Here is a 52,435-nt window from a genome sequence, read left to right as displayed (position 1 = left end):
ACGAACATCATCCCGTCAGTGGAGTACCGCAGTTGCACGGCATGTTTGCCAAACGAATGTACAATTCTGTTGAGGAACTTTTAACTTCAACATAAACTGTGTATCATAGTCGTGCAGTTCAAGTTCTGTCGTCGTCCCAACTAAACGTCCTCGAGTTACTTATTCGGACAGTGATTCAGGTTAGACCACAGTCACTTGGGGCTGAAAATCAATAAATACTAATTTAAAAAATAAAAAGCATCCGCTATACGTATATAAAACAGGAAATTGAAAATGAAAAACATTTTCTTCTCAATTGTGATTTATACAAGAAGGAACAGCAATATTAAATACAATATAAGCAACTTGAGGACGGATGACGAAAAACTTACAAATATACTAAAAATTAAAAATGACAAAACAATCATTGAACTAGGAAAATTCATCCACACTTGTTTCAAATTACGACAAGAAAAAATCTTAAAATGCCAGATGCCTCAACCAACCACCAAATGATATATTTTTTTTTCTTCTTTTCTTATATGTGGCAATATAAATGAATTATACAATGATAATAAAGTTGATCTTGGAACAATTTTTCTTAATTTATATATGATACCTGCTTTGACACTTATTTTGCTCATCACATAATTAATTGTTTGTTTTTTTTTCAATTAAAATTGTGGTCCAGCAGCACATCAACATATGTAGTAAACTCTACCATACTAATACTGTTTTATTGTTAAACTCCCAAAAGTCACAACTTTTGTATTTTTACCTCTAAATAATATATATTCAGTTTTGTTATTGTCAGTTTATTACTGTCAACTATTTGATTTAACTTTCATTTATATTTTTATGTTAATACATTGTTTGGGTCCTTCTCAGGTTACTTTATGACTTTGCATACAAAGTAGAATTCAAACTCACGCTATCATAGACTTTATCTATATCAAAATTACTGGTCACAGAGGCATGAATTACTACTGGGATACTATGCCACTGGGATCACATGGTGATTGCTTTTCAATTTCTGTTGATATGACATGGTGACAATATTGTAAAAAATAAACACATGTTACTGTTTACAAATAAACTGTAGTATATTGGATAAGTCACAATAAACAGTTTAATATACCATCCCAGCTGTGCTAGTTTGTTTTCATTTTTCAAACATTCATTTGAATAGCAAAACAATGTTCATAAAAAAATTTTAGAAAAATTATTAACAAAGGGTATTTTTAAGAGAGCACTTTTCTTGCATAAATTTGTTTAATCATTAAAATGAACACAATTTGTGCACAGTAAGTTGTTAATACATTTAACACTGCGAAACAAAAGGTATTTTGTGTCAAAAACACTCACTAAGCTATCTGCTAACACTAAATAAATAAATAACTTGGGTTGCACATTCTAAATATTCATGCTTATTTTCCATGACAACAGCATGACATATATCACTATGTTTGTATCATGATTATTGTATCTTGCATTACCAATTGATGCAAGATTAAAACTGTCTAACTCTAAATCCAAACTATCTTTACCATCTTTTCCAATAATATCTGGACCAATAATTATCATTGATGTCAGTGGTGTTACAAAATTGTACTGAAATGATAGATTTAATGCCTTGTCCAAAATCTGGTTCTTTTCTACAGAGTTATCTTCCAGAGTGAGTGACTCTTGCAGAAGATCGTTGATAGTAAGGTATGCCCATAATCGTTCTGTGAAATCATTGACAGCATGTGAGCCCATCAAGATTGGTGAAATATCCTAGCAGAAACAAGGAAATAAAATTCATTATTGAAACAATTAAATAATACCTAAGCTTATTTGTTCTTAGCTATTTGTCAAACAGTCATGTGTAGCATACATCATAGTTTTGGGATACAATCTTTTTATTATAATTTATATTATTATACATGCAAATATGGAATGATTATGCGCGTAAACGTCCTCTAATAATAAAAACACATATGGCTGCCACCAGAGTTTGACCGGACTTCACACAAAGAAGTTCGCTGATTTTGTTATACACATATTGAATTTTGGCATTCCCATGGTGTATCCTTGGAAGGAACAGATGTATATATAATAAGGTTATTACGAGGATACCTCAAAGTATGCACTCAGACAGTAGGTTGTCGCATCGACCTCCGCTGCATGTCAGTTGATACTTTAGCTGTACTGTCTTTGTGCATACTGTGAGGTATCCTCGTACTAACCTCATAGTATAGTTGTTATATAAGGAAAAGTATTCTTACAGGAGTGCAAAGAATACTTACATTAACATTCTTTTCACCAAATAAACTGACTTCATTTGTGGCAGAAATTGCAGTGACCTTGGCTTTAATACTCTCAGTTTCACTTTCTTTTGAGACTTTTCCAGCTACAATTAATTCAGATCCCTCATAATAATTGGTAAACATACTTCTAGTGACATAATTTAACATGACAGTGTTGTCAATGTATGTGAACTTGACATCCACTAATAGGGGTGTTGCTACTTCATCAAAGAAACCAGACAGTTGTAAACTTGCATCAGTGTCTTCATAAATCTTCCTAGCAACACCGTTATTTTCAAATGATAGCTTCTCAAGGAAAAGAAAATCAACATTGTCTCCAAATCCAAGGCAAAACAATGAATAATGGTCCTTGCTATGTGCTTTGACATTGTCCATTATAGTGTCAGTGTGTATTTCACCAGAAGTTGGTTGCCCATCTGTTAGCATAATTAACATTTCTGATCTTCTCTCTTCACTTGGGTTGCTATGTAGTAAATCTAAGCCTTCAAGAATACCATCATTAATGTTGGTTCCTGTCACATAAACATATAGTCAAAACTGTAAATTACTAAATCTATATGAATCATATTTTAAAAACACAAAATTGTCCTTCTAGCAAAGTGATTCACAAATATAGCTCCTTATATTAATATAAATCCTATTTTAAATTCTGATAACAACAAAATTGAATACGATTAACTTATGTGTCCATCATCTGTTGCCAATCACCTTACCAATTGTTTATATCTTTCTAAAATTAGCATACAATTGTATATTACTGTAAAAGGGTTATTTATTCACTGGGTTTTAATTTTGCTTATTTCACTGAATGGAAAATACGTTAAATTAAAACCCAGTGAATATGTAAAATTTAGCACAGAACACATTATCTAAATGATAAAACCGTGAATTTAAAACTGAATGAATATGCCTGAAATGCTAAACCAGCGAAATTTAAACCCAGTGAAAATTAGTCATTTTACAGTATGATTGTTCATACTACCGGTACATGCAATAAAGTTCTAACTAAGACACCAACAATACAACACTAATGTGTCTAGTCACTGTGTAAATACAAGGATCAAATGCTGAAAAACATTGTCAACTACAACTTTATTTTAAACTTAAAATTACTTCACAAAAAGCAGATAGTGAGCTAGTGGTCTTGTTGCATTGCAAATTTAAGTTTGACATAAGGGTATCCTTACTAAGTGACTTACCTCCAATAGTTTTAAGATGACTGACATAGTTTTGTGCTGAATATATATTGGAAGTTGATGATGTCACTAAGACATTCTCTTGCCATGAATAGACATTATCACTGAATGTCAGAATATTGAACTTGTCAGACTCTCTAAGATCACCCAGAATGGTCCTCATGGCATTTTTAGTTTGATCAAGCTTTGTTCCAGACATTGACCCACTGACATCTATGATGAAGATTACAGTCTTTGGTAAAGGTGCAAGTCCACCAGTTGGTGCAAAAAAATGAACAAAATAATCCCCAAATACCTATTAGTGAATAAAGAACATTAAATATCTAAAAGTAAGTGAAGTAAACTTTATTGACATTGTACCCACTTTAGGGTATTAAATTGATTACAATAAAGTAAATATGTTTTAGAAAAAACGTAAACAATTAAAAATAAATGATTAGATAAAGGAAAGTAAAATACAGTAATTACTAAAATAGCTAAATAATAGAAATAAAAATAAAATCACTACTAGTATCATAAATAAATATGTATAATGTAAATATTATGAGGCAGCTGGTGTTGTCAGTTTCATGTTTTCTTCTCTCAAGTTAAAGCACTGATAAATGAATTTACCAAGTTTGATCAATGTGTTTTCATTTTTTTCATTAAATATATAAAGTCATTCTTAAAGAAAGTTGCTTTTCAACTTTGTATTATATGCAGAACACTTCCACAGATTACAGTAAACACTGTGAAAAATGATAAAAATTGGTTAAAATATTGGATCACTGAAGCTAGCATGTAGTGAAGGGTGTACCAATCATTAACATATATCAATTATACCAGTCAAGTTTGGTTAATTGGATACACAACTTAAATAGTCTTGTAATTGTATTTAAATGTACAATAAATTCGGAGTCTCATGTTTGTTATTGTTTCATGGCAAGTTTGGTGTGGTGTATCCATGATTCTCTGACCAACAATATTTAGAAACAAATCAGTATTACCTATACCCTTACAAGGTGTCATACCAAGACAATATAGTTTAACATGGTAGGCTCAGTTTACACTATAATTACTCCTCGTCTCCTCTAGTTTTTATATCATTAAATAACACTGTAATGGGTATCCATGTCAAACAGTTCAGCTCGGCCAATACACCACCTCCTGACTAATGATTTTAAGGGAAAAAAAATAATTTTACCCTGAAAATTATCCCCAAATATTTATACCGTGCTACTAATTTGACAGGTTTCTCATCAAATAACCATTTTTCATTCCCCATTCCCCAGTCAGAACAACATTTTGCAGTTTATTGAGTTGAATCTGAAGATGTATAGCCACGTCAGAAAACAGTATAATATTCAGTTTGGGAAATTTTTGATCAACAAAAGTATCTCCACTGTCTCATTTAATTTCTTATATCATTCATAAACATTAAAAACAAAATTTAGCTAAGCATTTAGCCCTGTCTAGTGAGTCAATGTTTCATAGTAACCTATTACATTGTATACAGTGTAGGTATACAGGTGGAGGTGGCTGCACAGCACAAATTCAAATTTTGTGTGAATAAATTTATTTATTGTAAATCGCATAAAACTGACAAAACTAACAATTTTGAAAACTCACCAGAATTTCACCCACGTTATATTCATGATTGACATCATACTGAATTATCAAATTACCCAGAATGCCATTGGGATACTCCTCTCTCTGTTGCCTCTCAGTTGGATAGTAGAAAATATGAGCTGTATCATCAGTATCTTTGGTAACTGTTGCCAAGGGGAGTATGTCATTGCCTGATTCTGTTTGTAATATAGGTCCAACCAGGGAATAGATTCCCATGGGTTCTATGATGTATATATCTACTGTTAAATCAGCAACCACCTGACACAAGAAGAACACAAAAACAAAATCAACATATCAAGAAGTTAAATTGCTACACATACAATGTGTTTACAATATTCTTTGTTATGTGAAGGATTCTATCAAGTCTCCAAATATAGACTGTCCCAGTGTGGTACTTGTCAAATGGAATTCTCCTTACCTGTCCCAGTCTAGTACTTATCCCATGCATAAATCAAATGGAATTCTCCTTACCTGTCCCAGTCTAGTACTTATCCCATGCATAAATCAAATGGAATTCTCCTTACCTGTTCAGTCTGGTACTTATCCCATGCATAAATCAAATGGAATTCTCCTTACCTGTCCCAGTCTAGTACTTATCCCATGCATAAATCAAATGGAATTCTCCTTACCTGTCCCAGTCTAGTACTTATCCCATGCATAAATCAAATGGAATTCTCCTTACCTGTCCCAGTCTAGTACTTATCCCATGCATAAATCAAATGGAATTCTCCTTACCTGTCCCAGTCTAGTACTTATCCCATGCATAAATCAAATGGAATTCTCCTTACCTGTCTCAGTCTGGTACTTATCCCATGCATAAATCAAATGGAATTCTCCTTACCTGTCCTAGTCTAGTACTTATCCCATGCATAAATCAAATGGAATTCTCCTTACCTGTCCCAGCCTTGTACTTATCCCATGCATAAATCGAATGGAATTCTCCTTACCCGTCCCAGTCTGGCACTTATCCCATGCATAAATCAAATTGAATTCTCCTCACCTGTCTCAGCCTTGTACTTATCCCATGCATAAATCAAATGGAATTCTCCTTACCTGTCCCAGTCTGGTACTTATTCCATGCATAAATCAAATGGAATTCTCCTTACATGTCCCAGTCTGGTACTTATCCCATGCATAAATCAAATGGAATTCTCCTTACCTGCCCAGGTCTGATACTCGTCCTATGTTCATAAAGTCCAAGTCGTCTCTGAAGAAGTTCTTCATATACCAGGGTGAATGTAACATTACTTTGAGCTGCTACATTGACAGCAATATTGAATGGTGTAAAACCACGACTAGGACTGAGAGAAATAAAAGTATGTTTTAAATCAAAGAAAGCTTAGAAAGTACTCCCATGTGCTGAGAGTATTGGAGACACATTAAATATAATTTAAAATTACTTAGCTGAAAACTAATTATGCAAATCAGAAAATTAATATGAACAGATTTGAGTGTAAAACTAATGAGGTCTGCGCACTGTAGCAAATAAATCTATGTACCAAGTTTAATTGAAATGTGATTAGAACCAAAAAATTATGAATTATTATGCTAATTAGGGAATTAGTATGAACAGATTTTTACCCCTACCTAATTAGGTTTGTACATTGTCCTGGAGCATCTTTGTACTAAGTTTCATTGAAATGGAATAAGTAGTACTTTAGATATCAGTGTGAAAGCTTAAAATTGGTTAATTATGCAAATTAGGTGATTAATATGCACAAATATTTACTGAAAACTAATTGTGTCTCTGCATAATTCTAGATTCATTGAAATGTGATGATTAGTACTTAAGTTATCATTAGAAAAGCTGAAAATTAATTATGCAAATTAGGTAATTATATGTACTGATATTACCATAAAAACTATCAGGTCTGTGCAGTGTCATATGACATCTATGTACCAAGTTTCATTGAAATGTAATGATTAGTACTTGAGATATCAGTGAAAAAAACAAAAATTTACTAATCATTATGCGAATTAGGTAATTAGTATTCACGGATTATTACCAAAAACTAATCAAAACCTAGCATTAGTTCAGAGCATCTATGTACCAAGTTTCATCAAAATCCAATGAGTGGTTGTTTAGATATCAGTGGAACAGTCATGGAACCACTAAAAAATAGCTAATTATCATGCAAATTAGGTAATTAATATGCACAGATTTTTACCAAAAACTGATCAAATCTGCGCATATGTTCAGAGCATCTATGTACCAAGTTTCATCAAAATCCAATGAGCGGTTCTTTAGATATCAGTGGAACAGTCATAGAACAGCTAAAAATTAGCTAATTATCATGCAAATTAGGTAATTAACAAGCATGGATTTTTACCAAAACCTAATCAAATCTGCGCATTGGCCCATAGCATCTATGCACCAAGTTTCATCAAAAACCGATGTATGGTTCTTGAGATAGCAGTGGAACAGTCGGACACACATACACACATACACATACACATACACACACACACACACACACACACACACACACACACACATATACAGACACACTAACTGCAAAGACTCCCTATATGTGCTTCGCACATGGGAGTAAAAAAACATAACAATAGTACAATGTGGGGTCAAAGATAATCTATTCGTAAATTTGATTCAACAATAGTAAAATTTTTATTAAAGGAAACCACAATCCAAACAACATAATGACCCCTAAAAAAAAAGCTCCACAAATGTAGGAGAATGCAATTTACAGTTTTTTTATATCAGTTTTCATTCTCTAGATATTCAACTTTTCATCAACATTATGTAGTCAGCCATCTTGATTCTCAAGCAAAAGATTATGGGTAAAGCATGACATCATAGAACCTGTTGTCAGAAATTGAGAAAATTATTTCATCTTTAACATGAGAAATACTGAATGCGAATTAGTTCAAATTTTCGTTGGGCATATTACTCATGTATATAATTATAGTAATGATTTAAATTGGTCAATTTTGTGGTCAGGATAGTTTTGTATATTTCTAAGTACTAGAAAATAGAAATTGATACTAATTTAATGCTTCGCAAAGCGTTAAATTACTATAAGTGAATTGGAGGAAAGAGTGTACATGTATACTAACTGTTGAGCACTGACTTGTCCAGCAGTTAATCCTTCATTTTTAGCTTTGTTGTATTCTTCTTCTGCCTCTTCTTTATCTTTCACAACACCATAATACATCACACCTCCTATCTCCCTGTAAATCAATCAATCAATCAATCAATCAATCAATCAATCAATCAATCAATCAATCAACTAATCTATAAATGCATCCATGCATCAATTAAAATTGGAAACGGCTACATTAATAAAACAATTGTAAGTTTTTATAACATTGCACATGAAAATAAAACCAATATGGCTGTCAGTCAGCCGTTTTGTATCAAATCACAAATTGAAACGCATCAGATGTGATGTTCATACCAATCCCTAGACTTGCCCGAGTATAACTGATGACATTCAAACAAACTCTTTAAAAGTATACTTAAGAAACTGGTAGAACACTCAAACATATATGTCTCCCATTAAGACTTGCCTTTGTAAGATTGAACAAAATGGTTCTAGTTATCTATGAGAAATGAAGTTGGACAGAAACAACCTGAAACATAAGTTCCTGTTTCATTCATCAAGTATGCATGTCTATAATCCAGTATATGATTAGGATGCATAATTTCATTAAAATGTTCATGAAATGTCTGAAAGGAATTATCCCAGACATTATGATCAATACAGTTATAATTGAAAAAGTTAAGAAAATTATCAGCCCCAAAGTAGGCATAATTTCTCGCATTCGCCACTATGTCCCTAAATCAATACTAATCCTTCTATATAACACACTAATTCTGACACACGCCACTATGTCCCTAAATCAATACTAATCCTTCTATATAACACACTAATTCTGACACACGCCACTATGTCCCTAAATCAATACTAATCCTTCTATATAACACACTAATTCTGACACACGCCACTATGTCCCTAAATCAATACTAATCCTTCTATATAACACACTAATTCTGACACACGCCACTATGTCCCTAAATCAATACTAATCCTTCTATATAACACACTAATTCTGACACACGCCACTATGTCCCTAAATCAATATTAATCCTTCTATATAACACACTAATTCTGACACACGCCACTATGTCCCTAAATCAATACTAATCCTTCTATATAACACACTAATTCTGACACACGCCACTATGTCCCTAAATCAATACTAATCCTTCTATATAACACACTAATTCTGAGACACGCCACTATGTCCCTAAATCAATATTAATCCTTCTATATAACACACTAATTCTGACACACGCCACTATGTCCCTAAATCAATATTAATCCTTCTATATAACACACTAATTCTGACACACGCCACTATGTCCCTAAATCAATACTAATCCTTCTATATAACACACTAATTCTGACACACGCCACTATGTCCCTAAATCAATACTAATCCTTCTATATAACACACTAATTCTGACACACGCCACTATGTCCCTAAATCAATATTAATCCTTCTATATAACACACTAATTCTGACACACGTCACTATGTCCCTAAATCAATACTAATCCTTCTATATAACACACTAATTCTGACACACGCCACTATGTCCCTAAATCAATACTAATCCTTCTATATAACACACTAATTCTGACACACACCACTATGTCCCTAAATCAATACTAATCCTTCTATATAACACACTAATTCTGACACACGCCGCTATGTCCCTAAATCAATACTAATCCTTCTATATAACACACTAATTCTGACACACGCCACTATGTCCCTAAATCAATACTAATCCTTCTATATAACACACTAATTCTGACACACGCCACTATGTCCCTAAATCAATACTAATCCTTCTATATAACACACTAATTCTGACACACGCCACTATGTCCCTAAATCAATACTAATCCTTCTATATAACACACTAATTCTGACACACGCCGCTATGTCCCAAAATCAATACTAATCCTTCTATATAACACACTAATTCTGCCACACGCCACTATGTCCCTAAATCAATGCTAATCCTTCTATATAACACACTAATTCTGACACACGCCACTATGTCCCTAAATCAATACTAATCCTTCTATATAACACACTAATTCTGACACACGCCACTATGTCCCTAAATCAATACTAATCCTTCTATATAACACACTAATTCTGACACACGCCATTATGTCCCTAAATCAATACTAATCCTTCTATATAACACACTAATTCTGACACACGCCACTATGTCCCTAAATCAATACTAATCCTTCTATATAACACACTAATTCTGACACACGCCACTATGTCCCTAAATCAATACTAATCCTTCTATATAACACACTAATTCTGACACACGCCACTATGTCCCTAAATCAATACTAATCCTTCTATATAACACACTAATTCTGACACACGCCACTATGTCCCTAAATCAATACTAATCCTTCTATATAACACACTAATTCTGACACACGCCGCTATGTCCCAAAATCAATACTAATCCTTCTATATAACACACTAATTCTGCCACACGCCACTATGTCCCTAAATCAATGCTAATCCTTCTATATAACACACTAATTCTGACACATTTAACCTACTGCATTGAAATTTGGGGGAATACACATCCTACATTGCTGGAACCAATATTTCGTTTACAAAAAAAAGTAGCTAGACTAATCACATTTTCAGACTTTTTGCACCTTCTGCACATATCTTTTATCAACTCGGCATTCTAGATATTTATAAACTTTGCAAACTTGTCTATTTATATTTGACATTAAACACAATCGCTTTGCCAATAATCTGAGTAACTAGTTTGATGATCTGTCTCATAGCAACCCAACGAAGTCAATATTGCAAAGCAACCTTGTAATTCCAAAAGTTAACGTGACTATTTCTCAGCATAATCTAAAATTTGCATCTGTTAAACATTGGAACTCACTCCCAGCCTCCCTTAAAATATCCCATAATAGAACACACTTCAAAAACACATTAAAGCATTACCTACTGCAGAATTAAACCTTTTATCTTATCAATATGTTTTTTACACATCAGATTTGTTATATTCTTTTATTTCCTCCTTCTATAAGTTGTAAATTACTATTCTTGGAAGTCCTACCTACCTACCTAACTCCATTTTAATTTAATTATTTTAATCATTATTTAATCATTTAACCAGCATTATTACCATAATATCATACAATAAGTTGGTTCTTGGAAAATTTCAAACAACCTTTTTTTTCTTCTTTCTCACATTGTTTGTTTCCTGTTGTATATTTTATGATGAAATAAATCAAATCAAATAATTGTTGGTGTTTGTTTTTACTCAGATTATAATTGTTAACAACGGCCTAAAGATCACGATCGAAGCAAACAAGAAAATCGTAAACTTCCTTGATGTCACGCTAAACCTCATTGAAAGTTTGTACAGTCCCTTCATAAAGCCTAATGCCAACTTGGTATATGTACACAAGGAGAGTAATAACCCACCAGCCATCACAAAGAATATCCCGGCCGGGATTAACAAGCGTCTTTCTGCAATATCGTCAGATAAGAAGACGTTTGACATCGCGGCACCACCCCACCAAAGAGCACTACGCGAAAGCGGCTACAAACACCAACTAAAGTTTGAGCCCCCCCCCCCCCCACAGAAAAGGGTAAAAAAAAACGGCCACGTAGCAACGTCCTTTGGTTCAACCCACCATATAGCTGCAGCGTCCGTAACAGTATAGGAAAGCGATTCCTGGATCTAATCGACAAGTGCTTTCCTACCGGCAACAACCTCAAGGAAATATTTAACAGAAATACAATCAAAGTCAGCTATAGCTGTATGAACAACATCAAAGATACCATCAACAAGAAAAACAAACACCAACTCGTGACCGAAAATAACACTACCACTGACGAAACGAAAGCCAACAAGTTGTGTAATTGCCAGAAAAAAACAACATGTCCACTAGACGGGAAGTGTTTGCAGTCCGGCGTCGTATACCAAGCGGAAGTTACGTGTTTAGACAAGCACACCAGTGAAACGTACGTCGGACTTACTGGTAATGAGTTCAAAACAAGATACAGAAACCACACGGCCTCATTTCGCAATCAGGCCTCCAGAAATGCGACAGAACTAAGTAAACACGTCTGGTCACTCAAAGAAAAAGATATTGAATATAAAATACAATGGAAAATTCTTGCTCGCGGTAGCCCGTATAATAGCTCCAGCAAACGATGTATTTTATGTTTGAAAGAAAAATTCATCATAATTTTTAGACCCCACCACTCCACATTAAACAAAAGAAATGAACTCGTGTCATCATGCCGACACAGATCAAAAGCTCTAATATGTAACAATTAAACTTTCTATTTAATTTTAATTAATATGTTAATTTGCGCAGCTTATAATGTATGCTCTTTGGTGCAGTGAATGATTAAACATAAAGCTCCTGATGAATGAGGTACTTGTATCTTACGAAACAGTGCTGTCGAGTTTCAATATTCATGTAGTTATTAATTCCTCTATCACCGTATATATATATATATTCATCAAAATTAGAGAATTAAAGATATCATCACAAATTGAACAATCTAAGAGAGGTCTACCCAAGGTATATGTATACCAAGTATCAAAGCAAGAAAAATTGTAGTTTTCAAAAAAAATTGACATGGATGCTGACGGTCAATCACTTATATGATAAGCTCGGCTCGACAAAGTCGACAGCGGAGCTAAAAAATCAGCTTAACAAGTTGCAACTTGCAGATAACCGGCCTCAATCAATGGATTGTTCTATCAGTCTCATTTATTCATCCCACATTCATTCAATCTGTATGTATCAATTGTTGTTCCCATATTAATCGGATCTAGATCTCGCATCAAATGTAATCAATTGATTTTTGTATTGAGAGAAGCCTGAGATTTTCAGGAGAATTCTGTCATTCTAGAAAATGCTGTTTCCATAGAAACCAGGTCAGATGTCTTGATTGGCACTTAACCCCTCCTAAAAATCCAGCCATAAGAGTCCTTCAAAAAATGTCTGTTTCCATGACAATAAAATTAGTCCAGAATATATGAGTTATCATGCAGGCTGTCAGACAGACAGACAGACAGACAGACAGACAGACAGACAGACAAACACCAGCAAAATCATAACTGCCTTGGTGGAAGTAATTGTATACATGACAACAATATTGACAACATATTATTAATTATCAATTATTAACTACAAGTACATGGATGTACTCTGCATTAAACAAGTGTATATATACAAGATAGAGTGAAAACAAAATGATTGCGAGTACTTACATTGAAAAGTTTGAAATGAATGCAGTTTCAGGTAGCTGTATTTTAAAGATGGTTTCCTTGGAAATTGATTTCTTATTGTCCATGTGACTGCTTATCACTGACTTGGAGTAACGTGATGTAATCGATGACGTAACATGAAAACTTTCAACAGCCAATGGCTATAAAAACAAAGAATAATATAATAGTATATGGTGATTTGGTCTGTGGTAGTGGTAGTGGTGGTGGTGTTGTTTGTTTGGTCTGTGGTAATGATGGTGGTTTGATCTGGTGGTAGTGGTAATGGTGGTGTTGGTGGTGGTTTGGTCTGTGGTGTTGGTGGTGGTTTGGTTTGGTCTGGTGGTAGTGGTAATGGTGGTGTTGGTGGTGGTTTGGTGTGTGGTAATGATGGTGGAGTTGGTGGTGGTTTGGTATGTGGTGGTGTTAGTGGTTTGGTCTGTGGTAGTCATGGTGTTAGTGGTCTGTGGTAATGATGGTGGTTTGGTCTGGTCTGTGATAGTGATGGTGGTTTGGTCTGGTGCTAGTGATAATGGTGGTGTTGGTGGTTTGGTCTGTGGTGGTGGTGGTGTTGGTGGATTGGTCTGTGATAGTTCTGGTGTTGTTGGTTTGGTCTGTGGTAGTGGTGGGGGTGGTGTTGTTGGTGGATTGGTCTGTGGCAGTAGTGGTGATGGTGGATTGGTCTGTGGTAGTAGTGGTGTTGGTGGATTGGTCTGTGGTAGCGGTGGTGTTGGTGGATTGGTCTGTGGTAGTAGTGGTGTTGGTGGATTGGTCTGTGGTAGTAGTGGTGTTGGTGGATTGGTCTGTGGTAGTAGTGGTATTGGTGGATTGGTCTGTGGTAGTGGTGGTGTTGGTGGATTGGTCTGTGGTAGTGGTGCTGGTGGTGGATTGGTCTGTGGTAGTTCTGGTGTTGTTGGTTTGGTCTGTGTTGGTGGTTTGATCTGTGGTAGTGGTGGTGTTGATGGATTGGTCTGTGGTAGTGGTGGTGTTGGTGGATTGGTCTGTGGTAGTAGTGGTGTTGGTGGTGGATTGGTCTGTGGTAGTTCTGGTGTTGGTGATTTGATCTGTGGCAGTGGTGGTGTTGGTGGAGCAAATTAAGTTGTTGGCATCCTTTCAGGGAGGATGCTAAAAATGATAATGATGTAAAATGCTGAATATGCAACATAACAATATATATCTACATACCTCTTCATTACCAACATCACGCTTTATTAAGCCACTTTTCCCAATGGTTTTCTGCAAAATGTGATCAGAAATTACACTTAAAACACTTTTATTATGATGTCATGTGTTGGGAGTGTTCAAATTAATTTTTAATTTAATAATATTTAAATTAAAGACAATGTCCAGCATTATAATAGAATGAACAAACAAACAAACAAACAAGTCATTTACTGCCAAATCAGATAACTACACACATAGAGATCCATGCTCCACCCCCCCCCACCCCCCAAATAACTTAACCAGCCAACACCGTTCTGTACACATGCAGTAGTGAGGAATATGTTCAAAGATACTAGTACTCATTAAAAACAACTCTGATTAAGTATTTCAAAGTAAAATGTTATAGTTTGGGTGTATTTGAAGACATGTGCGAGATAGATGGGTCTCATATAAACATAGATGGCGACTTTGACTGTTGTGCAGATCAACAAGTACAAACTGAGACGTTACCAAGCTTTAAGTAGGTATTGGGTTAATTAGGTCAAACCTCATACTTGTGATTTCCATTAGAAGAGCACATTGGATTGTGGGAAAATCAGTGTTTATCAACACAAATGTCACCCATGCGCAGCACGACGACCACCACCCTTTAACACAATCACCAAGGACACACACAAACAAAGAGGATTTCACATTTTGCTATGTTTTTAGAGTTACTCGCTGTTCAATATAATTTAGTCGCCTGCTACATATCCATGAATTAACCTTGCTTGTACGTGTATAAAATCTTGGGTTCTTTGGTGGAAAGTCAGTTGATGAGCATGTTGGGTGGGGGTCGGGGGGGGGGGAGTGGGTCAGTAGTCAATGACTTGTTTGTCTGTTCGTGTAACTGCTGTTGTTTACGTATGCAAGCACGCATGTCATCTGCGCATGACAACGTTACATGATTACCTCATGTTCTATTTTAAGTACCCCTGAGACCAATGATGGTGGGCGCCCATGTTTTCTGTTTTCACGACTGCATCATGGTCTTATGTATCAAGATAAATAGGGCATTTGCGGTCTCTTATCACGACTGCAAGGTGTTGATTAGAAAGGTTTGCACGATCACTTCCGGGATGAGTAAACGCCGCGTGATAACACACACCATTCACTTTCAGTGATCAACATTGTCATCTGAAATAGGACTCGGACTTCATGTTTATACTTACATAACTTATTGGCGGGATCACTGCCAGATTCAATGACGTCACTTCGGTAGCTAACAGTACAGTCAGTAAAACACCTCTGTAAGCCATTTTAAACATGGTATTTCACCAGCCCTATTCACTAAGACATATTGGCCAGCATGGTGAAGTCACTGGAACGGGAAAAATGTTATTCAACTCTGCAGTCGTCGTAGACGCACTGACTGGTCATTCGATCGTGTTTTACGATGTTGTTCACTTCAGAATCTAAGAAACAAACATTGGTTACCTGCAAATGACACGCAACAGCGCCCCCAACATTACTTTTCTTATGCCTTCGTTTATTTCAACACACCAGGCAGATACATATCAAGTCTGATTCATATATTGTAATGTTCTAAAGTGGGGGAGTCGTCACCTGCGCATGCGCCATATGGCCATAGCGTGTCATTGTTTACAAACAAGCGTCTACCCATGAGCCTTTGCGTTTTTAGCGTGTGTTGTTAACAATGTGGATAACTTTGTAAGTATGTTTTTGACACTACATCTTTGTAAAATAATAAGGCTATGATTTATTTCGAAAAACAAAACAAAAACATGATGGCAGTATTTAGTACGTTCGATTAAATTTTGAAAACCAGACTTTAATCAACTGTGTCTGTAAATAACTCCACAACTCATGCGCATTAGAGTTTTTCCGTATGTCGTTGAATGGAAACTGCTATGATTTGGTTTACGTTGAATCATATGTTGTTTCTCATTAGATACAATATTACAATTATTTAAAGACGCTCAGAAATACTCATTCCCATTTTAATAGCTACTTACCAAGTCAAACCTGATTGGCTACCTGGCCTAAACATCTAACAGTCAAACCAATCAGAAATCAGCTTATTCGTCGACAGGTTTTTTTTTCTCCAACACGTCAAATTCTGTCCTGTATAAATGATTTGACTCAACTGGAATATGGCTTGTACTTACTATTTGTAACAACGACGACGTCAGTAGGGACAGTAGCATTCGGTGTGCGTACACCGCCCGACACAAAGTTAATTATTTTATATGTTATAACAGCTACGAGTATAAATGTTCAGACCTGTATTGTTTCATTGAAAGAAAAAGAGCCATAATAAATACAAAATTAATATTTATGTTTCACAGGACTACCTTTTTTTATATCGACTAACTACGTAACCATATCGTTATGCTTATGAATTACTCGCTAAGACTAATGATATTCACTTATGTTGTTGTTATATGCCAATGAATTACTCGCTAAGACTATAGACCCTCCAGTAGAGGGTCTATGCTAAGACTAATGATATTCACTTATGTTGTTATATGCCAATAAATTCACGGACCGCTAATGTGTTAGCATAACATATCAGTGTTGTTTGGAATTAGTGAAGTTAACGTGAATCTCTTGTCTCTAATTTGACACTATTATATTCCATGGCACTAAAAATGATTGTGGATCCTGGTGGAAACATTTACTTAATCTGGATGTCTTAAATATAATAACGATGCATTACATTGTCCCAGTTTAGTTTAGTATTGTGTCAACGATTGTTCCCTACCACCAAGAACGTATCTATTATCTGGAGTCAATGCGAAGCTATTTACAAGATTGTACCTGATTGGTTACCCAACTCTAACACACAACAGTCGGACCAATCAAAGAGTAGCTTGTTGCCAGATTTGTTCGACGTTTTAAAACAAGTCTCGACTTTCCCGCGAGCTACACGACAAAGACGCGTCTTTATTCATATATTGACTTATTGTCATTGAGTGTCGCAGTATTCTCAAATTGTTAATAATCCATGTTATTAATTACCAACCCCTCATGTCAAGATTACCTTTTCTAATGCTCCCATAGACAAGTGAATATTTTTAATATGCTTCCATAGACAAGTGAATATATGTTAAACAACGTTATTTTTCATAACATAACTTGATTCTATCCTATTTGTGTCCTTCGAATCTCGAGTGAATTATTTTCGTTCTTTTTACGTCAGTTTGTTCTGGTTGCCTCACAAAAGACAACACACATTACAAACCTCACATTACCCAACGAGGTTGAATGGTGGCGCGTGCAAATAAGTGTGTATAGCCACGACCAATGAAAATGGTTTCATTTAATGATAGTAAGGAGAACGCAATCAGTAGGGACATTCCATTCTACGGTGTGTAGTTTCATGACACAAGTTTATTTTCCGGTGATATCAACAAACAAATTAAGTTTATGACAATTTAAAACCATTGGTAGTTAAATTGGTATTTACATGAACAAAAATCATAATAAAAATCAGATTCTAGCAATTAAAAACGTTATGATTTATTGGATAAAAATGGACATAATTAAAATCTTAATATGTTACAATTTGTTAACACTGGGCTCTGAAATGCATGGCAGACATTTGTGTCATGTTTTTTGGAAATTTGAATAACTGCAAAAAAGCTGAATAGAAGCCAAACAAAAGGTGCACAGTATTACCACGCAATCTGAATAAAATAATTACCACATGTGTAAACTGGAGGGCGTACTATGCACGCACGCTGCATGCCTATGTGTTATAATGAGCTTATATTGCCGGAAAGTGACACATTGACATACGTCTGGCACAATATGTTTGCGATATAGGGGTTTATACAGTTGGCAAAATGTAAATGATACGAACTCAATGGATTACATAAATCGTGTGAATGTCCGCTGACACACAACTAAATAGTAAGTACAATGTATATACAGTTAAACATAAAACATTAAATAGCACCATACACAAAGCCACATGGGTAAGGTAAAAAATTAGAGTTTAAAAATGGCAGTAAAATAAGGATTAAAATTAATGTGGCTTGTCACTCTAAAAAAAATGTAGATATCGCAAGAGAATATGCAGTGGACAATATTTACAAAATGCACATTCGTTTGCTGGTTTTCGTTTCCGTTTGTTTGTCCGGAAATGAAAAACTTTAAAACTTGAAGGAAAAGGGCCACAGTAGTTTTCAACATCGTTATTGGTCATGAAAACACTGGAAGACAAAACTAAAAATAAATACTTGTCGATCCACTATATGGGAAACAGAGTATATCGACATATAAATATAATTATATATATAAATTAAAATCGTATCTATTTCTTACAATTAAATTGTAAGCTAAAATAACTTTACAATGAAGTGACGACCGTAGAGTTGTTAGTTACACAAACATCCAAGATAGTCTCCACTTAAAATTCAAGCAAATCTAATGTACATAATTTTAACACTTTGTAGCATGGACCTCTTTTCCCCATTGTCCATTAAATTACATTGTATAGCCGTTTGTTTTGTTTCTCGCGATTATCTTAAATTATGCAAACTATATTTCCCGCCAAAAATGCATCGTATACAACGTAACAGTCACACACAAATATGACTGGGAAACATTTTGACAAACTGAAACAAATTTTAGCGGGAAATATTGATTGCTCTCACGACTGCTGTCCCTGTCCACAGTTTACATTTCCTAAAGTGATTCAACGCTAAGTCTATTTGTGTGTGCATGTATTTTGCCGATTTGTTTATTTCGATTTTGGAAGTCCGATATATTGTCTAATTGTGACGCATCCGTGCTTGGTCAAAGCTTTCGGTACTGTTTTCATCGTCGTCCATTCGTCTTGAACGGGGTCATATGACTCCATATTATTAGTAACCATTGTCAACGCGTCATCGTCTTCTTTGCCAATCACCCAGCGACCCCCGGTGACATAAACGCGTCGATTAAGTATGGTTCCCGAATACAAATCACGCGAGTGCTCCTCCGCATGTTCCTCGCATGTCCCGGATGAGAGTTCGTTCGTGTCTGGTTTGTAGACTTGAACTGCGAACTTGCTCTTTCCTCCAACTATGTACACCTGTCCACGGATTGTTCCTGCGATTTGTACTGGTCCCGTTATGTTAACAGAATCGACAACACTCCAAGTCTTATTGCTAATATCAAAATATTGAACAACGCAGTCATCACCATCATCTTTCCGACTGATGACATAAAGCTTCCACCCGCATGACGTCACTGCCGGTTCAAGAACACCGTGATACATTTCCTGGACTTGTTGCCATGTATTTAATTTCCTATCGAACTTCTCCACACTTTTCAAAGACTGTGAGTTGTCGTCAAGAGAACTCTGTCCACCAATCGCGTAAATTCTATTGTTAGCAACGCCCAGAGAGTGCAAATAACGGCCAACTCTCAAATCAGACGCTCTTGACCAATCATTATAGAGAGAATCATATCGCCATGTTTCTCCACTGACTCTGTTGCAATTGAGACCACCAACAACGTAGATGTCATTGTTGAGGGTAGTCACTTTATACTCCACGCTATCGTTTTCCATAGAAGCCAAGGAATACCAATGACGCTCGTTCGGGTGATAATATTGCACATCTTTTATCCACTGCTCGTTTTTATTTTTTCCTCCAACGATCACCATCACCTCACCGAATGAATACCTTGCCTTTGGCCTTGGATCTCGATGAAATTTCCCTTTTCTAATAACGAGGTGCACGATTGTGGCATCTCGGATGAGCTTCTTGCATGCCTCTGACTCCTGGATCAGAGGTTCGGCTGCAGGTATCTCCTCAAGAAACTTTGGTGATAGATATGACAGACGTACAGACTGCATAAGTTCAGGGAGATATACTTTTCTTTTCTCTACGTCGTGTTTCACCCATTGCATGACAGCACTGTATACTTCACTTTCAGTCTTAACATCAAGCGTATCTTCGCTAATCAACCTTTCAATCTGGTTCAGGCACATTTCAAAAAATTCCGGATGTAAGCGTACTTCTTTGAAGTTCATAACGGCAACTTTTGTGGCGGCCTTCTCTAGTTGTTCCACGCCGTGTTTTCTTGCTAACGACTGCACTCCGAGGCAGTTTGCAGGCGTGATACGACGTTTTAGAAATTCTGTGCACTTTTCCAAGACAGCATCATGCCTTAGTATACTTGCAAGTGCCAGAATATCCTTGGCATTCTCATGATGAATGTCCAGGTTTGACGTATAAGTGTATTCCACAAGTCGTTTCATAACACTTGCAGACGCATTTTTTATGGATATTTTAACATGCTCATCGTCTGAACCTTCGAGCAGTTTCTCAAAATAATCCCCTGTTGTTGCCATGACAACGCAGTGGCAGACGAATTCCTCATCCTCCGCTTTGAAAGTAACGTCAGTAAATATCTCTTCTCTCCGCATATCGTTAAGTCCGAGCAAGGTTTCAATAGCATGATATGGCTGATAGAGGACGCTCTTCGTACTCGCTGTCTCCCCGTTTCCATTTTCGTCCTGGTTCTCCAGATTAAGTACAAACTCCTGACAGGCTTGTTCCGCTGAGTTAAGCTGCAGTGTCTGCGTACCCTTGATGAGGGCGCCAACATTTTCCTTCGTCACTGATAACTTAGACGTATAGATGTATTCCACAAGTAAGTGTAATATATCCGGCTCAATGTAGTCCAAATAAAGGCGTCCATCTTCGAGTGCTTCTATCGCAAATATGGATAGAATATATGGACTACTTGCGGCAAGAACTACACGATGACCGGGGATTTCCACATCACCGGCACACAACAGAACGTCAGTAAATCTATTCTCCTTACGGAAATTGTTTAGATCTGACAAGAGTTTAACCGCGTAGCTAGGGTCGATCCGGTGTTCCTCCTCGGTTTCAGTGAGTGAGCGAAGACTGATGGCTGAATAGACACTTAGAAACGAGGAACGGAGTGTGGCATAAGAGGAGATGGAGCGAAGACTGTAACAGCTGGCTTTAACTTGACTGATGCTGCAAGGTGAATCACTTAAAGCTAGGATGCTTTGACTTCTTTCTGTTGAAACAAGGGAAGTTTTCGAACCTAGAGCATTGTTAGATAGATTAATATTCAAGGGACGTTTAACACAGTTGTCTTTGTCCTTCACCTTGCCGTTAGACGTGATATTTGACATGGGAATGTCCGCGTGACCGCCATCTTCGCTGCTGGGGGTAATGGATGGATAAATGTAATTTCCGGGTTCGGGGTCCACCACTTTTTTCTTGGAGCCACTTTGGCAGCAACCCATTGTTTTGTTTCCTTGTGGTGGGTTTGGTTATTCCGTCATAGATACCTAGAAACAACAAAACAAAAATCAGTTATATACAAGGTGATTGCAAACATGTTCCTGAGAGGAGAAATCGATTTAACTGGCTATCGGATATGCTTCACATATTTTATGATCAAAGCGAGTAACTGATCACAGAATGTGGGCAAGTCCTCTGTACTAAGTATTATAATATACTCGGGCGGACATCCGGGCATTTTCACCGCCTGGCAACCATCGCGGTGAAAATAATGGTCAAAAACTCGCAGAAAACTTTGGGATAGTTGTTGAGACGCCCTTGAACAGTGTAACAAGATTAGCCCTACGCGTGTAACATATATAAATTTGGTTGTTTTGGATTACTTCAAAGTTGAGTTTGTGTTGTTTTCTCGAATTTTCACCGGCTCGACCGGCGTTCATAGAAATGCATGTACAGTGGTGCGCGTATTAGCAACGTGGAACGTCTTGTGACGTGGCTCCGCCGCCGAGGATACCACTATAATTCTAAACGAGTTTACTCATTGAGGGCGCAAGTAATATACAAGCTGCACAAATAAGTAGGAAAAAAGATAGTCACACGTTTGGTGGCCATCGGGGGGGGGGGGACTGGTAACTGGACAATCAAACTGCATATGAACTTTACAGTCACCTCGACATTATTCGTGCTCAAATACTTGTTTACCAGTATGCTTGGGTATTTCTTATTAAGTGCTGAATAAAACTCATTTCCAGTTAAACACGACTCAGCTACGGAGCTGACGTACTTCATATGTTATTTGCCCAGTGGCGTTAACATATGTAATCAATACGATTGGCGTGCTTCCAGCTGAAATACTATAAAGGTCATTTTTAATCGACCTCCCTGGTTATGTCTCCCCGTATCATTGAATAATTGTCATAGATATCAAAACAAACTAGGAACTCTAAAAGATTGAATGTTTTTATTTATCATTCCATGCCAGTATCAGCTTGCATCCACACTGTCCGTCTTACAATTCTCATTCTATAAGTCTGCATCCACACTTTCCGTCTTACATTTCTCATTCTATAAGCCTGCATCCACGCTGTCCGTCTTACATTTCTCATTCTATAAGCCTGCATCCACGCTGTCCGTCTTACAATTCTCATTCTATAAGCTTGCATCCACACTGTCCGTCTTACATTTCTCATTCTATAAGCCTGCATCCACGCTGTCCGTCTTACATTTCTCATTCTATAAGCCTGCATCCACGCTGTCCGTCTTACATTTCTCATTCTATAAGCCTGCATGTATGTGTTACATTGAGCAACAGACCACCAGGGCGTAGTGGTATTTAAATTAGAAATAACTACGACACCATCATTAGAACAATTCTAGCATATGAAAATAGCTTTAATACCAGTATTATATACGGTGTCGTAATTTCCACGGAACAAAGCCTACCCCGGTTACATCAACGTACACAGATGAACGATATCCCACGTGTTTTGAAGTGATTACAAGAAGCTAAACGCCGCTTTGAAGGAGAAACACGCAACTGCTTCCCCCTCAAGACAACGATTTTTTTCCCAAAGTATTAAAACAAATATAAACTAAATGCAGAGAAGACAGCATTCTGATGATGGCATAGAAGTGTGGCTTATGATGGTCTATTATGATGGCATAGAAGTGTGGCTTATGATGGTCTATTATGATGGCATAGAAGTGTGGCTTATGATGGCATAGCAGTGTGGCTTATGATGGCATAGCAGTGTGGCTTATGATGGCATAGCAGTGTGGCTTATGATGGCATAGCAGTGTGGCATATGATGGCATAGCAGTGTGGCATATGATGGCATAGCAGTGTGGCATATGATGGCATAGCAGTGTGGCGTATGATGGCGTATTATGATGGCATAGCAGTGTGGCCTATGATGGCATAGCAGTGTGGAGTATGATGGCATAGCAGTGTGGAGTATGATGGCATAGCAGTGTGGCGTATGATGGCATAGCAGTGTGGCGTATGATGGCATAGCAGTGTGGAGTATGATGGCATAGCAGTGTGGAGTATGATGGCATAGCAGTGTGGCGTATGGTTTAGCAAAACTTAACTCTCGTTAGTAAGATTTCAAAACAGGGAGATGCATGCTTTGACAGTGGTTGCCGAAGTAACACAGAACTGAGAACATCATTGAAACAGAGTTGTCTGCATCAATGAAATAGCTCGAATTCATGGAATTTGCTGCATATTACTGCTATAGCAACATCTATATCACACTGCAGGGGTCTCGGTGACCATGGCTGTAATTATGGTGCAATTAACGTTATCAGTCAACGTTACGAAGAACACGTAAACCAAAAACGAGTGCGTAATTATTTACTCGTGTATGCCGCTTCGCAGCACCCATCTTTGTAATAGAGTTAATCATTACAGGACGATAATGCGTACTGCAAATAAGTGTTATTTATAATGTCATGACAACAATATTTGGATTAAAATTGTTTCATGTCTTGGATATCCCACCACGATGTTTTTTGCACCAGAAAATCGTCAATTCCGGCTATCATTCCCGTTTTCGAATGGAAGTATTTGATCCCTCTCCCATCTTTTCAATATTTCTTGAATGTTAACTGTCGGCCAACTCTACTGACCCCCTACACACTGTGCTGATAAAGTAGTTATTTGACCTGGCGAAAGTGATACCGTCATTTGACCTTTCGTCTATGTCCGTACGTGTTTATATCGCCGATGTTACGTAAACGACATATCAGATAACTATAGTGCGTGCTTGTAGTCATGATATATACACGCCTTTGGGTCAATTATCAAACAAACTCATCTATTCATAATGGAAACTAGAAATATTCATTCTATCTACTATTTATAAAATCATCAGTGTAATGAACTGTTGAATTATGTCAGTTTACTTACTGAATATATGTCACCGTACTCCACAAAGACAGACAGATAGACAGACAGACATAAATAGACCTACCATGGGTATCCATGCCAGGATAGACACGTGACAGTAAATTGAATTCCGAATATCATTGCATATTCCAGTGATATTGTACATATTAGTTACGTAATATTAGTATGGGGACGAACGAGGAATGTTGAAACGAAAATAAAAAACGTACAGGTCGCGCAATATAGTATACAGAACCCCTTGAGTACTATATTTACAGCATCAACATGATCCTGAAAATAATTCTAGCTCAAAATTAAAGTGAAAACAAAAACTGCACAGTTTTTCTTCTATATTCCCTCCAGTGGTCAGCCCCTAGAATTGAACGTTTGCTGAAGGCATTTTTATAGCATTACTCTATCTCTCCCTACTGGATAAACAGAGCGTTAGATACATGGCATCAGTAATATTATCTGATTGTTAATTTGCTATAAATAGCCATTGAGGTCATTAATGAGATGGAGGATATCAACAGCGCACTGTGTCTGGGGTTAATAATGGACACGTGATATACGATACTAATTACATTTTTTGGAACAGAAACATTTGCTAAATTATTCTCTGTGATTGTCTGTTTTAAACTCCCAAGAAAAAGAAATTGTGGAACCCGAACTAGTGTCTGAATTTTCCTTTTTTTTTTACTTTTTAATAGTTCGAAGTTCTGTCGGAATCGAGATTTTTCTGCAATAGTCAATAACACGTGTGCATGTCGTTGAAATGCGGGGGGGGGAGGGTGTCATGGACAATCTCTCGAAATGTAGTTTGTATTCCTATAAAAAATGGCAACATTTTCATTGTATCCTGTTTACCTTGGTTGCTGTAGTAAACGTTTTTCCTCATATCTCGAAATATTTCACCGAAACATGGGATGTACAATTCCTATATTGTCATTAATATGAATTCTCAAACTATTAATTTTTCAAAATGATTAATTTGATTAGTTTTCAGAAGATACCACGAATTCACTTAGATCACTGCTGAAAAAACACAAGAAAACAAAAGATTTTCATTGCAACAATTTATTTATAACACCAAGATGAGATACAAAGTATCCATTGAGTTACGCTCGATTCAACTGACACTGACAGCAAGTAGGCCATCGTTGTACTTAATGTACTAAAACGTTATTTCACAAGTTTGATTGCTGTCAAAATGTCATTTGATTGGTTAATACGAATCTTTTCTCGAGCTGATTGGCCAGTGCTAAGTCGGTTAGAAAGCATGCTGTACAACGGATGCGTAAGTATATCTTGCGATGGACCCGGTAACGACGCTCGGCACGTGCCGAGACTTTTACCGTGAACGTAACTAATAATGAGTTCAAAAGAAAATTGTAGACATGTGCAACGCAAACCTGCGGAATAAGTAACCATAACAAACGCATCACATCAATAAATATGGATAAATATATCTTTATATAATCGCCAACACAGTAACGTACGCAAAACCACAGTCCCTCTATCAGAGGGATAGAGGGACTGTGGCAAAACCAATGCACGTCTCTGTCGCGGCTGTCATGGTAACAAGTGTCTTAGACAAAACAGGGATCGAAACACCCTGGTGCACACTGCACTATGCACATAGATTATTAGCGAGTGCAAGTAAACTCAAAATATAATGTGCACACTGTCCATGTAGAAATTAACACAACATTTTCTCATTATATTCACTAAGCCTAAATTAAGTTCAACCAACATTGTGAGACAACTAAAAAAATCAAATTCTTTCACGATCGCATCAATCGAGAACCCGTCAATTTTATTAAAAAGTGGTGCATTTCACAACAAGTTAGTGCAGGTAAATTTCAAATTCAACATGCACACTGTGCATGCAGGGAAAATTTCTATTTCAATCCCTGAAAAATATGTTAAATGTCGTTGACACACGTGTATAGAATATAAAGTTACAGACCCTAAGCAACCATCGTTACTATGGTAACGTATAATAACACGTGGAATTGTTTCGAGAAACAGGCTTTCATAGTTGGACAATTCAAGTGATTGAAAGCGTTTTCAACTTGATGAACACAAACCCATCACTGTTCAACTTCAGATAATGAAAAGGCGGACAGGGCCTTGAATTAGGATATTAGGTGCTTTGTGACTGTTGTGAGCAGATAGTACGACTGCTTTGTCCACCCCCATCCCCAATAATAATTACTCTCAAATCTTCGTCCTTAGGAATCGGAACTAGGTCACTTATTGAAGTATTTTTCAAACCACCGATACAATCGTATTTCCATTAAGCCAAGCATTAATTTTCACGCAACAAAATGGATCAAACGTGATGGAAGTCATATTTCAAATTCCATTCGATTACACAAGTTCATGAAATTGTGCAATTGGGGAGGCCAATAACTGCCAAGAGACGAAATATTTGATAAAACTAAGTCACAGCGAGATCAGTTCAATAAATCAAACGTGAGAGTTCTGGTTGAATAACCAAGACTGATTGTTTTATTTAACAAATAAAGTATCAAATATCACGTGACCTTTCAGGTGAAAACATTCAATTAAGCAAGATTTTTTTTTCGTGTCATGTTAATTGCAAGAAACTGAGAGAAAAGGAACTCGATGAGTTATTAATCACGTAAAACGTCACAATCGTCACGGTTTTACTATTAACTTTATTTGTGAGCCGAGTCCATATATGAAAAAGTAATTGAATCTAAAATCTCCATTATTAAAAATATTGAACGAGATTGTCAAATAAATGCGGTTATTGTTATTGAATAGTGTCAGTTACACGACATTTAAAGTAGCATATCGTCGTGGTTCGTCGTGGCGAATATCAAAGTCACATCCATCATCGCTAAGAGGAGTGAATTATCGGTTCTATACGCGTTGACCGGTTTCAGTTCTACCCATTTTACTGTAAAACAATTCCTATCCCAACAAACTCTTCCGTACACGATTATTTGACATTCCTAATGTCTCTAGGAATGACTTCTCACTAATCGATTACAATTGGCGAATGATAACTTGGTGATTTGATAATATTCCACTAATTACACAACGCAAGGGTTATGCTGAAAATATATATTAAAACATATATATAGAATATCGATAAGTAATTCTATGTAGTTGTTAGCATCGATTCACAAATCAGCAATAAATAAATCGGCAGCCGGAAGACCATTTCCGTCATCAAAACACCTTTCCCACTTACTGGTAAGTACGGCGACATGTCCTGCATGATATTGACCTCAGCACAATATGCAGGGGGTACATTTGTCAATAATGCTGTTCGATATTGCCTTAAAATCAATTATTATTTATTGTATAGTCAAACTATGGCAGGCAGAACTCGACACAAGTATTATGGTACACAATACAATAGAGACTGTAAACCAATGCACATACACCTGTGGGCAAAACGGCCACCTTCAATTTCTAAACTGAGCCAAATCTGGCAGTAGGATTTGAGACAATAACAAACCGCGGACTGTGTACGATAGACGGTAATTATTTGTTGACAATGGTTTTTTTCGTACTTGCTGGAATTTTACTCTTGGGTTAACCTAATATGTTTACCAATTACATTACTGTAATATTGCATCGAGATAAATCAGCGCAACTTTTGGTCACTACAAAAATATCTTTGTTTTTCTTTCGAGAATTATTTTACAAATTGTACATCATACGCATTCTTTCCGAGACCATGGGTGAATATTTAATTCTTCCTTCTCTTGCAAACGGCAAAATATATGTGGCGAAATGTGCCAATGTGTTTCGGAATATGCCGACGTGTTTCGAAATATGCCAATGTGTTTCGAAATATGCCAATGTGTTTCGAAATATGCCGATGTGTTTCGAAATATGCCGATGTGTTTCGGACTATGCCGATGTGTTTCGAAATATGCCAATGTGTTTCGGAATATAAGATGATTTTACGATGTGTTACAAAATCTGCAAATGCGTACATGTTGCGCTGTAATGGTTAACCAACAAAGGGTCAGACGTTCAGGTCGGCAGTAAAATGTACACGTGACCTATGATGTCATTATTTTGAATCTCGTGCCCTTAAAATTATTTGTCTAGTGCATATCATAAACCTGAATCACTGATCCTAGCAACGGTGGTAACCACGGCGTGGTTGATGTATAAATGATAAATACGTTGTTGATAGTGTTTGCTTCTGTCGGAACTCTAGATACTCTAGATCTCCGAGTGAGTTTCCTCTGCATGAAAGGTGATCCTCGGTGAGATGGATATTCAATTGACCTTTGATCCCAGGCGATGGATTTCACTTATATTCACAACATATAAGTGTCTGGCACTAGAAACCTATAGACACACTGAACATTATAGTTTACGTTATTAATTTAATTAATTTCGAACCAGATTTTCTTCCAGATGATACATTTTGTTTTATTTTAGAAATATAAGGTACCATGACCTAGATTTCATAGAGTTCGCATTGACTGACACTCCCGCCCCAGCATCGAGTCTCTGCTCGGTTGGGTTTATATTCAAATGTTGACGAAGATGTATGTTCCCGATGGTACGGTGCACACCGACCTGTGCTATTTTACCAAGTCAATGGAGGGCAAATAAATAAATAACTCCGAATTGGTGAGAGTGGCATGTCAATAACGATTTAGTCATCACATACATAAACATTATTCACTCATATTATAAACCATAATAATCCATGACAAGCCGTGACTAGCCATGACAAGCCATGACAGGTTATGACAGGTTATGACAAGACGAATAGAACAGTATGTCACATGTCTAAGTCTGCTTTAAACACATAAATACAACATGCACACACCCGTCATAATATAATGCAGAGTAATACGGCTATTTGCTTCCCTTGTTGACAACAATGATATCACCCACTGACCTGAACAACCATCCTATGTGATATTTCCATTTTATTACGATTTTGCGGCATTGTATTTTTTTTTTGTCCAGCTTATATATTGTTATTAATGAAGTTCCCAAGAATACAGCAACAGAAATAAATAGTCTACACATCACTCATTGTTAATTCCACTGCCATTATATATTTTAGTCACTGCAACTTGATGTAAGATGACATCAGGTCATTGACCCGCTTTTCATCCGGGGGGGGGGGCATTTTCAAGTTTGTTCTTGCTTACAATCAAGTTACATGTATATACTTTTGCCACATGAATCACTACAAACTTATCTATTTACTTTTGAGATCATTGCTATAAAACTTCATTAAGAACGATGACTGGGAAGTATGTTCATGTATTGCAAACTTTTATTTATTATTATTGTCGCCAAAATGTCACGCATTTGATGTGATGGGTGAGTTTTGTAACCGAGAATCACTTCTAGCATTATAACGAAACCAGTTTGTGTTTTCGTAAAGAATTTTACAAAAAGGGCTGCGTTTAATAAAGTTTAATTGAATAAAATTCAAGGTAGTAGAAATACGATCATTAAAACGGCAGCTTGATTTATATTGGTTTTCGTAGCTTAGTGTTGAAGAAGGAGGGTGTGGCTATCTTTCTACAACCCTAAACACTACGCAACTTGAATTAATCACGGTTTAACGGTTAATGTGGTAATAATAAAGTCCCGCCATTATTTATGAAATATGTATGACTTGTGTAACATGGGACGATGGATGTCTGTAATTAAATCATGATATATACGTAAAAATAACATAACTCGAGCCATTTGAACAGACAGCTGACGAGGTATCTGATACGATTGTGGAATTGCAATTTTGAGCAATAGCGGCAATATGAGAACATGGTGAACCATTAAAAACATATAATTACATTCGACAACAATTAAAAACACTTTGGTACACTTTTTGGTATGGTATTTTATAACAGACACGAACAAGTTGATTTGAATTCAAATAGCCAAAATGAATACTTATAGAGAACGCCCATCTGTGCGCTTTAGTATTGCAACATGATTTTACGTGATCACCGACGTGCATGTACTCATCTGACGTCATTGGGATATACGTCTGTGTTTACAGTACTGAAATCGTTGTACACCATCTAAGCAAATAAACAACGCCAAACAATCGGCGATGCTTTCCGGAGATCAATAGTATATATGACGCTTGCAGTTTATCATCACGGGTCGTGGAAAGGTCAATCCCATAATGCAACGTTCAATTTACATCACAGGTATGTGCGACGTCGATTATTACAGAATACACCCCCTCGACGTCACCAGGGGAAACGTAAAAATATGAGTAAATCGGGATTAAGAATGAAACGTTTCATATATTGTTACTCGGCGTGGCATTACGTACAAATATAAATACCCTACGCACTTTTAGTGTACTGCGATAAAATAATAAATAAATATCGTGAAATCACGATTAAAAAGTGGACGGTGGGAACGCAGATACTTGCGAAGTGCACAAAATAAATGTAACAGCATTGTGCCATAAATACAGGGAATAATACATTCAAAATGTCCCATATTTTAGAACTTGATGAAACAGATATAGCCCAATTATTATTTTAAATATTTTGAATTAGTCTTCTTCAGGATCACGTGCACAAAGAATAATGTGGCGATAAGCGATTCATGGCAACAAGGGTGGGCGATGACCATAAATCATGCAGTCAGAATTTCATCAGTACACGCAGCATACGATCTATGAGCGTAGCCAGGGGCGGATCCTAAATTTTATTTCACCCGATATGTTTTGATTGTTTCCATAAACGCTTCGAAAAATGACACAATTTACCCCCCCCCACACACACACACACACAGTTCAATGAAAAATCTGATATAATAGCATAGATGCGTGAAAACGACCTGCTGCAAACAGGAGTGTATTTCAAAACGCCGAGACAAGGGCACTTTGGTGGCAGGTGTTCTGTGTGTATTCCAGTCATGGTGTATGATAATATACGGCGAAGACACAATGCAATGAATTCGTACCGCATACATGAATAAAAAAAAATGAGCAAGTTATCACAGAAACAGAAGATACTCAAGCCATATCGTCAGATACACAGCTATATTTCAACAGCATACAGTGGCGTCAAATAATCAGAATTTTAAGAAGACCTCGCTTGAGGTCATAGGGAGGCAACCCAGTTTTTAGCAATGCACACATACAATGTGAGTGCGCACACAACAAAGCATTAATAACGACGATGTATAGGTCCATCGTGTCAGGAAGAATAAAAAAGAAACAGAAAAAGGACGACGAAACGCGTAAGCTGTAGTAAACAAAGAAACGCTAAATTAAATTAAATTAAATTAAATTAACAATTGACAAAGGACAATGAGGAAACGTACACAGGCCACGGGGACAGCTTTTGAAAAAAACCTTGTACTATAATTTACTAACCTTACATAAACATACAGTTAATATGGAGTGTTCAACGGCGACAATTCAGGATTAAAATGGTTACTGTGTTGTTACACCACAGACAGATGCTTATATCACACATGTAGCGATCTATCTCGTTAGCCTTACGGAGGTTAAAGTTCAAAAGGTGATGTCCTATTATTATGTAAATTACACGAAAGGAAACGTGGAAATGTTACGAGAAGCTATTTTTCTCTCATAGGCGCTTTTTTAAAAATACAAACTGTTTTCTAGTTTAAAGTAATGCATAATGTTAAAATATTAGCCAAATGTAAATTTGCCATTTTCCATGAAAAATCCGGTAATTTAGACAGATTTACTGGAAACCTAATCATTACATACATGTTCTTTAATTAGCATGGTATTGCAAAGAACGTATAAATATATGAAAATTATGTAGATTATACATTGTACAATTATTTGGCCTTCACGAAATAATTACATATATGTACTGTAAGACGGTAATAGACACCGTGTTGCGATAGACACTCACCGTATTGCGATAGACACTTATCGTGCTGCCATTCCCATTATAAATAAATATTACTGTGGATTGTATTAAACATATTTCGACTGTCTTTCAAAACAGGTCCTAATTTTTATGTTTCATTTTTATGTGTTGTTTTATTGTTTTTGTTTTTCAAGCTACTAGTATATTAGGATTTTAACTGGGCGATTATGGAGCAACAAGTACTTAGATACTGGTGATCGCACGCCCACCCACCCCCCGTCAATCTGTCGCACCTCTCCTTAATCAGGAACATTGAGAGAATGGTGCATGCACACGTACTGCAAGGACACACTATACGGGTATCATGATTGGGAGAGTATGCCTTTGTAACCTTATAAAAGTGTATGTGTATGTGTTCACGCAAACATAAATCTCAAATACATGCAAGTCATGCTTAGTTATACCACAGTCCCTCAGTCTATCCCTGGGACTGTGGTTATACTGATACTAATACCTGCCATATTCTCATACTCAGCCATTCTCGTTATATTTTAGCAACTTCTCTATTAAATTGATAGAAAGGAGAGCTAATTCAAAGCAAGTGAGGTTCGTGCGAACGGAGAAGAGAAACACGATCCCCGTGGAATGCTGAGTGATTGGTATCCATGAAACGAGTCAGAGAATGCCAATTAACGAAGCCAGTATCACGTGGCTATATAAACACTGTAGATGAGTTGAAGAATGTCAAATGTCATGACGTAATGCTATACAAATTCAAAGGTCATAAAGTCACCATATCTTATCGATTAACAAATCATGGAGAAATATCGCGGCGGCTCAAATTCGCACCAGTGTTCGTCCCGTATCGTACTGCACAATACACACAAATGTTCTTGTACGCAAAGCAAACTAATACTTGTTGCTAATGGAGTGTGGAGTTTTGAGACATCGACACTGTCACCAAATATTAGACATAATGTAGTCCCGTGACTATAATGAAATGAAAATAACCATTCGAACCACAAGACCAGATATGTTGACAAACACGGCAGAGTTGTACAAGACTTTGTTCAATACAAATACAAAACATGTTCACGTATGTACAAGTACAATATCATTATAGAGCCTGAAATTACAACTGTTACGTTTCCATGCCAACATATCTTAACACAAATTCAATATGATTTTCAATCTAAGTTGTGGAATTTTAATTACATGAAAACGACAAGCGCTGATTTCTTTTTAATTTGGCTATTTTCATTTCAGATAATCGTGTCATGTATAAAATGTATTGTATTTATTACTATCATTTCATTGCTGTAAACCAATAGGAATTATTTCTAAGGCAGCAATAACATTGTTATTAATATTATTATTATCAAATATATTTTAATAATTGGTAGCTTTATTTTTACAGCAGAGACCTAGATAACTGGGTTCTGATTTCGACGAACGTGATTGTGTGTGTATATACGTATATGATATCCGTGGTATGTACCTTAGGGCGAATCGTTTACGGAACAAGGATTATTAATACTATATTATCAATATCCGTGCCAATTCAAAAATACGAATACACAGGTTCAGATTAGACATGACAATTTACATGATGCGTGTTCGTGTATAAACACAAATATCCAGGTCAGCGAGGTGAACCTATTGTTACTGCATGTATTGTACAGCTACAACAACCAAATACAAAACATGTTGCTATCAACCGACAATACCTTTTGAAAATTGGGCGAGTTAATATCAGTTTGGTTGACACACAACATCGTGTCAAACAGCCATAACGCAATGTTTATGTAGAAACATTACGCTACGGTTTGTATATAAAAAAAAAACGTTGCACATGTGCGGGACCCGCGACGCTCTGCAAACATCAACGCTATTCGGAGTTCTATTCACAGTCCAGAAATGACCCGGCCCGAGTACCGTAATCTGTCAGCCCATTCTGTTGTGAACAGAACCGACATGCAACCCGAGAATAGCAAGCTTTATACGATGTTTGTGTTCTTCCTGACTCATGGCGTGACTCATATCTTCTCGCGGCCGGTCAACGGCTTGGGTCCGTACGCCACACTTCGAACCGTCAGTTGAGATTTTCAAACGTAAATGTTCGCAACAATAATTCCTGTTCGCTGAATTCAAAAACACCCACCTTCCAAAGTCGTCGTCGCTATAAGAGATCCACCGAATGCTGGACAATACACATCTCGTCTACTTGTTCATGCTCATTCAAAACCCCCGAATTTAGGCAATGTTTCTGCAGGCAAGGACAGCAGCAGTCTGAGACATCATGTTTAGGCACAGTCCCTCTATCACGTGATAGAGGGACTGTGGTTTAGGTGACGAATCAGCTGTACAATGACGTCATTGGCTACCCCAAGTTACTCTTTATTTACTCGGTTCATTAAAAATCGGACATGGAAATTTTAAGACTTCTCGGGAGCAATACTGTTTTGACCATTTCGTTACAAAATATATTTATATAAATTGTAAAGTATATTACTGATTACTTCTCCTTAAAAACATGATAATCAGATTTACTAAATGTGCCTCTTCTTGCGTACTTAGGGACACATTTAGCATGCATATTGTTCCGTTCTCTATCAACATGATCATCCACTTACGGTTTAAATATAGTCACTGCAACGGACAATATTGTTGACAAATTGTAAGATTAATCAATCAAAGATTGTGATAGTTGCCTCTCTGCACACGTCATGTTTTGACAACAATGTGTCTGCGCGTGCCAATAATCGCCCGTTACTGCTTTTAATAAACCAGGAACTACGTCTAAAGCAATCAAGTTCATCATAATCATTTATTCGGCTTATCCAGGTTAGTCAATTTGCGGCACAAGGTCAAGGATAAAGCCGATCAGAGTGAAAAGTCGAAACCGTTTAAGTATACAAAAATAGAGCGATCACGTGACTGTGCATCTCAGTGCCCCGCGAATTTTATCAAAACCATTATACAGACCTCGTTTCTCGTGATTGATATCGGTATCTTATCACGGCGAAAGATATATGACATGACGATTAATTTTAAAACAAAATACGACTCCCGCGATTCCAAAGATAAATAACGATTTTTTTTTTAACCCCGACAAATATATCCGCCTAAAATAAATGGCTAACTTACCCTGACCAGCGTATACGTTCTATAATAAACAGCACCACAGTAATTTATCCGAGCCGCCATTGCATGCCTTTTGAAATCAGAATGAATCGATTATCCATCGTTGGTGACCTGCTGCCGCGGTTATTAAATTCACACAAGTCGCCGACTGGTGGCGCCCTAGTAGCCAAACTTCACACGCAGAATTTTCAAGCGATACGTAATTGTTCTTAATTTAAGTTGTGCGTTTGAAAATAATGTAATAACGACAACTATTTCTCTATATTTTACTATTTTGGGATTTCAAAGGACTGTGACGCTAGAGGTACGTGTGTATATAACAACAATTTAAATTTAGAGGCGCAAATTTAAAGCAGGAGTGTCGTCACCTGCGCACGCGCGGGAGTCCCAAGCGACGATAACTACATTCGCTAAAAACGCAAAGGCTCCGTAGACGCTTGTTTGTAAACAATGACACGCTATGACCATCTGACGCATGCGCAGGTGCGCTTTAATGTATAATAGCAACAACAATGTTGTAAAATTAGTTCTCAACTCGGATACGTTGTTTTCTAGACATCACGTATTGCATAGAAATATGATGTATTTTTTAAAAAGTTAATCGCTTGTTTGTTTGTGTTTTTCATTTGTTTTTATTTTAATGAGTGTTTCCTGATTTGGGATATTGCATTTTTACTCTTATCCTGAAATAAAGCTTAACAAAAAAAATGATAACAGTTGATCGTACTCGAATTTTTCATAGGTTTAGAATTTTAAAATTTTAAAGCGACGAATATGAATTACATAATGCCCAAAACGCTCCTGGTGTGGGCTAATGTTGCATTCCTGTTAGATGAAGTATTTGTTTTTGTTTGTTTTATGGGGGTTCAAAGCTTTTATCCTTCAAAGTTGTTCGGCTTAATAGCTAGTCTTTTTTTCTGCAGTCTGTACTACCTTCCACCCATAAATTCCTTTTGTCCTCTTTCTTACCGTCAAGCTCGTGGATTTCATATTCTTCCGCTGTCCTTTAGTATTTAATATTCTCGGATTCTGCGCAAGTTAAAATAAAAATGAGTTTGTTGGTGTCGCTCGCGTAATGATTTCGTACCAGTACCAGTGATAGATAATTCGTAACTCACCAGTTATGGCCATTGCATAAGTAGACTAAATATCGCCACTTAACCCCGACACATAACGCACTATTTACCCCTTTGAGCAACAGTAAAATAAAAATCAATACGCGCCATTTACTTCTGTATATGTCTCTCCTTTATTAGAATATTTCTTATATTTAGAATATTTTTATTTTCATATTTCATCAATCTGATTAAAATATGATGTAGTGTACGGGCTTTAATTGATTTTGATTTTGTGATTTTTTTTTTCAATTCCGCCCTACATACATCAGATGTATGTAGGGCGGAATTAAAAAAAATCAAAGAAAAATAATAAAATCAAAAAGCATTAATAACAAAAGTAATAAAACTAAAATTAAAATAAGTTTATAGCCAAAATAATTAAAGCCCGTACACTACATCAGATTTTAATCAGATTGATATTTCATCATGTCCAATAAGTTATTTTGGCTGGGCCCGAAGCTTTGTACGTCTTTTTAGAACGCATTTTGCAATGTAGTAGATTTTTAAAGAACATCATTTGGGTGGTTTGGTAACAGTTGAATATTTCACTTTAAAAAACCGTAAACTAATCGAAAGTCGCAATGCTACAAGTGATGTTGACCCCGGGAAATGTACCCTTCAAGTTCTTTCTTTCAATCGAAGTAACATTTTAAATGAAAGACCGATCTTGTAGTAAATATAAATTGTAACACATCTTATCGTGGATGCTTATCCACGTGTGTGTTTCTCGATTCAATTATATTTGTTATTGTTTAATTATAGTTATTATTTTTCATTCGTATTTACTTTGTATCGATAGACAATACAGTGGATTTCACTTTAGCTCGACACTTCGACATCTGGCACGAACGTTGTATTTGTATCAGCTTTGTATCAACTTTGTTATCAGTGCGGCCTTGATAGACGCCGACAAAACAAAACAAGACAAAATACACACGTCAACGTTCCATTTTAATTTTATGAAGAAATTGAACATGGATAATATTAATTAACTATAAATTTACTAAGATTAATATCTCCGTCAATGTTGGCTATCGTGACGCGATAACGAACAAACAGCGGGGACGATAGAAATATAAACACATGAATAAAAGCATGCCTGGTCACAAAATATTGAGTGGCAATGGATAAAAGTTCGAATGCAGGAGACTGCAATAATATTCAAATAGTTTAAACAAGAACAGTCACAACATTAAAATGTTAAAGCGTGTCCAATAGGTCGCACTTTCACATCGGTGGTGGTGGCGGCGGTCGGGGTGGTGATCGCGTGGGACTATTCACTGGCAGGGGAGGTATGAATTCCGATTGCGCGACGTGAGGTGTAGCCGCGGTTGACTGTGACTGGGAATTTCCCTGGGTAAAGCATAGATTGACCAGTCCGTAGTGGTAGTAATTTTGCGGATAGGTGTTATAGGGCGAGTAATACTGCCCATAATATGGGTTGGCAGGAAAATGCGGCTGCATTTGTTGAGTATGATTCAACTCTTGACGGCTGGTATTTCCTTGATCAGTTTCATTTTGTGGTGTGTCTGCTCGTGTAACTGTGGACGGTTTACGGGGTTGGACATGAATACCACGTGTTTCCAGTAATTTCTCAACTGGGTTGGTCGTCGCACACCGCTTGTCTGCGTGTTTATTAATAAACGAGTCAATAATTTGCGGCCATTGTGAGCTTGCATATTCCATATTTCCCGGTGCCTTGCCATTGTAAAAGCCTCGTAATATTGCTATATCAGCGTTAACTATGTCTCACTCGACCGTTTATTAAGTATTTCTCAGGATCGCTGTTTATTAAATGTGACTGAACTGCGCTTTCAAATGAGTTGGACACGGAATTTGCAACACTCTGCTTTACATCCAGCTCTGTCTGCAGAATTTTCAAGAAACTTTCTGCTTTAACTTTAAGTTGTGCCAGCGTAGTAAGTTCTTTCTTTTGTTCGGAGTGCAAGTCAAGTTCCCCGCATATCATCACATTGTCGCATGCTTCCGATGTGCATCTTGCTTTCGTGTGACCCGAACGAAGATGGCAATTTCTACATAACTTTCTTGAAGTATCTCTAAATACCTTCGGATTATACTTGTTATCCAATTCGCGGTATTTTTCAGAATATTTGTTTACTTCTTGTTGTTGTAGCTCAATTTCCCGCTCCTTGAGTTGTATTTCAATTTCTATCGGGCTCATATACACTTTAACCCTCTTTGGACTATTACGGCCAGTGTCCGTTACACTGTATTCGAGCGTGCGTCGAGATGTCCGTGACGTGTGACCAATAACCTGCGTTCGACACACTGCTGGCGATTCCCCGTCATCTACTCTCACGTTAGCGGTAGATATTTTGCTGCAGTGATTTCGAAATCTTGAAAAGGATTTACTATCATTAAGATCGACATAAGTTCCCTCTGCATCTTTGTAACTGGTACGAATCATATTTAACCGTGCAAGATAGCTGACCTCGTTCTTCAATAAAGCACAGAATTCGGTAAAATCCATCAAACACAAGTCACGGTATCCCACCTCAACAATGGTGCAGCGGTCTGTGTTGTGATAACTGTAATGCACTTTGGTATCAACCTGTTCTGTTGCAGAAAAACATTCTTTCGATAAAGCCATGATCATAAATCGTCCTTGTGCACACACTGAAAGTCCGAGCTCAGATGTTTTCCCGCCGAACTGAATCACGAAAAAATAAAATGTTGCAACACGGAGTGGTGACGTCAATGCAAAGTTTCATGGGTGTCGAATCAGAATTTACCGCGTCCGGCCTTGGTGACAGGGTCGTCCCATTTCTGAAATGGGACAGAAACTCCAACCCAATCAGAATATATAAATAAACAAATGCCCTCTGACCTCAGTTGGTCATACCTTAACAGTAAGCGTATCTGTCAATCAAGTTACTGAAAACCATGGGAAAACAGAGTTGCGCTGGTTGACGACTTGCAACTTGTTCACCGCTTGTTTGGCTTTTATACTTGAGAGTTCTGACGCAAAAGATGACACAACGAACAACAAAAATAAATATTTCTGGTCGAGAGTGGATCGTTGGAGTGCCCCTCGGAAATGACTATAGAAGTGTGTTGGTGGAGGAATTGAAGAAACTGCGTGGAGATGACGGAAATGCTTTACCTCGGGGAGCTGTTTCAAATTGTGCTCAGAAATTTATAGTGGCTCGTAGTACTGTCCTGGCCGTATGGCAAAGATACTGTGATACTGGCTCGGTTTCCCCACGAAGACGTTCAACATATCGGCCTACACTACTAACAGACGACGACTACAGGTACATAGAACTTTTGAAAACTGAACATCCTTCTATGAGTTATGAAGATATTCGACAAAAGTTAGAAGAAAACGCGAATGTGCATGTTTCAAATTCAACATTATGTCGTGCAGTGAGAAGCGGCCTGCGTCAAACAAAATGGACATGGAAAAAAATGATTAAACCTGCTGCAGAAAGGTTTACCGAGCGGAATCTCATTTATACTGAAGCATATCTTCAAGCATTTCGCGAAATCGATCCAATGCGCATTCGTTTTTTTGATGAAAGTGGTTTCACTCTCCATGCATCCCAACGAAATTATTGACATGCTCAAATTGGACTTCCTGCTGTAGAGATTCAACGTTATAACTCAGGGGCAAATTTCACCTTGAATCTACTGATTAGCCCATTTGGTGTTTCACATGCTAATATTGTTCGTGGTGCATCAAATACCGATAGTTATCTGCAATTTTTTAATGAAGCCGCTAATACAATCATGGAAAACGGTATGCCCGCACTTTTACACGGCAATGTTGTCGTTGTAGACAACTGTCCCACTCACCATCACAGGGGCGGTGCAATATTATCCGAGTTTTTAGATAATCAAGGTAGTGAATATATTTTCACCCCGACATATTCTCCTGATTTCAATGCAACAGAGTATGCTTTCAGATGCCTCAAGATCATATTCAAACGACCTTTTTACAGACACCTTGCTCAAGACAATTTAGAATACGCCATTTTACGCGCTGTTGGCGAAATTACGCCCGCCCAGTGCTTGGGCTTTTTTAGGTCAGTCGGATATCTGAACATGTAAATGGTTGGTCAGTAGAGCATTGTGCCGAAACATTGTACATTGATGTAAATACAACGGTTATATCAGAGGTACATTATATGGTTGTATATATATGTAATACTCTCATGGTTCAATTTCATTAGACAATAAAAATGGAACGCTTTTATATGCGTGTTTTGTCGTGAATGTTTACGTTTGTCGGCGTCTATAAAGGCAATGACTGATAACAAAGTTGATACAAAGCTGATGTTGAAGTGTCGAGCTAAAGTGAAATCCACTGTAATTTTCTGTATTTGTTCGTTTTCGTTTCATTCGATTCTAAACATTATTCTCTGAGTTATGTCTGTTAGAAGCCGTTTCATGCTTCATTTCACCTCACAATACATGTATTCCTATGACAAAGAAGCACAAATCAATTTATTGTAAGCTATTTACGTAATGTTCACAAACATGCCTTTATCACAGCGAACGCAAGAGAAATCGCAACTTTGTAGCGGATTAAGCCGAAATGTTTATTCTATAGTGACCTTCTTTTTCTAGTGTCTTTGGTATTACAGTCTACTATAGTCTCTTACTTGTGTTACCATTACACAATCACAGTGCTCACAGTTTTTTTTTTGTTTTTGTTTTTTTTTTGGACCTGATCGAATGTGTGCGATAGACAGTCACACATCTGTTGTGAACACAGGCGTTGTGTTCAGGGTTCGGGAAACTTCGTCTCGCTTGGCTGATGTCACTTACACGTAGAGATACCAGATTCGACCCACAAGAATACACATTACAGAATTACACATTACATTAATGAATTCACAATAGTTCATTACAGATAGTCCAGCTTTATTCACACCCGCAGTCAGCCGAGGTAACCCTTCGCTGCACCGTTCTCTCGTTCTCATTCCTTACAAAGGTTGAAACTCTCTATATTAAAAGTCAAAACACTAAGGTCAGGTCAACTGACATGCTACGGTTATCATGGTGCCAGCACAGTGGACTATGCAATCACAAGTGAAACACTACTACAGAATATCCTTCATTTTAAAGTTGAACAACTACAACAGGCAAGTGACCACTGTCCTATCAAAACTATCTTGAAAATACCAAAATACAAGCAATTCACTGATATGAATGAAGTCCTTAAACCAGTACATCAATGCTATCAATGGAATGCAATGAATAAAGGCATGTACAAGCTATATATGAAGACAAAGGAGAGTGAAGATATTGTGTCCACATTCATAGTAAACAATAATAACAACACAAGTCATGATATGGCAATACAATTCCAAGAGATGATACACAAAATAGCAAACAAATGCTCCATAAAATTAAAAACAAAGAAGAAGACCATGCGTAGGAAAGTTAAGTACACAGACAGGCAATGTAACATGAAGAAAAAAGAACTACAAACTCTTGCAAATATATTACAAAAAAACCCTTCAGATGGGACTCTCAGAATGCTTTACTACACTAAGAAAAAAGACTTCAGGAAGTATGTAAAAAGCATGCAAAAAGACAAGAAACAAAAAATATTATCTCTCATTGAATCAGCAAATGAAAATGAACATGCACAAGAATTCTGGAAGAAAATAAACTCAATCACGAAAACCAAAGTAAATTACGAACTGAAAGAAATCCCACACTCAGTGTGGACTGAACACTTTCAACGAATTGGAAACAATAACTCTGCCACATTAGATAGAATAAAACAAATGAAAACACAACTAGAACAGTTAGAGAATAAAACAGAAGACAACCATATGCTGAATAAACCAATATCATTAACAGAAGTTGTGCAGGCAACAGGAGCATTAAAAAATAACAAAGCAAGTGGACCAGACGGTATTCCAGGAGAGATGTTAAAATACAGCAACATACAAATTAAACAAGCATTGAAACATATGTACAATCGTGTGCTAGAAACAGGAATTTACCCAGAAATATGGAGCACTAGTGTTATTACTCCAATACACAAGAAAGGAGACAAGATGGACACAAACAACTATCGCGGCATATCAGTTGGTAATGTCATAGCTAAAGTATTTAGTATAATCATAAACAACAGAATCACAAATCATACAGAAAATAATAAGATTATTCATCCGAACCAAGCAGGATTCCGACGAAAAAAACGAACAGTTGATCACATTCTGACTCTCCACACAATTATAAAGAAACAACAAGAAAAAAAGAAAAAAATGTACTGTTGTTTTGTGGACCTCAAAAAGTGTTTTGACACAATTTGGAGGAAAGCATTGTACTATAAACTACTACGTAACAACATCAACGGAAAAGTATACAACATAATTAAGAACATGTACACTAATATGGATTTAGTAGTCAAATTAGGTGATGTAATAACAGAACAATTTAAAACTAAAAATGGAGTTAAGCAAGGTTGCCCTCTGAGTCCAACCCTGTTCAACATCTTTATAAATGACTTTATCACAGGACTCACAGAAATTGAAACAAATGCACCAGAACTGGATAATAAAACTATCAATAGCCTATTGTATGCTGATGACATTGCACTACTATCAAAATCATATGAAGGATTACAAACTGCAATAGACTTTCTCCATAAATACACTTCAGACTGGGGGCTACAAGTAAACACAAACAAAACGCAAGTGATTATATTCAGGAATTCGGGATGCAAACCAGATACAAGGCGATTTACATGTGGCAATGAAGAAATAAAAACTACAGGATTATACACATATCTTGGAGTAACATTTAAGGCCAATGGATCAATAACCTCTACTGCAGACAGACTGGCAGACAAGACCTACAAAGCTGCAAGGATCCAGTCACACATATATCCAACAAACATGAACAGTATAAGGATAAAGGAAAAACTCCTGAATGTGACACAACTACCCATATTAACATATGCAGGTGAGATATGGGGCATTTTCCAAAATCAGACTAATTGGGACAAAACAGCAACAGAAAAATATCATCTACGCTTTTGTCGTCAAATTCTTAACATTGGCAACAGAGCGAGCAAAATTGGATGCAGAATGGAACTGGGAAGAGAGCCACTGATAAGCAGAATATACTGCTCAGCAATTAACTATTACAAACACCTCAAAGCGATAGACAATGACAATTTAGCTTTTTATGCTATAAAAGACATGGAAAACAATACTTACACAGGAGCATGGTTGACTACCTTAGAACGAAACTTGAAACTTTACAACAAAAACAATGTCACAGATTTCACAAAACAAAAACTAAATAATTCAATTAGACAATATTACATTAACAAATGGAATATAGACAACAAAAGGGAAAGTGCCAAATTACGCACATACAGGACATTCAAAGACTCCTTGGAACAAGAAGAATACATAAAAGTGATGAACAACCCACAACATGTCAAAACAATAGCTCAATTTAGATTAAGTTGCCATAAACTTGCCATCGAAAAAGGTCGTTATACAAAACCAAAAACACCAGTGGAAGACAGGTTATGCTCCCATTGTAACAAAGTTGAAAATGAGGAACATCATTTAATACATTGTAAATTGTACACAAAACAAAGAGACGCAATGTTTCACACTATCAACAGTGTAAATGCAAATTTCCTGAATTTGGATAAAGAAAAACAATTTAAACATATTTTACAATCAAAAGATAAAAATACTATTATAGCCCTCTATGTGTACTTGAGTAACAGTAAATGAACAAACAAAAGAATACACTCAGTCACACTTATTTAACTTTTTATTTACTCAACTTTCACCTACTTACTTTTTTTAGTTATTCATTATTAACTTTATTACATTTTAAACACCAAATTAGAAATGTAAAATTTTCTACACGGTTGTAATAAAGCTGTTATCTTATCTTATCTTATCTAAGGCGTGACAGAGCTCATACCACTAATTGAATTTCCATAGACGACAATGTTAACATATGACGAGATTGCTATATGAAAATGACGAAGAAAGTTGAAAATATGGCTCAAAAATGGGAAATCAACATGCCAGTAATCAACCATATGAAAAAACTAACATGTTGGCCAGCTCAAACTCTTGCAAATCTCAGGTAAACAAGACACACCTACTGTATTTGGATTGCATCAAGAGAAATCACTGGAAAAACACCAAGATTAGAACATCCATTAACACACAGAATAAACCCACAGGTACACAGCCGCTAAGTAGTAAACAAAAGACCACATGTTGGTCTCACCTCTGACCCAGGTGATTACGCCCTCAAACAGGGAGCACCTGAGAAAAATAATATTTAAAAAATTTCATTGGTTCTTGCTAGGCATTTAAATTGAGCAGCCATTGGTTAATTAGTGGCATGAGACCTAAACATGCGATCAGCCAATCGCTGCAGTCGTTGGCACGATCACGTGATTACCAGGGATGTGTCTCACGGTAAAAGCCTTGCAAAGTTGCCACTATTAAATACAATAAGTAAACAATCAAATTCCTGTAATATGTGTTTATAATCTACACCCTAACCATGCAAGTTGTTGATTCTAAACATGAGAGCAACGGCATGTCACAGTCATGTGAACCGAATGTGCGAAGTCGCCATCATAACTAAATCCCTCTCTGACAAATTTGAACTGTCCCTTAGTTCAAGTGGATGAAACTAAAATTACAAATAATATAATTCTTTAAATGATCTAATCTACAAAGAATACAAATATTTAAACATACAATGTTTTATATACTGAGAGTAATGATAATACAGTGTTCACATAAATATTTTATAAATCACTTATCTACTAAGTTATCGCTATCCTTCAATTTATAATATAAGTAAAAGCAAAATTAATTACAAAGTGATCACATGAAAGTAAACGTATACAAAAGGTAATTTACATAGTTGCTATCATAACACATCACTGTAACATATGATTGACATGATGAAATTGTGGGAAATAAAAGCCAAACAATGTTGAAATATAATCGTAATAAAATATTCATGAATACACGTGTGTTTTGAAGGTTGTGACTGGACTCCTCAATTTGAATGTCAGAGTCACTGTGAAGGACGCTGACCGTATAAACAACTTGTGAGTTTCACGCACAGAAAACTTCGGAGGCAAGATGGTAAACAAATTTAAATTTCTTTGAGCTGAATTTCATTTCAGGATGATATTGTTTTTCTTTTATGAATTTGTTTTAATATTTGATGAAATTTACCCTGCAAATGATTATTTTGGCAAAAATCTACCCCCCCCCGAGTTTTAATGGTCAATTCCCGATAGAATGAATATGGCCGCACCTATCTATGTGATGACAATATTTCTTTTCATAGAATATTCATGATCTAACAGGAAAAGGGATCAAATGAAATAGTTTTAAATTGACTCAAATCCAGTTCCAGATAGCTCAATAATTCTGTGTGAGCTCTGTATTCAAACCCAACTTTTGCGGTTTCTTATTTTCACAGTAAAACTCGGTCATTGTTACATCTGTGATGTCATTTGGTCTGTACAATTAAAGTCATAGAACTAATTATGAAAACAAAGGCGTATACATATCCTAGGACATGTATGGTATACAAGTCTATGACAATCTATGAGACACGAAAACAGGACATTTAAGTGTATATAAAGTTCCTGGCGCTATTGCGCTAGGAGTGTTTGAAATATTATAAAAACTTATAGCCCAGTCCATTCTACTGTATTTATCAGTTTTAAATATAAAAATGTAATTTTTCTGAATATATTCTAACCACACTGCCCCAACAGCTGCCATATAGGTTATCCAGGTAGTAAAGATTTGAGATACACGTGAGGAAGAAACACCAAATATATCACCCACAAAAAGACAAGTCGTAAACGCGTAAGTGTCCAAGATATGTACCCGGTAGCGTTTTAGTTTACGTTTGTGGCCAGGAAACCATTTCAAGAATCAGTTCGCGCCACACTAAATCATTGTCTGTATTTTTGGTGTTCTTAGATATATGGTTTCACTCTTGACTTTACATAAACATGACATAATAATGTTATGAACAGGGCGTCAAAGAAGGGGGACTCCGGCGAACTGCGGATGATACTTACACGTGGAAGTGCCAGTTTTGTCCCCAAGAAATACTGATCGTCCTGCTTTATTCACAAAAGCAGTCAGCTCAGGTAACCCCACGATGCGCCGTTCTCTCCAGCTTCTCCCTCTTACCAAGGTTACAAACTCTCTATATTAAAAGTCAAACACTAAGGCGTGGCGGAGTAAACACGTGATCAGCCAATCGCTGCAGTCGTTGGCACGATCACGTGATTACCAGGGATGTGTCTCACGGTTAAATCTTTGCAAAGTTGCCACTACTAAATACAATAAGTAAACAATCTATTTATCAATTCCGGTTAAATATATATATAAACCTAAATATAATATTTAGTGTCAAATGAAATACTAGTACACTATACTAAACTATATGTTTATAATCTCCACCTTAAACATGTAAGTTGTTTATTCTAAACAATATTCTAACAGCGTGGGATGAGAATGTGCGAACGTGAAATTGCTATCATAACAATAGTGAACAGATAATAATGATGTAATAATAGAAATATGACTTAATAACGATGAAATCATGACACCCTTTAATTCAATGTTGGTTCTAATCTCACCCTATAATTCAATGTTGGTTCTAATCTCACCCTATAATTCAATGTTGGTTCTAATCTCACCCTATAATTCAATGTTGGTTCTAATCTCACCCTATAATTCAATGTTGGTTATAATCTCATCCTATAATTCAATGTTGGTTCTAATCTCACCCTATAATTCAATGTTGGTTCTAATCTCACCCTATAATTCAATGTTGGATCTAATCTCACCCTATAATTCAATGTTGGTTCTAAACGCACCCTTTAATTCAATGTTGGTTCTAATCTCACCCTATAATTCAATGTTGGTTCTAATCTCACCCTATAATTCAATGTTGGTTCTAATCTCACCCTATAATTCAATGTTGGTTCTAATTGCTCCCTATAATTCAATGTTGGTTCTAATCTCACCCTATAATTCAATGTTGGTTCTAATCGCACCCTATAATTCAATGTTGGTTCTAATCTCACCCTATAATTCAATGTTGGTTCTAATCGCACCCTATAATTCAATGTTGGTTCTAATCGCACCCTATAATTCAATGTTGGTTCTAACCTCACCCTATAATTCAATGTTGGTTCTAACCCCACCCTATAATTCAATGTTGGTTCTAATCTCACCCTATTAATTCAATGTTGGTTCTAACCTCACCCTATAATTCAATGTTGGTTCTAATCTCACCCTATAATTCAATGTTGGTTCTAACCCCACCCTATAATTCAATGTTGGTTCTAATCTCACCCTATTAATTCAATGTTGGTTCTAACCTCACCCTATAATTCAATGTTGGTTCTAATCTCACCCTATAATTCAATGTTGGTTCTAACCTCACCCTATAATTCAATGTTGGTTCTAATCTCACCCTATTAATTCAATGTTGGTTCTAACCTCACCCTATAATTCAATGTTGGTTCTAATCGCACCCTATAATTCAATGTTGGTTCTAACCTCACCCTATAATTCAATGTTGGTTCTAACCTCACCCTATAATTCAATGTTGGTTCTAATCTCACCCTATTAATTCAATGTTGGTTCTAACCTCACCCTATAATTCAATGTTGGTTCTAATCTCACCCTATAATTCAATGTTGGTTCTAATCTCACCCTATAATTCAATGTTGGTTCTAATCTCACCCTATAATTCAATGTTGGTTCTAATCTCACCCTATAATTCAATGTTGGTTCTAATCTCACCCTATAATTCAATGTTGGTTCTAATCTCACCCTATAATTCAATGTTGGTTCTAATCTCACCCTATATTTCAATGTTGGTTCTAATCTCACCCTATAATTCAATGTTGGTTCTAATCTCACCCTATAATTCAATGTTGGTTCTAACCTCACCCTATAATTCAATGTTGGTTCTAACCTCACCCTATAATTCAATGTTGGTTCTAACCTCACCCTATTAATTCAATGTTGGTTCTAACCTCACCCTATAATTCAATGTTGGTTCTAACCTCACCCTATAATTCAATGTTGGTTCTAATCTCACCCTATAATTCAATGTTGGTTCTAATCTTACCCGATAATTCAATGTTGGTTCTAATCTCACCCTATAATTCAATGTTGGTTCTAACCTCACCCTATTAATTCAATGTTGGTTCTAATCTTACCCGATAATTCAATGTTGGTTCTAATATCACCCTATAATTCAATGTTGGTTCTAACCTCACCCTATTAATTCAATGTTGGTTCTAATCTCACCCTATAATTCAATGTTGGTTCTAATCTTACCCGATAATTCAATGTTGGTTCTAATCTCACCCTATAATTCAATGTTGGTTCTAACCTCACCCTATTAATTCAATGTTGGTTCTAATCTCACCCTATAATTCAATGTTGGTTCTAATCTTACCCGATAATTCAATGTTGGTTCTAATCTCACCCTATAATTCAATGTTGGTTCTAATCTCACCCTATAATTCAATGTTGGTTCTAATCTCACCCTATAATTCAATGTTGGTTCTAATCTCACCCTATAATTCAATGTTGGTTCCAATCTCACCCTATATTTCAATGTTGGTTCTAATCTCACCCTATAATTCAATGTTGGTTCTAATCTCACCCTATAATTCAATGTTGGTTCTAACCTCTCCCTATAATTCAATGTTGGTTCTAATCTCACTCTATAATTCAATGTTGGTTCTAATCTCTCCCTATAATTCAATTTTGGTTCTAACCTCACCTATAATTCAATGTTGGTTCTAACCTCACCCTATAATTCAATGTTGGTTCTAACCTCACCCTATAATTCAATGTTGGTTCTAACCTCACCCTATAATTCAATGTTGGTTCTAATCTCACCCTATAATTCAATGTTGGTTCTAATCTCACCCTATAATTCAATGTTGGTTCTAATCTCACCCTTTAATTCAATGTTGGTTCTAATCTCACCCTTTAATTCAATGTTGGTTCTAATCTCACCCTTTAATTCAATGTTGGTTCTAACCCCACCCTATAATTCAATGTTGGTTCTAACCTCACCCTACAATTCAATGTTGGTTCTAATCTCACCCTATAATTCAATGTTAGTTCTAACCTCACCCTATAATTCAATGTTAGTTCTAATCTCACCCTATAATTCAATGTTAGTTCTAATCTCACCCTATAATTCAATGTTGGTTCTAACCTCACCCTATATTTCAATGTTGGTTCTAATCTCACCCTATAATTCAATGTTGGTTGTAATCTCACCCTATAATTCAATGTTGGTTCTAATCTCACCCTATAATTCAATGTTGGTTCTAACCTCACCCTATAATTCAATGTTGGTTCTAATCTCTCCCTATAATTCAATGTTGGTTCTAACCTCACCTATAATTCAATGTTGGTTCTAACCTCACCCTATAATTCAATGTTGGTTCTAACCTCACCCTATAATTCAATGTTGGTTCTAACCCCACCCTATAATTCAATGTTGGTTCTAACCTCACCCTACAATTCAATGTTGGTTCTAATCTCACCCTATAATTCAATGTTAGTTCTAACCTCACCCTATAATTCAATGTTAGTTCTAATCTCACCCTATAATTCAATGTTAGTTCTAATCTCACCCTATAATTCAATGTTGGTTCTAACCTCACCCTATATTTCAATGTTGGTTCTAATCTCACCCTATAATTCAATGTTGGTTGTAATCTCACCCTATAATTCAATGTTGGTTCTAATCTCACCCTATAATTCAATGTTGGTTCTAATCTCACCCTATAATTCAATGTTGGTTCTAATCTCACCCTTTAATTCAATGTTGGTTCTAATCTCACCCTATAATTCAATGTTGGTTCTAATCTCACCCTATATTTCAATGTTGGTTCTAATCTCACCCTTTAATTCAATGTTGGTTCTAATCTCACCCTTTAATTCAATGTTGGTTCTAATCTCACCCTTTAATTCAATGTTGGTTCTAACCTCACGTATAATTCAATGTTGGTTCTAACCCCACCCTATAATTCAATGTTGGTTCTAACCTCACCCTACAATTCAATGTTGGTTCTAATCTCACCCTATAATTCAATGTTGGTTCTAATCTCACCCTATAATTCAATGTTGGTTCTAACCTCACCCTATAATTCAATGTTGGTTCTAATCTCACCCTATAATTCAATGTTGGTTCTAATCTCACCCTATAATTCAATGTTGGTTCTAATCTCACCCTATATTTCAATGTTGGTTCTAATCTCACCCTATAATTCAATGTTGGTTCTAATCTCACCCTATAATTTAATGTTGGTTCTAATCTCACCCTATAATTCAATGTTGGTTCTAACCTTAATCTATAATTCAATGTTGGTTCTAATCTCACCCTATAATTCAATGTTGGTTCTAATCTCACCCTATAATTCAATGTTGGTTCTAACCTCACCTATAATTCAATGTTGGTTCTAATCTCACCCTATAATTCAATGTTGGTTCTAATCTCACCCTATATTTCAATGTTGGTTCTAATCTCACCCTATAATTCAATGTTGGTTCTAATCTCACCCTATAATTCAATGTTGGTTCTAATCTCACCCTATAATTCAATGTTGGTTCTAACCTCAATCTATAATTCAATGTTGGTTCTAACCTCACCCTATAATTCAATGTTGGTTCTAATCTCACCCTATAATTCAATGTTGGTTCTAATCTCACCCTATAATTCAATGTTGGTTCTAATCTCACCCTATAATTCAATGTTGGTTCTAACCTCACCTATAATTCAATGTTGGTTTTAACCTCACCCTATAATTCAATGTTGGTTCTAATCTCACCCTATAATTCAATGTTGGATCTAACCTCACCCTATAATTCAATGTTAGTTCTAACCTCACCTATAATTCAATGTTGATTCTAATCTCACCCTATTAATTCAATGTTGGTTCTAATCTCACCCTATAATTCAATGTTGGTTCTAATCTCACCCTATAATTCAATGTTGGTTCTAATCTCACCCTATATTTCAATGTTGGTTCTAATCTCACCCTTTAATTCAATGTTGGTTCTAATCTCACCCTTTAATTCAATGTTGGTTCTAATCTCACCCTATAATTCAATGTTGGTTCTAATCTCACCCTATAATTCAATGTTGGTTCTAATCTCACCCTATAATTCAATGTTGGTTCTAATCTCACCCTATAATTCAATGTTGGTTCTAACCTCACCCTATAATTCAATGTTGGTTCTAACCTCACCCTATAATTCAATGTTGGTTCTAACCTCACCTATAATTCAATGTTGGTTCTAACCTCACCCTATAATTCAATGTTGGTTCTAATCTCACCCTATAATTCAATGTTGGTTCTAACCTCACCCTATAATTCAATGTTAGTTCTAACCTCACCTATAATTCAATGTTGATTCTAATCTCACCCTATTAATTTAATGTTGGTTCTAATCTCACCCTATAATTCAATGTTGGTTCTAATCTCACCCTATAATTCAATGTTGGTTCTAATCTCACCCTATAATTCAATGTTGGTTCTAATC

General features: G+C 36.4%; 2 protein-coding genes across 4 annotated transcripts; both read right to left on the bottom strand.

Moving 5' to 3' along the window:
- Positions 1-283: 283 nt before the first annotated feature.
- LOC100366777 (inter-alpha-trypsin inhibitor heavy chain H4-like) lies at positions 284-16,083 on the bottom strand. Of its 2 annotated transcripts, XM_085492785.1 has the most exons (10): positions 16,049-16,083; positions 15,784-15,932; positions 14,594-14,644; positions 13,415-13,572; positions 8,168-8,281; positions 6,252-6,393; positions 5,093-5,350; positions 3,488-3,779; positions 2,268-2,800; positions 284-1,755 (listed from the first exon to the last, which is right to left on the bottom strand). In XM_085492785.1, the coding sequence occupies exons 2-10, from the start codon at positions 15,877-15,879 to the stop codon at positions 1,393-1,395; spliced, it is 2,007 nt and encodes a 668-aa protein (XP_085348911.1). In that variant the 5' UTR covers positions 15,880-15,932; positions 16,049-16,083; the 3' UTR covers positions 284-1,392. The 2 variants fall into 2 exon arrangements, with proteins under 2 accessions (XP_085348911.1, XP_085348910.1); XM_085492784.1 differs by having other exon boundaries at positions 15,784-16,074.
- Positions 16,084-18,069: 1,986 nt separating this feature from the next.
- Positions 18,070-35,806, bottom strand: LOC100366627 (kelch-like protein 24a). Of its 2 annotated transcripts, none has more exons than XM_078013296.2 (2): positions 35,725-35,806; positions 18,070-21,896 (listed from the first exon to the last, which is right to left on the bottom strand). In XM_078013296.2, the coding sequence occupies exon 2, from the start codon at positions 21,849-21,851 to the stop codon at positions 19,320-19,322; it is 2,532 nt and encodes an 843-aa protein (XP_077869422.1). In that variant the 5' UTR covers positions 21,852-21,896; positions 35,725-35,806; the 3' UTR covers positions 18,070-19,319. The 2 variants fall into 2 exon arrangements, with proteins under 2 accessions (XP_077869422.1, XP_002739550.1); XM_002739504.4 differs by lacking the exon at positions 35,725-35,806 and adding an exon at positions 34,739-34,879.
- Between the last annotated feature and the right edge of the window lie 16,629 nt (positions 35,807-52,435).

This window comes from Saccoglossus kowalevskii, chromosome 18 (assembly GCF_978046115.1).
Source record: "Saccoglossus kowalevskii chromosome 18, keSacKowa6.1, whole genome shotgun sequence".
NCBI classification, from domain to species: Eukaryota; Metazoa; Hemichordata; class Enteropneusta; family Harrimaniidae; genus Saccoglossus; species Saccoglossus kowalevskii.
This window is presented reverse-complemented; position numbering and strand designations above follow the sequence as displayed.

What these genes read in the sequence shown, in the direction of transcription:
- LOC100366777 (XM_085492785.1), bottom strand. Translation starts at nt 15,879, where the DNA reads ATGTTTAAAATGGCTTACAGAGGTGTTTTACTGACTGTACTGTTAGCT. An exon ending in TTCATTTCAAACTTTTCAAT is followed by an intron (nt 8,282 to 13,414) that starts GTAAGTACTCGC and finishes ATTGATTTACAG; the next exon opens with GGAGATAGGAGGTGTGATGT. An exon ending in ATAACGTGGGTGAAATTCTG is followed by an intron (nt 3,780 to 5,092) that starts GTGAGTTTTCAA and finishes ATTCACTAATAG; the next exon opens with GTATTTGGGGATTATTTTGT.
- LOC100366627 (XM_078013296.2), bottom strand. Translation starts at nt 21,851, where the DNA reads ATGGGTTGCTGCCAAAGTGGCTCCAAGAAAAAAGTGGTGGACCCCGAA.